General features: G+C 45.7%; 3 protein-coding genes across 3 annotated transcripts; 1 reads left to right on the top strand and 2 right to left on the bottom strand.

The window, feature by feature from the left end:
- Positions 1-42,204: 42,204 nt before the first annotated feature.
- On the bottom strand, positions 42,205-42,597 carry LOC112879755 (zinc finger protein JAGGED-like). Its single transcript, XM_025944135.1, has one exon. It carries the CDS (start codon positions 42,514-42,516, stop codon positions 42,205-42,207), a length of 312 nt encoding a protein of 103 aa, XP_025799920.1. The 5' UTR covers positions 42,517-42,597.
- Positions 42,598-48,844: 6,247 nt separating this feature from the next.
- On the top strand, positions 48,845-51,801 carry LOC112881698 (methyltransferase-like protein 6). Its single transcript, XM_025946515.1, has 7 exons — positions 48,845-49,249; positions 49,506-49,615; positions 49,908-50,092; positions 50,199-50,284; positions 50,487-50,589; positions 50,669-50,811; positions 51,215-51,801. Exons 1-7 carry the CDS (start codon positions 49,007-49,009, stop codon positions 51,314-51,316), a joined length of 972 nt encoding a protein of 323 aa, XP_025802300.1. The 5' UTR covers positions 48,845-49,006; the 3' UTR covers positions 51,317-51,801.
- A 216-nt stretch (positions 51,802-52,017) lies between these two features.
- LOC112883615 (poly [ADP-ribose] polymerase 1) lies at positions 52,018-63,967 on the bottom strand. Its single transcript, XM_025948948.1, has 20 exons — positions 63,722-63,967; positions 62,987-63,036; positions 62,526-62,712; positions 61,964-62,144; positions 61,586-61,883; positions 60,855-61,050; positions 60,628-60,786; positions 60,179-60,239; positions 59,492-59,555; positions 59,069-59,326; positions 55,152-55,389; positions 54,964-55,076; positions 54,806-54,882; positions 54,553-54,716; positions 53,786-53,977; positions 53,548-53,656; positions 53,268-53,350; positions 53,032-53,169; positions 52,421-52,603; positions 52,018-52,336 (listed from the first exon to the last, which is right to left on the bottom strand). Exons 1-20 carry the CDS (start codon positions 63,863-63,865, stop codon positions 52,289-52,291), a joined length of 2,943 nt encoding a protein of 980 aa, XP_025804733.1. The 5' UTR covers positions 63,866-63,967; the 3' UTR covers positions 52,018-52,288.
- Positions 63,968-72,089: the final 8,122 nt, after the last annotated feature.

Raw genomic sequence — 72,089 nt, 5'->3', positions numbered from 1 at the left:
GTTGGGTAATTCTGCTCATGAGGCTTGAGTTGTCGGGAAGCATATGCCACTACTTTCCCATCTTGCATAAGGACACATCTTAATTCTTGACGGGATGCATCACAATAAATGACAAAATCCCGTTGAATATCCGGCAAGGTTAATACCGGGGCGGTTCTCAGTCTTCTCTTTAACTCCTGGAAGCTTCTCTCAGATGACTCGGTCTAGGTGAACTTCTTCTCTTTCTTGAGTAGTTCTGTCATGGGTCGGGCTATCTTGGAGAATCCTTCAATAAATCTCCGATAATATCCGGCTAAGCCGAGAAAGCTCCTGATTTCACTAACATTGGTTGGTTGCTGCCAATTGGAGACTGCTTTGACTTTTTCGGGGTCCACTTCAACCTCTTCTGCGGTCAAGATATGACCAAGGAATGCTACTTTCTCAAGCCAAAATTCACACTTGCTGAACTTGACGTAGAGCTTGTGCGCTCTCAACTTTTCCAAAACCACTCGTAGGTGCTGCTCATGTTCTTCGACACTCTTAGAGTAAATAAGTATGTTGTCAATGAAAACTACGACAAACTTATCTAACTCTTCCATAAACACCTTATTCATGAGGTTCATGAAATGGGCAGGTGCATTGGTGAGTCCAAAGGACATCACCGTAAACTCATATTGCCCATAGCGGGTGACGAAGGCCGTCTTCGGAATATCACTTTCCTTAATCTTGAGCTGGTGATATCCTGACCTTAAGTCTATCTTGGAGAAATACTTAGCTCCCTTCAGTTGATCAAAGAGGTCATCAATTCTGGGAAGGGGGTATTTGTTCTTGATGGTGACTTCATTTAGTGCACGGTAATCCAGGCACATCCTCATGCTCCCGTCCTTCTTCTTGACGAACAAGACTGGAGCTCCCCATGGTGATGAGCTTGGTCTAATGAAACCACTTTGTTGTAACTCTTCTAGTTGTCTCTTTAGTTCTGCCAATTCAGAGGCTGCCATCCTATACGGTCTCTTAGCTATAGGGGAGGTTCCAGCGACAAGGTCAATGATAAACTCTATATCCCTATCTGGCGGCATTCTCGGGAGTTCTTCAGGGAAAACCTCTAGGTATTCATTTACTACTAGAACTTCTTCCAAGGATTTAGCTTCCATACTAAAAAACCATTGGGTTCGGTCCACTTCCTTGAGTATGGCAGGTTACTTGTACTCCTTCTGGGTTGGTTAGGTGTATCACCTTGTCAGCACAACTTATAAGGCCATTGTGCAGGCTTAGCAATCCATTCCAAGGATCACGTCTATACCTTTAGACTTAAGTACTACTAGGTCTTCTAGGAACTCTACCCCACTTAAAATGATCCTTACCCGAGAACAACCTAGTTGACACTTAATGTCACCTCCAGGCATTCGGGTTAATAGGGGTGTTTTTAGTAGTACTGTAGGTATATTGTACTTTTCCACAAAACTTGAGGATACGAATGAATGTGATGCTCCAGAATCAAATAATGTTGTTGCCAAAATTGAGCTGAATAGAAACTCACCGAGCACTACGCCCTGAGCATCCTGAGCAGCTGCATAGTAGTTCTCCCACCAAACCAAAGCAGTTCCTGTGAGCTGGTGAGCAGTCAAACGGACCTTGTCACAGTCTCCATGCTCAAATGGCTCGAGTTTTCTCTTGATAACATGCAGCCAGTCATCTGCATCCAAGGGGTTGTTGGATCCTGCAAAGGTGGGTGGCTTGACCCTCAGAAAAGCTATCAGTTTGTCATTTGTACTCTGCTCACGGGGCTTTGGATTGGTAGTAACATTGGTCAAAGCTTCCAGTAGGAGGTTCTGGTTGTTCAACACTTGCACCAGGTAAATGGCCGGTGGGGGTGGGGCCTGACGTGCTCCCACTTGGCTTTCTCCTCCCTGCTGGCTTACTTCCTAATCTTCCTGATCTTCATGGCTGAGGGCTTGTCCTTGCACACCCTGCTGCCTCTCCGCACTTGGAGTGGTACGTGTCTGACTTTGGGAGGTCCTGGTGTTACGCCTGGGGGCCATCTGTGGATTGAGTAAAACTTTTATGAGACTTAGATTTGGAATTAAGTGATGTTTAAGTTATTTATTTTTGTATTTTTGAAAAGGAAGAATCCACCTCCTGCCGACAAGCACACAGACTAACAAGCATCAAGCACAAACAGTTTTATTTATTAAGCTGGGGGTACAACACTTGGGAGGGTACAGCCAAAACACGCACTATACGGTCGGGTACAAAGGGTACAACAGATGGGAGGGGCACAACTAAGGATGGCAATGGACACGAATTATCCGCGTACCCGCGGGTAAAAAACCGTTGGGTATGGGTTTGGGTACCATTTCATACCCGCGGGTACGGGTACGGGTAGCAAATAATATCCACGGATATTTTTAAAACGGGTAACAAAAATTACTATCCATACCCGAAACCCGAAATCCGCATCTGACATGTGGGTCCACATCAAAACCATATATATAACGAAAACCCTAACCCTTACTCCCCCACACTCCCACCCCCACTCCAGCCCAGGCTCCCAGCCGCCGCCGCCCCACCCGACCGCCCGCGCCAGCGCCAGCGCTCCCCTCCCCCCGGGCGCCCGCCCCGCGCCCCCAGGCCGGCCGCGGGCAGATCCAGCTCCAGCTCCGCCGGCCACCCCTGCGGGCACGCCAGGCCGGCCGCCCACCCGGCCCCCCCCCGGCGCGCGCTAGGCGCCTAGGCCCCGCCCCCGCGCCACGCCAGCGGCCGGCCCCCCCCGGCGGCGCCACGCCAGCCCCCCCCCCCCCCCGCCCCCGCCCCCGCCGACGGTGCGCTCCAGCCTCCAGCGCCCCCCCCGGACGGTGGTAGGCCCCGCGCCCCCGCCTCTGCGCCTCCACCTGCGCGCGCCAGGCTGCAGGCCGCCCCCCCCAGGCTGCAGGCCTCCGCGCCTCCAACCCCCCCCCCAGCGGCGCTGGAGCTGGATCTGCAAAAAACGGATATATCCGCGGATATCCGTTACCCGCGGATAACGGATATGGATACGGTTTGCTATCCGTTGCGGGTAACGGGTATGGGTTCGGGTATAGTTTTTAGGTCACGGGTATGGATATCCAGAGGCAATATCCGCGGATAGTTCACCCGTTGCCATCCCTAGGCACAACCCTAAGCTTGGGCTCAGGATGGCTTCATTCCTGGGGGCATCTCTGAGGCATGCTACTCGCAGGGTGAGCCGTCTTTCGGGGCGGAGTGCACTTCCAGTGGGATGAGTAGCTCTTCCTCGTCGTCCTCAAGGATCCCATTTTCTCGAGGCTGTTCGACAGCTCCTTCTTCTGTGGCTGCTGCTGACCTTTTGGCACCTTCGGTGGAGCTTGCGGGGTCCCTAAAAAGTCCTCCCCATCCTATGATGGGTGTCCCAATTAGGACTTGGGTCTCCCCGATTGCCGGGACGGGCGTTCCACTGCTGGTCCATTCTTGCATACGCCGATCCTGGATCTGCTTGAGGTTCTCATGAGCAACGGCTTCGCTACTTATAGCGGCCGTGGTTCTTGCTTCGGCTTGAGCCACCCGGATTTGGTGCATCCTCACTGCAAGCTTTGCTTGCTCAGCCTGGTGGGTTTGCTCCCTTAGGAATCGGGCTTGCTCGTCGAAGAGCTTGTCCAAGGAGACGAGGTAGGTGACAACATGGTACAAAAGGTCTTCTTGATGGTGGCGCCGTTCCAAGTTCCTCATGCGGGCCTGCCAGACTTGCGTCCTGATGGCCGGGGGGAAAAAGCCTCATCGGTGTGGGAATGAGGTGTTCCTCAAAGATCCGGCACAGGTAGCAGAGAGCCTTTCTGATGGCCAAGGGATAGGCATTTCGATGTTGAAATCCTGTAGCAGTCACTCGCCACGGCTCGATGTTGGGGTATGCTTCTTGCGATGGAAAGAACCACCCTACAGCGAGGAGTGCTGAGGTGTTCGTACTCTCTGCTGTAGTACCTTGGGCGCTCAGTAACACCGAGGTGCTCCAGGGAGTTGATCAAAAGGCGGGGGAAACCAGGCTCTTCTTGGCAAACGCCCTGGGTCCAACCATTCTCAGCCATCTGAAAACAAAGGTAGAGTGAACAAGCCTTGCACACATGGTAGGGTACAAAAAGGATAGACGGTCTTTATTTTTCAATAGGGTCGGGTACATCTCCCAAGGATACATTATTACTAGGATGATAGCTCTAGCTTAGGTACTCTACTCTTCCCAAGGAGATTCTTCCTCGATCCGGTTAGGGCACTTCTTTGGTTGAAGACATTGCTCCAATACCTCATCTTCGGTCTGAGTGCCGTTATCCCAATGGGTTTCTTCGGGTTCTCCTTCCAGTAATCCAGCTTCTCTTCTGCATTCCTCGATATGTTCCCTTTCTCGAGCGTTGCTTCACCATATGTCTTGGAGAGAGGCTAGGGAACTCTCAGCTTGTGCCTCAGCTTCTATTGTTCTCCTCCATTGTATTTCCAATTCTTGTTCTGCCTTTTCTGCCCTGCGGATTTGGTGCTTTAGTTGTTTTGCCTGTTCGTGCTAAATTCGGTCTAGGCCGGTGAGGTAAATGAACAGGTGGGAAACCGTATCTTCTAGTTCTTCTTCGCTTCCCAATCCTCTCATCCGGGCAATCCATGAGCGTCCTCTTCCTCTAGCAGGTGGGAAAAATCTCATAGGAGTTCGCTGAAGATGATGCTTATATACCACGCGTAGGCGTCGCAGGGCTTTTCGGGCAGTCTTTCGGTAAGTGTCTGGGAACCCAAAGCCGGTGGTGGAGATGAACCAGGGATCCACGGTGGGGTAGAGTGTGATTTTTTCCATGCAGATCATCAGATCACACCGAAGGGTGACTCTGAAGTTGTACTCCCAGTAGGTGTACTCCGGTGGGTCCACAACTCCGATGCGTTCCAGGCTGAGTAGCATTAACTTAGGAAGGCCAGACTCTGCGGGGCAGATTTCGTCACTCCATCCATTGTCAGCCATCTGGAACAAGATAAGGGTCAAAGGTAAGTGCCGTGTGGATATGTGAGTTAAGTGGGGAAATATCTAGTGGGAAACGGTTTAGAAAATGTCCTCGGTCCTAAGGGTGACGTCCTACGGCCAACCTACGGCTCCGATACCACCTGAAGCGTCCCCTCATCAGAGGTGACCAAATGTGATACAAATATTAGTCCCAAAAGGCTGATAACACATCTATTACATCGGATGGTTCATTACCGTACAAACCGCCGAGGTAGCGAGCACTGAAGCGCCACTATCACCAGGGACAACATAAGGACTAAAACCCAAACTAAAGTGCCAACCATATCTAAGATAACATCAGAGTCTTGCACCATGGTAAGCTTCCTATGGAGACGCTGAACCACAGGCAAAGTTGGGTGCAGGATGGCAACCTACTCGATGTCTTCAGGAACGAAGTTCGGATCCTCCTCTGTAAAAACTAAGCAAGAGTGAGTACATACGTACTCAACAAGTCCGACCACACCCACGGAGGGGGATAATAAAGGTCATGCACGGGATATATAAGGGATAAGCTAGGGTTCATTTGTGATAGAGCAAGGTTTTACACATGCAAGGGTTCATTTAATAAAAGAGTTTTCTCAAAATATTTCTGTAGTAATCGAATAATAAGTGGGATTGATCCTACACAAAGGATCCAAGTTTTAATGCTACTGGACTCCACATCCACAGTAGCTCACGGCACAACTGTTGGACACTTTTAAAACAACTCACGCCACAAAACCAACTATCCCAAAAAGTCTATTGAAGTGACTATGCCGTAACTCGTCCAATACCGTGGACACGGCTATTCGAATATATTTTACACTCTGCAGAGGTTGTACACTTTACCCACAAGTAGGGTACTGCACTACGAACACCTTAGTGTCGCTGCGGATCCTAACAAAGCCATTACCCACCTTATCTGAATCTAACTAGCCAACACGGAAGTAACCATGAGGTTAATGACCTATCAACAAAGTCATAACCGGGATATAACTCACACAGATCGTATTCCCTCTCCATGATCTCCTTTTGCTCACCAGCTCTCCTTTTGGCTAGCAGAACAACTAGTGGGGTTTAAGCTAAGCCGTTGCCCACACAACGGTCGAGTGGTTGTACGATAAGTGGGTTAGGCAAGATGAGACCTCAGTTCATCCTTACATTGACAAGATGGACATCTTCCAACCATGCTCAACCACAAAGGTACAAGCTCACTAGTGGCATTTCACACAGGAAACACCGTCCATCTCATCAGGTTATATCTTTCTTTTATTTTTCCGAAATCCTGTTTTATCTTTTAAAACACTCACACCTTTATTTTTGATAATGTGCGTTGTGGTCATGATTAAAAGATAATAAAGGGAATAAAAGATCCTAAGCATCTCTAGCAGTAGTTAACGTCCAACAGAGCAAATCCTATATAGACATTAACCTAGGTCATCAAGGAATAGTCATAGCAATCAAGGGGTGGCTATGCAACCATGTCTTGCAATAAACAATGCATTTTATAAAACAGGCCAATAGGTTGTGTTTATAAAACTGGGATAAATATGCATCAAAGGATGGGATTGGACTTGCCGTCCTCAAAGCCTTCCGGAAGCTCCTCCTCGAGGTACGGGTCTTCGGGCTCCGGCTCGCGGTACTGCTCCTCCTCGGTCGCACCGCTACGACACACAAACAATCACACAATAAAAACAAAGTACGCCGATGAGCTTAAAAAAAGAGAGGGAAATAGGGAGCTTCGATTAAAAAAATAAAGAAGACTATTATATTTGTCGGATGTGGATCCTCAGACTTGTTGAAAATATTTGGAGATGATGCGTGGTGGAGTTTGGAATCGATTCGGAAACAAAATGTCGCATGAACTGATGAGTTAAAGGTCATTTAGGGAGTAGTTTAAAAGGATGAGGACCTATTTGTAATGAAATAAAGAGATTGAAGGAGCTCTGATTAAATATTTGAGAGAGGGAGGTGGAGGGCTGCGGACTGCATAAGAAGAAAAAGTGGAGGGGGTTATGCACAGGTCTGCCTTTCTTCTTCCTCGAGGCAGAATAGGAGGGGGGAGGGGAACGGTAGGATGGGAGGGTCACGAGCAGTACAGGAACCTCACCATTAATGGCGGCCGGGATGCTCGGAGACAAGGCACAAGCTGCGAGGGCGAGGGGACGGGACGGAGATGGACCAACGCAGCAGCGGGTCGCACGCCGGCTTGGCGTGCACGGGCAGCAAGCACACAGTGGCACAGCAAGCAGCAGCGGCCGCGGCGGCCGTGGCGTGAAGCGGGCGGCGCGATGCGAGGGCGCGTGCACAGCTAGCAACGGGGGTAGCGGCGTGTCGTGCGCTGGCCCGCGCGTGCGCTCAAGGAGCGGGCTACAGCTCGAGCAGGCAGCATGCATGTCTCATTTAAATTATTAAAAAATTATTTTATTTTTTTATTTTAAATTTTCACTCAGTAGCTCAACATTTTGAATAAGCAAAGATATGAAATTTAAATTGTTGCGTTACTCAACATTTTAAATAAGCAAGTGGGAGAATCAGAAGAGGGAAATAAAATAGATTTGAACAAAATATGAGAAAAGAAAAGAGGGGACATGTGGCAAAACCAACCTGAATTACACCGGCTCAATTACGCGAGTCCACTCTTGAGGGCTCCAACGTGCTTCAAACGGTATAATCCCTTGGCCTGTCGGGTAACGTCCCGATAAACCACGGAATGCAGGATCAAACAAGGTACCTCGCACGAAGGCGAGTCCAGAGATATAAATTCCATAATATTTTTACATCACAGGCAAATACAATACATGAGTATTTTAAAAGTAACATCAGTTACCGACTGATGGAATTTATTACAAAACCGTTTTAAGGTTCAAGTCTTGCAGGGGAGTTTAAAGCACGAGCACTGTACACGTCGCCAGTTCAGATATCATGCTAGCCCTGGCATAATATCACTCGGAGGGATCTGTGTTGCCCGGGGATGGGTCCCACTCCACGGAGCAACTATCGGGCAGTGGGTAAGGCCACGGTACAGGCAGAGCTGAGTCGTCAGGGGGATTACCTGAACAAAATGTTACAAGGCAAGGCTGAGTATTCTAATACTCAGCAAGGCTTACCCGTTCATGGTATACTTAGCCATGTAACTAGACTTATGAAGGCTTTTCAGGTTTTGGGTAGAGTTTTTAACTGAAAAGCAACAAAGAGTAGGTCCTTAATTTCAACTTTTAGCTTTCAAGTTCTATGTGATTATCCATTCTAGATAAGCACCTATATCTATTCAAGCATGGTAGAATCTTTGGCCAAACATCATCTTTGATAACCGTATAATTGCTCTTGTTACTCTATATGGTAAAGGGATCAAGCAGTCTCAACCTCCGCGAGAAACGGACGATTCCTGAATCGAATTTCAGCCTTGCAAGGGTAAACCTAACTCACACGCTTGGAACATCCAACGATTGTTCCGAAGCAACCGTTTGCCTTTCATTCCGACTCGTGGATCAGAGCCACCACAAGCGACTGCAGGACCATACGCACATCCAATGTTGTAACGCCCGCGTTTTATCTTATTTAAATTATAGTACAAATCACTCGCTAAAAATAATTTTCAAAACTTTTTCGTCGTCGAGCTCAAATCGTTCCTAAATCTTTTACCGTCCGAGCTCCTAATCGCCCAAAACGTTTCCTGACGTTTCGCCGTCTGACATCCAAAGTTAACCGCCATCCTTTCTCTGTTCCTCGACCCACGTGCCGTGCCGCGTGCTCAATCCGGCGCTCGCGACCGTCGCCGCGAATTCCGCCGACGCGCCCCCCCTCCTTTCCTTTTTCCCCTGTTTCTCTTTTCCCCTTTTTCCTTTTTTCCCCTTTTCTCTTTTTCTTTTTCCTTATCCTTCCCTCATCTCCCTCGCACACGCAGCACGACGCCGAGCAGAGCTCGATGCCGAGCGCCCGGCCACCACCACCCCCCCACTTGCGGCCTCCACTGGGGCTGCCTAACTCGGCCCGTCCTCTGCGCGCGTCGTGCCCCCTTGCCCGCCTCGGCGCTCGCGCTTGCCCCTGCGAGCCACGGCGGAGCAGAGCTGGCCGCCGCGCGGCACCTCGCCATTGGCCGCCCCCCCTGTGCCGCACATCCCCCAGGCCGCCCCTCCCCGCTACGCGCCACCGACCACTCTGCGCGACGACGACTCAGCGCCACCGCCGCCCCCACCGCCATTACTGGCCGTCTTCGGAGCTCACCGGCCTTCACCGCGCCCCCTCCTTCCCGCCCTCGCCGGCCTATAAATACGCCCCCCCCCACGTCGCGCCCCACCACCACCACAACCTCCACCGCCGCCCCTAGCCCCCTCCCCGGCCCTGCATCGCCGCCGCCGCAAGTGCCTCCACCCGCCGCTGCTGGCCACCGTGGCCAGGCCACTTTGCGCCATCCCCGCTCGTGGTGAGTGGAGGAATCGGTTCCCCTTGCCCCCCTCTCCGTTTTGCCCCTACCCCCGGCCGCCGCCGTGCCCTGGGGCCGCCGGAATCGGCGCCGCCGCCGGCGCCCCTCCCCCTCCTCTGTTCCAGGCAACGGGAGGAGGAAGAAGGGCAACCTTGCCCTGAGTCCCCTGCCCTTCTTTCTATTTCATTAAGAGCCCCCACCTCTCTTTAATCCCTTTTTCCAAATAAACCCCCTATTCGCTCTATTTAGGAAATGAACCCTTCCACTACACAAAATAATTATGGATAAGCCCCTGACCCTTTTCAGAGTACCCTAGGTATTCCCAAAAATTCTAATCAAGCCCTCCCCTCCCAACAGTATTTACAAATAGGCCCTTGGATCCTTATTCATTCCCTAAACCCCTGTTTGGCCTATTATTTCATGCGCCAAAAATCTTCCGTTTGCCCCGAAACTTCACCATGCCATTTCTAAAATAATTTCGGCCATGCCATCAAGAAATCTCCCAAAAATATTCTTTCTACCATTGTTTCTTAAGTTTTTCCTGATTCGGGCTCGATGATAAAACCTTTATTTCTCTTCTTTATTGTATGTTTGTTTGTGTGCGGTGTAGATCACGAAGTGACCAAGGGAGAACCCGTCGACGAGCAGTACTGCGAGCAAGAGTCCGAGGACCAGTACCGCGAGCCCGAACCCGACGGACAGTACCTCGATCAGGACTTCCCAGAAGGCTTTGTGAATGGCAAGTCCAATCCCATCCTTTGATGCATATTTATCCCAGTGTTACAAACGCAATCTATTGGCCTATTTTATAAAATGCATCGTTTTATTGCCAGACATGGTTGGATAGCCACCCCTTGATTGCTATGACTATCCCTTGATGACCTAGGATTTGCTCTGTTAGACGTTAACTACTGCTAGAGATGCTTATTACCTGTTATTCCCTTTATTATATTTTAAACCATGACCACAAGCGCTTTACGAAAAATAAGGGTGCGAGTGTTTTAAAAGATAAAACGGGATTTTGGGAAAATAAAAGAAAGATATAACCTGACGAGATGGACGGCATTTTCTATGTGAAATGCCACTGGTGTGCTTGTACCTTTGTGGTTGAGCATGGTCGGGAGATGTCCGTCTGGTCAATATAAGGATGAACTGAGGTGTCATCTCGCCTAACCCATTTATCGTACAACCACTCGACCGTTGTGTGGGCAACGGCTTAGCATAAACCCCACTAGTTGTTCTGCTAGCCAAAAGGAGAGCGGGTGAGCAACGGGAGACCATGGAGAAGGAATACGATCTGTGTGAGTTATGTCCCAGTTATGACTTTGTTAATAGGTCATTAACCCCATGGTAGCTTCCGTGTTGGCTAGTTAGATTCAACTAAGGTGGGTAATGGCTTTGTTAGGATCCGCCGCGACATTAAGGTGTTCGTAGTGCGGTACCCTACTTGTGGGTAAAGTGTACCACCTCTGCAGAGTGAAAAATCTATTCGAATAGCCGTGTCCACGGTATTGGACGCGTTACGGCATGGTCACTTCAATAGATATTTTGGGATGATTGGTTTTGTGGCGTGAGTTGTTTTGAAAGTGCCCGGCAGTTGTGCAGTAAGCTACTGTGGATGTGGAGTCCGGTAGCATTAAAACTTGGATCCTTTGTGTAGGATCAACCCCACTTATTATTCGATTACTATAAAAATGTCTTGAGAAAGTCTTTTATTAAATGTGTATCAGCCTCCTGGGACTGATTTTTATATCACATTTAAGTCACCTCGGATGAGGGGGCGCTTCAGGTGGTATCAGAGTCGTAGGTTGGCCGTAGGACGCGACCCTTAAGACCGAGGACATTTTCTAAGCCATTTCCCGCTAGATCTTTCCCCACTTAACTCACCTTTCCACACGGCACTTACCTTTGGCCCTTGTCTGATTCCAGATGGCTGACAATGGATGGAGTGACGGGATCTGCCCCGCAGAGCCTGGCCTTCCGAAGTTATTGCTACTCAGCCTGGGACGCGTCGGAGTTGTGGACCCACCGGAGTACACCTACCGGGAGCACAACTTTAGAGGGACCCTTCGGTGTGACCTGATGATCTTCGTGGGAAAAAGCACACTTTACCCCGACGTGGATCCCTGGTTCATCTCCACCACTGGCTTTGGGTTCCCAGACACCTACCGAAAGGCTGCCCGAAAAGCCCTGCGACGCCTACGCGTGGTCTATAGGCATCATCTTCAGCGAACTCCTATAGGATTTTTCCCACCTACTGGAGGGAGAGGACGCTCATGGATTGCCCGGATGAGAGGATTAGGGAGGGAAGAAGAAGAACTAGAAGATACGGTTTCCCACCTGTCCATTTACCTCACCGGCCTAGACCGACTTTACAGCAAACAGACAAAACAACTGAAGCACCAAATCCGTAGGGCAGAAAAGGCAGAGCAAGAGTTGGAAGTTCAATGCAGGAGAGCAATAGAAGCTGAGGCTCAAGCTGAGAGTTCCCTAGCCTCTCTCCAAGACATATGGCGAAGCAACACTCAAGAAAGGGAATGTATCAAGGCGCACAGAAGAGAAGCTGGATTACTGGAAGGAGAACCCGAAGAAACCCATTGGGATAAGAGCACTCAGACCGAAGAAGAGGTATTGGGGCAATGTCTTCCGCCAAAGAAGTGACCTAACCGGATCGGGGAAGGATCCCCTTGGGAAGAGTAGGGTACCTAAGCTAGAGCTATCACCCTAGTAATAATGTATCCTTGGGAAATGTACCCGATCCTAATAAAGACCATCTATCCTTCTTGTACCCTACCATGTGCGCAAGGCTTGTTCACTCTACCTTTGTTTTCAGATGGCCGAGAATTTGTGGACCCAGGGTGTTTGCCAAGAAGAACCTGGTTTTCCCCGCCTTTTGATCAACTCCCTGGAGCGCCTCGGTGTTACCGAGCGCCCAAGGTACTACAGTAGAGAGTACGAACACCTCGGCACTCTTCGCTGTAGGGTGGTTCTCTCCATCGCCAGAAGCACCCGCCACCCCGAAATCGAGCCATGGCGAGTGACTGCCACAGGATTTCAACATCGGGATGCCTATCCCTTGGCCATCAGAAAGGCTCTCCGTTACCTGTGCCGGATCTTCGAGGAACACCTCATCCCCACACCAATGAGGCTTTTTCCTCCGGTCATCAGGACGCAAGTCTGGCAGGCCCGCATGAGGAACTTGGAACGGCGCCGCCATCAAGAAGACCTTTTGTACCATGTGGTTGCCTACCTCATCTCCTTGGATAAGCTCTTCGACGAGCAAGCCCGAATCTTAAGGGAGCAAACCCACCGGGCCGAGCAAGCTGAGCTTGTAGTGAGGATGCACCAAATCCGGGTGGCTCAAGCCGAAGCAAGGACCGCGGCCGCTATAAGTAGCGAAGCCGTCGCTCATGAAAACCTCAGGCAGATCCAGGATCGGCGCATGCAAGAATGGACCAACAGTGGAACGCCCGTCTCGGCAATCGGGGAGACCCAAGTCCTAATTGGAACACCCATCACAGGATGGGGAGGACTTTTTGGGACTCCGCAAGCTCCACCTGAAGGCGCCGAAAGGATAGCTGCAACCGTAGAAGGAGGAGCTGTCGAACAGCTCTGAGAAAATGGGATCCTCGAGGACGACGAGGAAGAGCTACTCATTCCACTGGAAGTGCACTCCGCCCCGGAAGATGACTCGCCCCGTGAGTAGTATGCCTTAGAGGTGCCCAGGGATGAAGCCGTCCCGGCCCCAAGCTTAGAGTTGTGCGCACCCATCTGTTGTGCCCTTTGTACCCGACCGTGTAGTGCGTGTTTTGGCTGTACCCTCCCAAGTGTTGTACCCCAGCGTAATAAATAAAACTAATTGCGCTTGATGCTTGTTAGTCTATGCGATTGCCAGCAGTAGGTGGAGTCTGCCTTTTCAAAAATACGCAAATAAAATATCACTTAATTCCAAATCTAAGTCTCATAAGGGTTTTGCCCAATCCACAGACGGCCCCCAGGCGTAACAACCGGACCTTCCAAAGACAGGCACATACCACTCCAAGTGCGGAGAGACAACAGGGTATGCAAGGACAAGCCCCCGGCCATGAAGATCAGGAAGATCAGGAAGTGAGCCAGCAGGGAGGAGAAAGCCAAGTAGGAGCACGTCATGCCCCACCCCCACCGGCCATTGACCTGGTGCAAGTATTGAACAACCAGAACCTCCTACTGGAAGCTTTGACCAATGTCATCACCAACCCAAGGCCCCGTGAGCATAGTACAAATAACAAACTGACAGCTTTTCTGAGGACCAAGCCACCCACCTTTGCAGGATCGTACAACCCCTTGGATGCAGATGACTGGCTGCGTGCTATCAAGAGAAAACTCAAACCATTTGAGCATGGAGACCGTGACAAGGTCTGTTTGGCTGCTCACCAGCTCACTGGAATTGCTTTGGCTTGGTGGGAGAACTACTGTGCAGCTGCTTAGGATGCCTCCACTATCACTTGGAAGGAGTTTGTGGATGAGTTCCATCTCTATCACATCCCAGCAGCCACCATGAAGCGCAAGGCGGAGGAGTTCCGTGAGCTGCAACAAGGCAACAAGTCCGTTGAGGAGTATACATACCAGTTCATAGAACTAGCTCGCTATGCACCGGAGGAAGTAGACAAGGATGAAAAGAAGCAGGATATGTTCAGAAAGGGTTTAAATGCAGAACTTAAGAAGCTGCTTTCCCCATGCATCTACCCAGACTTCAATACACTGATGAACATGGCTATCATCACTGAGAGAGCCATGGCAGAGGAAAAGAGAGACAATAAGCGTAATTTCCTAGAAACCAAGGCTTGCCAGCAGGACCGTTTCCAGAAATCGAGGCACTTTGGCCCTCCAGTGACTAAAGCCCCTATGCAGTATAGGACCCAGTCACAAGCTACTGGCTCTCAAGCCCCTAGCACCTAGCTTAGACAGTTCAAGAGCCAGAACACCATGAAGGCCCCACAGAGCAATGCAAGCCAAGTTACTGCCAGCAGCAATGCCCGAGCATGCTTCAACTGCCGTGAGACAGGGCACTTCATTGCCAATTGCCCATATGCCAATAACAAGCCGGCAGCATCAGCCCTCTCCAACTCAATGAATGGACCAAGGCCAGCTTTATCGGGAGCCAATTGTGTACCCATCCGCAATAACAATACCGGCAACAACAACCAACAGATGGGGCCGCCCCAGCACTCCTTCGGACGAGCCCGCATCATCCACATCAACGCGCAAGAGGCTGAGGACGCTCAGGGCGTAGTGCTCGGTGAGTTTCTAGTCAGCTCAGTTTTGGCAACAATATTATTTGATTCTGGAGCATCACATTCGTTCGTATCCTCAAGTTTTGTGGAAAAGCACAATATACCTACAGTACTACTAAAAACACCCCTATTAACCCGAACGCCTGGAGGTGACATTAAGTGCCAACTGGGTTGTTCTCGGGTAAGGATCATTTTAAGTGGGGTAGAGTTCCTAGCAGACCTAGTAGTACTTAAGTCTAAAGGTATAGATGTGATCCTTGGAATGGATTGGCTAAGCCTGCACAATGGCCTTATAAGTTGTGCTGACAAGGTGGTACACCTAACCAACCCAGAAGGAGTACAAGTAACCTGCCATACTCAGGGAAGTGGACCGGACCCAATGGTTTTTAGTATGGAAGCTAAATTCTTGGAAGAAGTTCCAGTAGTAAATGAATACTTAGATGTTTTCCCGAAAAAACTCCCGGGAATGCCGCGAGATAGAGATATAGAGTTTGTCATTGACCTTGTCCCTGGAACCTCCCCTATAGCTAAGAGACCGTATAGGATGGCAGCCTCTGAATTGGCAGAACTAAAGAGACAACTGGAAGAGTTACAACAAAGTGGTTTCATTAGACCAAGCTCATCACCATGGGGAGCTCCAGTCTTGTTCGTCAAGAAGAAGGACGGGAGCATGAGGATGTGCGTGGATTACCGTGCACTAATGAAGTCACCATCAAGAACAAATACCCCCTTCCCAGAATTGATGACCTCTTTGATCAACTGAAGGGAGCCAAGTATTTCTCCAAGATAGACTTAAGGTCAGGATATCACCAGCTCAAGATTAAGGAAAGTGATATTCCGAAGACGGCCTTCGTCACCCGCTATGGGCAATATGAGTTTACGGTGATGTCCCTTGGACTCACCAATGCACCGGCTTATTTCATGAACCTCATGAATAAGGTGTTTATGGAAGAGTTAGATAAGTTTGTCATAGTTTTCATTGCCGACATACTTATATACTCTAAGAGTGTCGTAGAACATGAGCAACACCTACGAGTGGTTTTGAAAAAGTTGAGAGCACACAAGCTCTACGCCAAGTTCAGCAAGTGTGAATTTTGGCTTGAGAAAGTAGTATTTCTTGGTCATATCTTGGCCGCGGAAGGAGTAGCAGTGGACCCCGAAAAAGTCAAAGCAGTCTCCAATTGGCAGCAACCAACCAATGTTAGTGAAATCAGGAGCTTTCTCGGTTTAGCCGGATATTACCGGAGATTTATTGAAGGATTCTCCAAGATAGCCCGACCCATGACAGAGCTACTCAAGAAAGAGAAGAAGTTCACCTGGACTGAGTCATGTGAGAGAAGCTTCCAGGAGTTAAAGAGAAGACTGACAACCGCCCCGGTATTAACCTTGCCAGATATTCAACGGGACTTTGTCATTTATTGTGATGCATCCCGTCAAGAATTAGGATGTGTCCTTATGCAAGATGGGAAAGTAGTGGCATATGCTTCCCGACAACTCAAGCCTCATGAACAGAATTACCCAACCCATGATTTGGAGTTTGTAGCCGTAGTACATGCCCTCAAGATTTGGAGACACTATCTGATTGGGAATAGGTGTGAGATCTACACAGACCATAAGAGCTTAAAGTACATTTTCACCCAGCCAGATTTGAACTTAAGGCAAAGAAGGTGGTTAGAACTAGTTAAGGATTATAATGTGGTAATTCATTACCATCCTGGTAAAGCAAACGTGGTAGCAGATGCCTTAAGCCGGAAATCTTATGGACCTAAGGATGCCCACCTACGGGAAGAAATGGGACGATTAAATGTGCACATCGTCCCCTATGGTTCCAGTCGCAAGTTGAGTGTTCAACCCACTTTGGAGGACAAGATCAGAAAAGCCCAAGGTTCAGATAAGGACTTGATGAGAATCCGCATGCATACTGGAGAAAACAAGGCACCGGATTTTAGAGTGGATGACAAAGGAACCTTATGGTACAAAGATAGAATTTGCGTACCAAAGGAAGGAGACTTCCGACAGACTATTATGGATGAGGCCCACAACTCAGCATATTCCATCCACCCGGGATCCACCAAGATGTATGTGGATATAAGACAAAAGTATTGGTGGAGTGGAATGAAGGCGGACATTGCAAGGTTCATCACCCATTGTGATACTTGTCAAAGAATCAAGGCCGAACATCAGAAGCCAGCAGGATTGCTGCAACCCTTACCCATCCCGGTTTGGAAATGGGATGAGATAGGAATGGATTTTGTAGTGGGTTTACCCAAGACACAGAAAGGACATGACTCCATATGGGTGATAGTGGACCGGCTCACAAAAGTCGCTCACTTCCTACCTGTACGGACCAATTATGGTGGAGAAAAGCTAGCTCGGCTCTATGTGGACAACATAGTGAAGCTGCATGGTGTGCCTAGCAGAATTGTTTCGGATAGAGGAACCCAATTCACCTCTAGGTTTTGGAAAAGTTTGCATAAGGCCATGGGCACCAAGTTGGATTTCAGTTCGGCTTATCACCCGCAGACCGATGGTCAAACAGAAAGGGTGAACCAGATTATGGAGGATATGCTAAGAGCATGTGTCCTTACTTATGGCAAGGATTGGGAACAAAGTTTACCGTATGCTGAGTTTTCGTACAACAACGGTTACCAAGCAAGCTTGGGCATGTCACCATTTGAAGCTCTCTATGGGAGAAAGTGCAGAACCCCCCTGATGTGGTCAGAAGTTGGAGAGCGTGCCCTAGTTTGACCTGCACTCATAAAGGAAGCGGAGGAAAGAGTGGCCAAAATTAGAGGGAAACTGAAGTCCTCCCAATCTCGACAGAAGAGTTACTCAGACAAGAAGAGACGAGAAGTAAGCTTCAATCCAAGAGACTTCGTCTATCTCAAGGTTTCACCTATTCGAGGGACTCGAAGATTTCAGGTACATGGGAAACTAGCCCCTCGGTATATTGGACCGTACCAAGTACTGAAGAAAATTGGAGCTGTGGCATACCGTCTAGAGCTACCAGAAGGAATGGCTGACATACACCCAGTATTCCATGTATCCCAACTGAGAAGATGTCTGAGGGTACCCGAGAGAGAACGGGTGCCGGAAAAAGAAATAGCTTTACAGACAGATCTTCGGTACCAGAAAGTACCTGTCAAGATTTTGGACACTATTATAAAAAGGACAAGAAACTCTGAAGTACGGATTTGCAGAGTTTAGTGGAGCAGACATGGAGTGGAAGAAGCTACATGGGAACGCGAAGATGCCCTGAAGAAAGAGTTTCCCCATCTATTTAGGAACCAGCCGAATCTCGAGGACGAGATTCATTTTAAGTGGGGTAGGTTTGTAACGCCCGCGTTTTATCTTATTTAAATTACAGTACAAATCACTCGCTAAAAATAATTTTCAAAACTTTTTCATCGTCGAGCTCAAATCATTCCTAAATCTTTTACCGTCCGAGCTCCTAATCGCCCAAAACGTTTCCTGACGTTTCGCCGTCTGACATCCAAAGTTAACCGCCATCCTTTCTCTGTTCCTCGACCCACGTGCCGTGCCGCGTGCTCAACTCGACGCTCGCGACCGTCGCCGCGAATTTCGCCGACGCGCCCCCCTCCTTTCCTTTTTCCCCTGTTTCTCTTTTCCCCTTTTTCCTTTTTTCCCCTTTTCTCTTTTTCTTTTTCCTTCTCCTTCCCTCATCTCCCTCGCACACGCAGCACGACGCCGAGCAGAGCTCGATGCCGAGCGCCCGGCCACCACCACCCCCCCACTTGCGGCCTCCACTGGGGCTGCCTAACTCGGCCCCTCCTCTGCGCGCGTCGTGCCCCCTTGCCCGCCTCGGCGCTCGCGCTTGCCCCTGCGAGCCACGGCGGAGCAGAGCTGGCCGCCGCGCGGCACCTCGCCATTGGCCGCCCCCCCTGTGCCGCACATCCCCCAGGCCGCCCCTCCCCGCTACGCGCCACCGACCACTCTGCGCGACGACGACTCAGCGCCACCGCCGCCCCCACCGCCATTACTGGCCGTCTTCGGAGCTCACCGGCCTTCACCGCGCCCCCTCCTTCCCGCCCTCGCCGGCCTATAAATACCCCCCCCCACGTCGCGCCCCACCACCACCACAACCTCCACCGCCGCCCCTAGCCCCCTCCCCGGCCCTGCATCGCCGCCGCCGCAAGTGCCTCCGCCCGCCGCTGCTGGCCACCGTGGCCAGGCCACTTTGCGCCATCCCCGCTCGTGGTGAGTGGAGGAATCGGTTCCCCTTGCCCCCCTCTCCGTTTTGCCCCTACCCCCGGCCGCCGCCGTGCCCTGGGGCCGCCGGAATCGGCGCCGCCGCCGGCGCCCCTCCCCCTCCTCTGTTCCAGGCAACGGGAGGAGGAAGAAGGGCAACCTTGCCCTGAGCCCCCTGCCCTTCTTTCTATTTCATTAAGAGCCCCCACCTCTCTTTAATCCCTTTTTCCAAATAAACCCCCTATTCGCTCTATTTAGGAAATGAACCCTTCCACTACACAAAATAATTATGGATAAGCCCCTGACCCTTTTCAGAGTACCCTAGGTATTCCCAAAAATTCTAATCAAGCCCTCCCCTCCCAACAGTATTTACAAATAGGCCCTTGGATCCTTATTCATTCCCTAAACCCCTGTTCGGCCTATTATTTCATGCGCCAAAAATCTTCCGTTTGCCCCGAAACTTCACCATGCCATTTCTAACATAATTTCGGCCATGCCATCAAGAAATCTCCCAAAAATATTCTTTCTACCATTGTTTCTTAAGTTTTTCCTGATTCGGGCTCGATGATAAAACCTTTATTTCTCTTCTTTATTGTATGTTTGTTTGTGTGCGCCGTAGATCATGAAGTGACCAAGGGAGAACCCGTCGACGAGCAGTACTGCGAGCAAGAGTCCGAGGACCAGTACCGCGAGCCCGAACCCGACGGACAGTACCTCGATCAGGACTTCCCAGAAGGCTTTGTGAATGGCAAGTCCAATCCCATCCTTTGATGCATATTTATCCCAGTGTTACAAACGCAATCTATTGGCCTATTTTATAAAATGCATCGTTTTATTGCCAGACATGGTTGGATAGCCACCCCTTGATTGCTATGACTATCCCTTGATGACCTAGGATTTGCTCTGTTAGACGTTAACTACTGCTAGAGATGCTTATTACCTGTTATTCCCTTTATTATATTTTAAACCATGACCACAAGCGCTTTACGAAAAATAAGGGTGCAAGTGTTTTAAAAGATAAAACGGGATTTTGGGAAAATAAAAGAAACATATAACCTGACGAGATGGACGGCATTTTCTATGTGAAATGCCACTGGTGTGCTTGTACCTTTGTGGTTGAGCATGGTCGGGAGATGTCCGTCTGGTCAATATAAGGATGAACTGAGGTGTCATCTCGCCTAACCCATTTATCGTACAACCACTCGACCGTTGTGTGGGCAACGGCTTAGCATAAACCCCACTAGTTGTTCTGCTAGCCAAAAGGAGAGCGGGTGAGCAACGGGAGACCATGGAGAAGGAATACGATATGTGTGAGTTATGTCCTAGTTATGACTTTGTTAATAGGTCATTAACCCTATGGTAGCTTCCGTGTTGGCTAGTTAGATTCAACTAAGGTGGGTAATGGCTTTGTTAGGATCCGCCGTGACATTAAGGTGTTCGTAGTGCGGTACCCTACTTGTGGGTAAAGTGTACCACCTCTGCAGAGTGAAAAATCTATTCGAATAGCCGTGTCCACGGTATTGGACGCGTTACGGCATGGTCACTTCAATAGATATTTTGGGATGATTGGTTTTGTGGCGTGAGTTGTTTTGAAAGTGCCCGGCAGTTGTGCAGTAAGCTACTGTGGACGTGGAGTCCGGTAGCATTAAAACTTGGATCCTTTGTGTAGGATCAACCCCACTTATTATTCGATTACTATAAAAATGTCTTGAGAAAAATCTTTTATTAAATGAATCCTTGCATGTGTAAAACCTCGCTTTATCGCAAATGAACCCTAGCTTCATCCTTGATATACCCGTGCATGATCTTTATTATTTCCCCTCCGCGGGTGTGGTTGGACTTGTTGAGTACCTTTGTACTCACCCTATATATATTTGTGGTTTTCTTCAGAGGAAGACCCGGACTTCATTGTTGAAGACGTCGAATAGAGGTTGCGTCCGCACCCAACCTTGCCTGTGGTGTTAGCCCTCCGCAAGATGCTTCTGCTAGCGTGTTACTCTGAGCCCGAGCTGGATCCCATGTGGGTCGTGCTTTGGTGTATCATCATAGCTGTTTTATTACTGATTATCGTTTGTATCGAGTGTCCGCCTCCTCGGAGGTTTGTACGGTAATGTACCATCTGATGTAATAAATGTGTATCAGCCTCCTGGGACTGATTTTTATATCACATTTAAGTCACCTCGGATGAGGGGGCGCTTCAAATGTGCAGGACGTACGCCTGTAGAGTGACTACACGGCCGTACTCCTAGTTGCCTGGCAACACGCATTCCCACACATCGAATCGAGTAACAGGAAAAACCAAAATACGAGTGGTGGTAGGTATGTCCGCTCCTCGGGCCGATTGGTTACTAGGCTTACCGCTTACCATATTTTACGGCATGTGGCTAGTACTTTCAAACACTTAACCACCGCTACCACACACTGCGACCTTATCAAATTCACCAACACAGACGGGGTATCATCTCAATCATGATACCTCACATAAATCCCGTCCGTCATCCTTATAGTGATTGCAGGGATGTAAACATTGCAACTCCTATATCGCGCGAGTGACAGGAAATCACCCGAGTTCTACCGGTCCTATTAGCAAAGCGGCTATTCGAGCTCAAGTACTAATATTCAATACATTGGTTCCTAGGAAAATGTAACTAGGGTTTCTCGTACAACTCCTTATGAACGTAATGCATAGATAGATATAAATAATATAAGTTGCAGTGTAATAAAGTAGGGGTTATGTCCGAGGCTTGCCTTCTTGCGTGGGGTTGGGGACAGTAGTGTCAAAGTTTTCCGAACTTTGGTTCGGAGCTTCAGTTAGATCTTCGACGGCTTTCCCGGGGTCTTTAGATGATTCCACTCCTTGTTCCGAGATTACCTCGTAGTCACCGTGGGCGAGAGTAGTCGAGTCTACATGATATGCAAAGTTATAAGTTAAGGAATGCATATTCTTTTATTTTATTTCATGATAAAGTTGCAATCCAACTAAAATATAATTTTCTTCGTACACTTACTATTTATTTCTCTACTGGGCAGTCATTTATCGGGTATTAATTATTTTATCTAGTTACATTAAGCAACAGGGTTGGCTACTCTAATTATTTAATTAATGGCATGGGGAAACATGTTGAGTTGGTTTTAAATACTAAATAACTATATTAAATAGCTTTATTTATTTGCTATGCTAATTATTTATATTAACTCTAGGTTATTATTAAACTATGAACTTATTATAGCATGTTCAATTTGTTCTAGTTGTTTGACACTTGATCCTAGGTGGAGAATTTAAGTACAGGCTACACTACTTAAGAACAATACCTCAAAATATTTTCATTATTTTTTGAACATTTAAATCCACAGATATTAAATACATAAGGTTAAATAGGTATTATTCATATTTAAACTCATACATTATGAAAATATTCCACAAACAGTAGGTCATTTATTTTTCCTAAGTGCTACATATTAACAAAAGATTAATGCAATTGGTTTCACAATTTTAGCATTTTTCTGCTATTTATTATGCATTTTCTTATCCTACAACTACTCAAACTTAGTATTTAAATTAGAGCATAAACTACTCATAAACTGAAAGTCAACCCGTAAGAAAAGTTGTAGATCTTAAACTAAGGATTCCAACAAATTTTTTTTTGCATTTTTATGATTTTTTCCTGAATTGATATAGAATTTCAAATTTGGCAGCACAATTAACACAAGGAGGTCCATAATGCACTATTCACATGAGTCTTAAGCCTTGCAGATAGCCCCCTGGGTTTTCAATTCTTCTAAACCTGAGGTCCTCGGCCAGAGACAGAAGGGGAGCAGGGGTTGGACGACCATGTTCCGGTGAAGGGGGTCACCAGCGGCGAGGTGCGAGGGGAGGGGAAGTCTTAGGGGCTCACAGCGGTTCGATTGCACCGCGTGTCGAGGGTTGCGGTGGTCGGGAAAGGGGATCTCGACGAGAGCCCGAAGCGGCGGTGGAGGGGGCAACGATGATGGCGATGCTCCGGCGGTCAACACCAGTGAAGAACCTGCCCGCAAGCACCAGTGAGTCGTGGGGGGAGGTATTGGTGCCGTCAATTGGGAGCATAAGCTTCGAATTAGAGGCGACCGGTGGAGATAGTGATGATGGCGGCGGAGGCAGACGCTGGCGAGCGTCGGGGAGTCGATGCAGTGCACTAGAGAGCCAATGGGGGAGTCGTAGAGCTTCACGGGGTCGATGTGGTGCTAGCTGAGGGGTTGTGGTGGCGCGGGAGAGCCCGGAGTGAGCTGCCCACGGTGAACCGAAGGCGGCGGCGGAACTCAAGCTAACCGGAGCTGTGGAAGACGAAGCTCGGGTGCGAGAGGGTGAAATTGATCGGGCTGGAGAGCACCAGTGGGTCACGGCGGTGCTCTAGCAGCTCTGGATTGGGGTTCAGAGGGAGCGAGGACGGCTGGCGACGGTGGGCAGTAGGGGCGGCGGAGGTCCGGCGAGGAAGTTGAGCTCGGGAAAGGAAATGCTGGGGAAAATGAAGTGCGGCAACGAGTAAACAAGGTCACAGAGTGGTCGTGGAGTGCGTCTTAAGGCCAGAAGTGATGCTACGGTGCAAGCAGGAGCTGTCAACGGCGGCGAGGGCGTGGCGGCCGGCGGACGGCTCGGGAATGCGTGGCGCGCGCGCGAGAGGGCAGCAGGGAAGGGGAATAGGGCCGGGGCAGGGGGGAGACGACGCGTGGGGTTCACCCCAGCAGGAGGTGGCGCGGCGGCGGCGGCAGAGCGGCGGCTAGGGCGAAGCACTGCCGGCGGCAGGAGAGGAAACAGAGCAGGGCACGTGCTCGGGGAAGAAGAAGAGAGGGAAGGGGGTCCGAGGGACCTGTTGGTGAATTCCAAGAATTTCAGGGATCTCTCGATAAACTAAAATTTCCCACTGATGTAAAGATCTAATGAGGAAATGCCCAAAATGAAAGTGTTAGAGTTTTTCAAACTCTACAATATTGCTTTAAGGTTCAAATTCAAAACGCCAAAGTTTGCAGCTTTACATATTAAATTTTTGAGTAAAGGTAGAATTTGAATTCTTTTGTCCTTACCAAAGTGGATTTGATGAAATTTTGTATATGTTTACAAGTTTTCATGTCATGATGACTTGTATTCTTACATGTTAGCCCTTAAGTAAACATGAAAGTTACTTTTACACTTCAACTATTTTACATAAAAGGCCCTATGATTTTTGTTTTAATCACACATAGGTCCCTATTTTTACTTAAAGGCTTATTTTTCTTAGGATTTAACCTATCTTTTACACTTCTTTCCTATGGTAATATAAATTTGACACCTAGTATTAAATTTATCCTAGGTTTTAATGCTATCTCCCATTTCACCAAATTAACACTCAAGGACCTACATTTTACAGAAATTACAATTATACCCCTAGTATTTTCTACTACTCACATATACCCTAGCAAGCATACATATTTCACACTAAAACCTAGTGTCTATGTTTCAATTACCTGAATGTTACAGGACACGCACGCGGCATCGACGATCACGGCCGGGCAGGTGCACGCGGCCGACTGCGACACGATGGTGATGCGACGGGACGGTGGGGCCGGTGGAAAAGGAAAAGGGACGGGCGGCTCTGCGGAAAAAGAGGAAGAGACTGCGCGATGTCGAGATGGCGGAAAATCGGGAGGTGGGCTTCGGGAGCTCGAGCGGCGGAAAAGGTTTAAATTTTAAGCAAGTGATTGGTAATGTAATTTAAATAAGATAAAAGCACGGGCGTTATAGTCATCCTACCTAAAACTTACCACCTCAGGTATACCCCTCGGTGGGTAGGCGGTAAAAAACCGACAGCTAGCGCGCCAGGTAGGAGTGCACATCGAAGATCCACAGGCGAACTCGATGGCATCGTTCAAGTTCACCAGTGCCATGCGCCGCCAGGGCACGACGTTCGTTTTTGGCTCGTGGGTCTGCGTCGCAGACGGAGCGGGCGATTTTCGTCAGTTCACCATTGACGTCATGAAGCCAAAAACTCTCGCAGCGAGTTTACATGGTGACCTCGACGAGTTCGTCGATAATCTCGATGACTTGTCGATCCATGGCTCTGCCACAAGGACTGAGGAGTCCGTTTTTGTGACACTCAGGTAAATAGCATGGTCACACCCTAGAGTTTTGGTATGTTTTTATGTGCAAAATATGGCAAAGGTGTGTTTAATATGTGCAATGTTAAGGAAAAGTGTTGTTTATTTAATTATGTTTAACTAGAGGTCCTTTTGTGCTAAATAGGTAGATATGGAGGGAAAAGTTCAAAAGCATGAGGGTTGTTTTGCAAAAGATGGAAACTTGCGTTTAAATCGCAAAAATATGTAAAACTACCCTTGGATGTATGTGTAGAGTAGTTTTATCTATAGGATTTACATAAAGTTTGAAAATGTTACTAAGTTTATAGTAACTTCAAAACTGTTGCTCTACTGCAGATGAACCTTAAAGCAAAATTGTGTAGCTTGAAAACCTATGCACTTTTGCTTTTGGGACCATCTCCATTTGAGCACTGGTTTAAAAGTTATAAGCTCTTAACATTGAAGTCCCTGTATTTCTTTTGTTTTGCAAATCAGTCCTCGGACCCTTTCTTCTCTCTTCTTCCTCCCTGAACCCCTGCTCCTCTGCTCTAATCTTCTGGCTCCTCTGTCGCCGGTGCAGTATGCCGCTCCTGGCCACCGCCATCCACCTCCTGCTCCTCCCTCGCCCACGTGTCTCCCCACCGCTCCTCCACCGCCCCAGCTTCCTCTGCTGGCTCCTCGCCCGAGTGCCACGCCGCTTGCAGCACTGCCAGCGCCGCCCGCCGGCACCTCTGCCGCCCGCCGTGATCCTCTGGTCGCCCCCCCCCCTTCGTAGCGGCTCAAAGTCGAAGCATTGCTTGCTCTCGCCTCTCTCCTCTCTTCCCATTTGCCTATAAAGAGCTGCCTCGGGTCCTGCTCGTGCACCCCATTGCCGTCGCCCCTCCCTTGCGCTGTCGAGCTTTGGTCCGCCGCGGGATTACCTCCTCGGCCCTCTCCCTCCCCGAATTAGTAGCACCCCTACCTCCCACGGCCCCCACCGCACCTCCCCAGCTCGGCCCCTTCTTCCCCCGGACGCCGGAGCGCCGCCGCCGCAGCTCACCCCGGCCGCCGTCTCGGGCTCGCGTCGACAGCCCACCTCCGGCCACCTCAAGATCGCCCAAGACCACCAAAGTATAGCCCGAGCTTCCCTCGTGCTCTCCCTCCCCTTGCCCCTCACGGCCGGTGAACCCCATGGCTGGAATTTGGCCGGAGTCAAGCTCCCACGGCCGGCTATGGTCCTTGGACCCAATTGCTTGGACTGTTTTCTTTCTAAGGGGTTTGCTGTAAAATCTAGGGGCTGGTTTGTAACAGGAGTGGTTGTTATTTCATGTGTGTGTATCCAGTCTTGTAAAATTCATAGAAAACCATAGAAAAATCCAAAAATAGCAAAATTAGTTTTGTTGGAAACTAGATTTCAAACCCTATAACTTTTGCTAATGAAGTTTAGTTTGAAACAAAATACTTTTACCTCTATTTTAAACCTAAGGTTAAGGAGTAGTTTATACTTAACTTCTACATTTCTTGCTTTGTTGCTTATGAATTTTTGGCATGTAACTTCTATGAGCTATGTGTAACCATTGGATTAAATTTTCAAACCTAACCTTGCTTGGTAGCTTGATCTCTTTAATTTGAGCATTTCAAATTTGAAATGTTAGCTAAACATGTTGTGTAAACCTTTTTAGTTAAGATCTCTTGTCATTCTCTAATGTGTTAATGTTTAGTGTATCATTAAATTTCCAAAATTTTATGATCCTTGTTACTTAAAGTTTTGAAATTTGAGTTCAAATTCAAATTCAAATTCAAATATTTTAGTTCTTGTTTACAACAAATTCAGCAATATCTTTATGATTCCTTTATAAATAGTGTTTTAAACCTAAACCCTCGTTATTTTATGAGCTCCTGTGTATTAACTTGGTGGGTTATAACATTTGAAATATAAGATCTTAAATTTAAATCTTACCTTACTTAATTTATTGCATCTCATATAGAATCAACGACGCTCGACGACGGAGATTACGAATTGGTCTTAGGACAAGACCAAGGATTTTCAGAAGACCCAACGCAAGTCGTCGAGGAACTAACTGAAGCCCCGAACCCAAGTTCGGAAGCCTCTGACACTCCTGCCCCCAAACCCACTCAAGAAGGCAAGCCCCGATGCATATCCCAACATTTCAATTTATTACCATTTCACTTATATATTATATATCTTGTATTACGTCTAGGAGTTGAAATGAAACCCTAGTTGCATAAAAGCTTAGGAATCCAATGTATTGTACCCGAGTCCTTATCGCATAGATGCTCTGCTAAACAGGACCGGTAAAAGCCGGGTGATTTCCTGTCACTCGCGCGATATAGGAATTGCTTGTTTACAATTCCGCAACCATTATAAGGATGATGGACAGGGTCATGTACTGTATCATGACCTGAAGATTACCCTGTCTGTTTTGATAAAATCTTTAAGGTCGAAATGTGTGGTAGTGGTGGCTAAGCTTTTGAAAGTACTAGCCACATGCCGCGAAATATGGTAAGCGGTAAGCCTAGTAACCAATCGGCCCGGCAAGTGGGCATACCTTCCACCACTCGATTAATTTGGTCTCTTTCACGCACCGGCCTGTGGGAGTACGTTCTGCATGGCAGACAGGAATACGGGTTTTGTAGTCGCGCTACAGACGTATATCCTGCACGAGTGATGTGCGTACGGTCCTGCAACTCGCTTGTGGTGGCCTGCCCACGATCCGGAATGAAAGGCAAACGGTTGCATCGGAACATTTTATAGATGTTCCAAGCGTGTGTGTTAGGTTTACCTTGCAAGGTTAAATTCGATTCGGATCGTCCACCTCTCACGAGGATTGAGACTGCTTATTCCTTCTGCCACATCGAGTAAAAAGTGTAATTGTTGATGGAATAATCTTGATGGATGATAATCTCTATCTTGCTTGTTTAGTATAGGTGCTTACCTAGAATGGCTAATCAAGCTAGAATCTGAAAGCTAAAACTTGAAAGTAGGTTATACTCTTTGTTGCTTTTCAGCTGAAAATAAACCCAGAACCTTTACAATGCCTTCATGAGTCTAGTTACGGGTTAAAGTATACCCAAACTCGGGTAAGCCTTGTTGAGTATTAGAATACTCAGCCTTGCCAATATCTGTTTCAGGTATGACCTTCGAGAATCCCACGGACAACCCTATGTGGCCAACGTTCGTTCCTTTTGGCTGGTCCGTGGAATGGGACCCGTCCCCGGCCGGCAGTGACCCTCCGGAGTGACACCAGGCCCTGGGCTAAGCATGGTGTCCGCCTTTGCGACGTGTGTAGTCACGTAAACTTTTCTTTCCGCTGTGAGTTTGGACAAGCTGTTACGCTTGTCAGTTTGAACACTGTTGTATCAGTTTTCTTATGTTTGAACTCGGTTTGTAATAATGTATGAATGACTATAAATTAAAAGTTGATGAGCTATTCTGTGATTGTAAACTCGCCTTCGTGCGAGGTAAACCTGCTTCGATCCTGTTGAACCGTGGTTGTATCGGGCGGAGACCCGACAGACCAATGGATTGTTCCGTTTAAAGTGCGTTAAGCTAATTGCAGTTGTACGGTGATCATTAGTGCACTTGAGCCGGAACAATTCAGGCGGTTCTGCCACAGTTTTCAACGCGACTCCACCCCGTGCTGCAACGACCACACTCAGATCGGACCCGCTCCAATCTGAGAACTTGCGTAACTGATCACGACTCGATCTATGCAATTCGGCCACTGAACATCAGGAGGCCAACAACTCTGAATCCCTCTCTGCATTGGAAAAGGACTTGGACTATTTACTCCAAATCGGAAAACCCGAAGGCACCGCACGTCGGGGGGCTGCGGGTTTTCTTGGTGACAATGGTCTGATGATCACCTCCACTCTAGAGGGCCGTTTTGTGCATTGGAAGGGCATGAAACTCTCCGATCTTCTCGAAGACGAAGACCGACTCGTGGCACTCCTCGAGCCCTTGCCTTTTCAGGAAGGCAAGCCATTAGCCACCATGGAAGAAGAATCAACTGAGCTAGTCGAAGCAAGCTCCGATGAGCTCATATCACGTCAAGTGTTGATGGTGGGGGAGGGTGAGGATGATGGCATCTCACCCAACGACGCACTTGATATGATATCCGAAGACGAGGCCACAGCCAACACCGGCGATGAAAACGACACTGAGCGTGAGGCACGAAGGGCCAGGAACAGAGCCCACGCAGTCTGGCAAAGGAGGGTCAACGAGCGCATGCGATCTATGCATCGTGAGCTAGACGCCAAATTCACCGCCATGAGCGAGCGGGGCTTCAGAACTCTCATGGCCAACATCACCAGGGTAACTATCATACTCGAATGCAGCAACGATCCAAACCTGCGCCAGGCACTTCACTACGTGCAGAGAGCATGGATTTAGCTCGATCAACAAAACCCGGCGTCCGCCATCGGAGAAGAACACGTGGGCAAAAGCCGCAGCCAGCCTAACAGTCGAACAGCAGGCGGCCGTCCTCGACCTCAGCGAAACAATAATAATGACAACGCTCGCGGGAGTTAGGCCACTGGCGGGAGGCAGCAGCCACCTCCAGGAGGCAACCCGCGATAGCCCAATCATCGGAATCCTCCAGAAGACTTGCGCCAGAGAATCAATGAAGGACACGATGCGCGATCCATAATTGATTCCAGACGCAGAGAGCGTGAAGTAGCCGAAACAGAAGGTACCGACTGCAGTGATCGCTTTCCTGCGTTCACAGCATGGTTTAGCAGATACAAGTACCCTGAGGGCTTCAAACCGATTGGGATCACCAAGTACAATGGCAAACAAGCTCCTCAGCAATAGCTACGATGCTACTCCACCGCCATAGAAGTCGCAGGAGGCTCCAACATCACCAAGGTCGTCTACTTCCCGATAGTCTTGGACCCTACGCCGCTCACATGGCTGGAGAGCCTCAGCAACAACTCGATCGACTCCTGGGAGCGGCTCAACAAAGTCTTCATCGACAACTTACAGGGGGCGATCACCCGTGCAGGTACTCGTCATGACCTTGCTCAATGTAAGCAGGAACGTAACGAGCTCCTACAGTCATACACATGCCGCTTCTTCGACGTGCGAGCCACCATTGTGAACATCTCGGAGGAGGACATTATCGACAGCTTCTATAATGGCATCACCGTCCCAGGCATCTACAGAGACTTTGGGCGGAACAGACCAAAAACTGTTGCAGGACTTCGTGACATGATGCACGACTGGTCTGAGCAAGAGGAAAAGATGCGGGAGCGGTTCCCGAGGCGCAATGACAACAACCTAAGGTTACAAATGACAATCGTACCGACAAGAGCCAGCGGGACTACTCGGGTCCATCCCGAAAGCGCAAGCCACACGACCTCGTCGCTACTGTGGATCGTCCTTCGGGAGGCAGGAAGACAACGACGTAGGAGGAGTTCAAAAATCTCCTGCAGAAGAAATGCCCATGGCATCCAGGTGCCAATCCTGCGGCAATTGATTGCTACCACCTCCGGAGGACATTCAGCAATCCCGGTAGCAGCAAGAAGAACAAGCCAGCGGATAAAGAACCCGAAGAGGACGACCAAGGGGACAAATCGCACAACGCAAAGTTCCAAGATGCCTCCAAAACCATCAACGTCATCTTCGGAGGTGATGAAGAGATTAGTTCCAGGAGGGAACAGAAACTGCTTCTCCGAGAGATCATGTCCGTCGACCCAGCGGTACCACGACCACTCCGGTGGTCGGAGGTCCCCATCTCGTTTTCACGAGATGATCAGTGGACCAGCTTCTCGAAGCCCGGCAAATTCCCCCTGGTCCTGGACCCGGTGGTGGCAGAAGTCAAGCTCACCAGAGTACTCATCGACGGTGGAAGTGGTCTCAACATCATCTTCGCCAGCACTTTGAGAAAGATGGGCTTGGACATAACAGACATGCTCGTCCCAAGCAAATCTCCCTTCTTTGGCATTGTCCCAGGCAATGCAGCGCATCCACTTGGCACATTGGTCCTTCCAGTCACCTTCAGCATGAGGGAGAACTACCGCATCGAGTTAATCAAATTTGAAGTTGCTAACTTCGAATCTTCATATCATGCCATACTAGGCAGACCGGCACTGGCCAAATTCATGGCAGTGCCGTATTATGTTTATTTACTTCTCAAGATGCCAGGACGAAGTGGGGTACTTACTCTCCGAGGCGACTTGAAGAAGTCGTATGACTGCAACCAGAAGGCCATCCAGTACGCTTCAACTACGCGTGTGCCAGATGCTTCAGGAGAAGTATTCGCGGCCGCGCAACAACTCTCAGAAGCCGGGCTGGAAATACCTACGAGGAAGGCCAGCATGTTGAGCATCCAGTCGACCGGCGACTTGGCCCTCAAGATGATCCAGCTCTAGGAGGGCGACTCATCTAAGACCGCTGTCATCGGTGCAGGCTTAGATGAGAAATAGGAAATCACGCTCGTCAGTTTCCTTCGGGCTAACCGAGACATATTCGCATGGAAACCAGCGGATATGCCACGGGTGCCCAGGGAACTATTCGAGCATATTCTAAATGTACACGCACAGGCTGTGCCCAAAAAGCAACGCCTTCGCAGGTTTGCTCAAGACAAACGAGAGGCAATCAAAAGAGAAATAGCTAAACTCCTCACGGCTGGCTTCATTAAAGAAGTAATCCATCCAGAGTGGGTAGCTAATCCCGTTCTTGTAAAGAAAAAGAACAATGAATGGAGAATGTGCGTTGACAACACCGATCTCAATAAGCATTGCCCAAAGGATCACTTCGGGTTACCGCGCATTGATCAAGTTGTTGACTCGACGGTGGGTTGTGTACTCCTCTGCTTCCTTGACTGCTATTCGGGGTACCACCAGATCGCGCTCAAGGAAGAAGATCAAATAAAGACCACGTTTATCACCCCGTTCGGGATATATGCCTACAAAACTATATCTTTCGGGTTGAAAAACGCAGGAGCAACCTATCAATGCGCAATCCAGATGTGCTTCACTGATCAGCTGCATCAGAATGTTGAGGCCTACGTGGATGACGTGGTCATCAAGACCAGGAATCCTGACGACCTGATTGCAGACTTGGAAGAGACGTTCAGCAGCTTACGCAAGTTTCGGTGGAAGCTCAACACAACAAAGTGTGTTTTCAAAGTACCATCACGGCCATCACTGACATGGAGGCTCCACCAACAATCAAAGATGTGCAGAAGCTAACAGGATGTATGGCAGCCCTGAACAGGTTCATCTCCCGACTCGGGGAGAGAGGACTACCCTTCGTCAAACTCCTAAAACGCCAAGCCAAGTTCTAGTGGATGGAGGAGGCCAAGCGTGCCCTGTAGGATCTGAAACAACACCTACAGTCACCTCCGATCCTTACAGCACCACTGCAGGGAGAAGATTTACTACTCTATATTGCGGCAACAACTTATGTCGTTAGCAGTTCCACTGTAGTGGAGCGCAGCGAGGAGGGCTATGCGTTTGGAGTGCAGAGGCCCATGTACTTCGTCAGCGAGGTACTTTCCAAATCTAAGGAACGATACCCGGCAGTTCAGAAACTTCCATATGCAATACTGATCATATGAAGAAAGCTGCGCCATTACTTCGACGAGTACAAGATCACTGTGATTATGGATTTTCGATTGGCGGATATTCTACACAATCAGGATGCCACGGGATGTATATCAAAGTGGGCAGTGGAACTGGGGGCTCTGTCTATTGACTTCAAGCCACGCACTGCAATCAAGTCTCAAGCTCTAGTCAATTTTATGGCCAAGTGGAGAGAGAACCAAATTCCATCACCAGCCGACAAGCCAGAGCACTGGACCATGTATTTCGATGGATCTCTTAAGCTCGATGACGGAGATGCTGGAGTCCTATTTATCTCTCCAATAGGTGAACAACTGAAGTATATCCTCCAGATCCTTTGGGAGGTATCAATAATGAAGCCGAGTATGAAGCCTTGCTTCACAGGCTACGTTTGGCGATATCACTAGGCATCAAGCGACTACTTGTATACGGCGATTCACTTCTAGTCGTTTAGCAAGTCAACAAAGAGTGGGACTGCAACAAGGAGACAATGGACGCCTATGTACAAGAAGTGCGCAAGCTGGAAAATAAATTTTCCGGACTGGAGGTTCATCATGTGATACGGGAACACAATATTGGCGCAAATATACTATCCAAGCTAGGATCCACTCGTGCACATGTTCTAGCGGGAGTTTTCATCTAGGAGTTGAAGCAGCCATCCATCAAGTCCTGACCTTAGATAACCACTGATACTAGCCTTCAAAAGCTCAATCAGGAGGTTATGATGCTCGGAGAGGACTGGAGAGAAACTTATATCGACTTCATCCGGGACCAAAGACTATCAGCGGGGATGGACGCAAGAAGCGCAGCGGTAGCTCGTGACATGCGCAGAAGCAAATGTTTTGTCCTAGTCGACAATAAACTCTACCGGCGTAGCACCCGATCAGGTGTACTCTTGAAATGCGTCACGGGAGAAGACGGCTACGACATACTGCGGGTGATGCATGAGGGCGTATGCGGCAACCACGCAGCTTCAAGAACACTAGTGGGGAAAGCATACAGAGCTGGTTTCTGGTGGCCCATCGCAGTGTCCGATGCTGAGGACCTGGTGCGGAGATGCCAAAACTGCCAATTCTTTGGCAAGCAATCCCACGTCCCAGCCCATAATCTTATCACCATACCGCCATCATGGCCGTTTCCCTGTTGGAGCCTTGATATGATTGGGCCATTCACAATGGCGCCAGGTGGTTTCACCCACGTATTGGTAGCAATCGACAAGTTTACCAAGTGGATCGAGTATAAGCCGATAACCAAGCTCACACCAGACAGAGGCGTTGATTTCATATCCGACATCCTGTATCGCTTTGGCTTCCCGAACACCATCATCACGGACCTGGGATCAAATTTCAGGGCAAACCAGTTGTGGGAGTTTTGTGAAAGTGCATGCATCGAAGTCAAATACATCTCCGTTGCACATCCAAGGGCCAATGGTCAAGTTGAGAGGATGAACGGCATGATAATCGAGAGCCTCAAGAAAAGACTCTATGATGAAAACAGCAAGAAAGGTGGAAAGTGGATACACGAGTTGCCACATGTCGTCTGGGGGCTCAGGACTCAGCCGTCCAAAGCCACAGGACAAACACCGTTCTTTCTTGTCTACGGCTCCGAAACAATCTTACCGGCTGACATCATGTGGAAATCCCCAAGGGTTGAAATGTACACTGAAGGCGAGGCGGATGAAGCAAGGCAGCTAGAGCTTGACTCTGTCGAAGAGGCTCGCTACACTGCTCTTGTTCAGTCAGCATGATACCTACAGGGGATCCGACGATATCATGACCGCAACGTCAGAGAACGGTTGTTCAGTATAGGCGATCTGGTCCTACGCTGCATCCAAGATGAGTCAGGGTTACACAAGCTCAATTTGAGGTGGGAAGGACCGTTCATCTTCAAGCAGATTACAAGACCGGGGTCTTATCGACTACAATACCCCGAGGGCCAAGACGTCCCAAATTCCTGAAACGTACAGCACCTATGCAAGTTTTACCCATAAGAAGACATGCAGTGATAGCTGTCCTTCAAGCTCCAAGGCAGTTTTCTTCCGATTCAATTTGGAGGCTATGTGCCACAGAATCCGGAATGTAAATTTTCTATCAAAATACGTAGGCTATAGCCACGTTAATATTTTATATAAATTGACTTCTTGCCATGAGCATGATAGTTGTTGCGATGATGATCGCGTTTTTCCAAGCAGGCTAGATCCGCTCGATCGGACTCAATCTAACTTGTTTGACGGGCTCACATGAGGAGCTATATCGACTACTCCCAGAGTCACTGCACTTAGTATCGACTACTCGCCATGAGCATGATAGTCGTTGCAATGATGATCGTGTTTTTCCTAACAGGTCAGATCAGCTTGATCGGATTTTATCTAACTTGTTGGACGGGCTCACATGAGGAGCTATATCGACTACTCTCAGGGTTGTTGCACCCGGGGTAGTGTCTACTACTTAGCCTATGAACATGGATGGCAATCCAGAAATCATAAGGCAATAATAAGTATAGACATCATTGACAGATATATTACAAGGAGAAGAGTACTTGTCTTACAATATCTCAATCCTGTATTACACTCTCTACTATTTTTTCAGCTACAGGCCGGGCTTCTAGGAGGTACTCAACCGTACCCTGTGCGAGTACCTCTAGTCGAACCTTAGGCCAAAAGGACTTCACAAGACCTAAGGCGTGGCTAACACATGTGGTGTGGGCTTCGGCGATGAAGCTGAGGACTTTCTGCGGAGCCCTAAGGAGTCGCTCCAGCAGGGATCGCCTGTCTGCTTCGCCGCCTTCCTACGGATCCACCATATCAACAAGCTGTTGGGCGGCCACCCTTAGGTCCTCCAGCTCCTTCTGGCGCTGTTCCTTCTCTTCGCCCAGTGTCTTGATCTGCTAAAGGTAGTCAACGAACTGTTGTTCAGTATCAGCGATCACCTTCTGCAGCTTCTTGACGTCATCTGTACGGTGATACAACATATTATTCACATCAGTAAGCAACTCTTCTTTATATGTTAAGAGTTTCCTAAGCTCTGCGGTGAAGACTGTTTTCAGAACTCAAGACAAACTACTAAGAGAAAGTACTCGAGCGAGGAAAGGACTTGTCTTGGTGCGCCTTTTTCTGCTCCTTAAGCTGTTCTTGGAGCTCAGAGTTGGACTTCTCAAGATTGTGGAGATCGTTCTTGAGAAGCCATGTTTCTCGTGTCTGCTCCTGCTACAGCTTGTCGAGCTCTCTCTAAAGATATATGTTCTTTTGGTGTTCTTCTGATATGCGTTGATCCTTCTCTTGGAGTTCCCGGAGGCCACTCTCGACTGCTTTCAGCTTCTCGGGTTTTTCTTGAGAGCGTTTGGCCACATTCTGCATAAGGGGGAAGACTGAGAAGACAAGCAACTCAACAAAGCATAATGGCAGAAGAGCAGTCATGCCTTACTAGGGTAAATTTGTACATCTCCTTGGAGATCTTCTGGAAATATCGCATGTTGTCGATCGTCAGGAGAGGATCATCCAATAGATCTTTGGTGATGATATTCTTGTATCCTCTCCTAGACACCAGCATATCTCCAGGGTTGCCAGAGATACCCATAGCCTCTTCAGTTGATGGCTGTGGGGCACCTGCAAGTCGAAAATGCATTCAGTACACAAAGTCTGCGATCTAAGCAATTAGCCACGGGGGGTCAGACACTTACTTGTGTCATCTGCAGGAGTGGCATTAGTGGCCTCGATTTGTTCATCACCACTAGCGCTGGCTTCGAGTTGCTGGGGCTTGGGAGGTGGTGGGTCGGGCAGCGTCGCGTCTTCCTCGGGGGCTGGCGGCTCGGGGGTTGGAGTAGCCGAGATAGGCTCTGGCTCATTCAACCCCAAAGCAGACGCAGTCCTAACGAAGCAGAATCAAATATATCATCAGACAAGTCGAAAAGAACAGAAGATACATTATGTACAAGGAGCTGCACTTACAAAGACGATTTCTTCATGCCGGATTTCTTCAGTCTAAGTGTCCGTGGTTTACAACCATGGTACTCGTTGCCGACGGCGGGGTTACACCAGCCGAAGGCGCGGGATGTCCCGGCGAGATACCCGCCACGGCAACGGTTATAACCCCTGCTGATGTAGTCGACGGGTCCGTCCCAACAGTTTCTCCGGAACCACCTGCTGGAACATCATCCCCAGCAAATTCGGCCCCGACCACCTTTTGGTGCTTGGGGTCAGGAGGAGAAGCAGAAGGACTGCAAAACAGACAAAGTAAGCATTCAACAACTGTAAGACTTGACAATTCTACCGTCTCCATACCTGGTGGGTTCAACTACAAACGCTTTGCATTTGCGTACTACCCGGCGACCCCGAGGGACCAATGGCAAGGCTTCTACCAACTCCACGGATGATCCGAGGGAGTTGTTCTTGTTCGCCTTCCCTTTGGTTACCCTCTCCGCCAGGGGGCTCCCGCTCTCGGTCGTCTTGCCGCTGGGCAGAGCATCAGATGCTTGAGCCTTTTTCTTTTCAGCCATGGCGCTAGGAAGAAGGTGGTCCGGACGGGGGATGTCGGATTGTGGTGGATAACTCCGGTACAACGCTGTGTGTCCCTGCAGGGGATTCTCAGTACGCGGTTACAGAACAACAGAAATTATTCCAAGTAGTCAAAAACTTACCAGCTCTGGAGGATTTTGTGCAGAGAACAGCTCTGGGATGTAGGGAACCGTGTTGACATCCAGCAGCACTCGCTTGATCCGGATGAGCGCGGCATCGTCGGTCAATTCCTCTGTGCACATCCGAGATGGGTCTTCAACACCCATGTACTCGAAGCCTAGCGTATGGCGCTGTTGGATTGGCTGGAAGCGGCGTTTGAAGAATGAAAACATTACGGATGCGCCGGTCACTCCTATTTCTTTATGGGCTGCTATGATGGCTAGCAACTCATCGACTTGATCCATATCCCCTTTGGAGAGTTCGGTGTTCCACTCCGGCCTCAGGACAGGGGGCTTACCCGATCTTTTAGGGAGTTGGGGGATATGGTTTTCGATGTAGAACCAATGGCTTTTCCATCCAGGAATATTGGAAGGGAATTTGTAGGAAAGGCATCTGTAGCCGGCTTGTTGCCTAAGCTGGATGCCGGCGCCCCCTACAATGGATGGATTTTTGGAGGTGGGTTGCGGCTTTACCCGGAAAAGATAGCGGAAAAGATCCCAATGGGGTTCAATTCTAAGGAAAGCTTCGCAAAAGTGGATGAAAATAGCAATGTGGCAGATTGAGTTCGGGTTGAGGTGATGGAGCTCAAGTCCGTAGAAATAAAGAAGGACACGGAAGAAAGAGCAAGTGGGGAGAGCCAAACCCCGTTCAGAGAAATGGTAGAATGAGATGATTTCATCTACATTCTCCATGGGAAGAAGTTGGCGAAAAGAAGGGCGCCAATTAACGAGATTTTTTCCTTGAAGTAAACCCTCAGAAACAAGATTCAGGAGGTCGGTATTAGAGCACTTACTGTAAGTCCACTCCACAGAAGGCAGCTGCGACTCCTTCCCCTTCCCATCCTTCTCGTTGGATCTTTTGGGCGCCATTCTAGATCTGTTTGCCACTAGTTGCTCGGGGGCTGCAGAGAAGGGGCGGAGAGATTCGGCTAGTTTGGAGCTTATCAAAGGGGGTGAAGGCGGAGCACGGATCTGATTGGGGATTCAGAAATTTCTTGGCGGATTGAAGATTGGAAGCATAGATTTTCAATTTAGGTTACCGCGGGGTTAAATAACCAGCGATTGAAGTTGAAGAGTCGTCACAGGGAATATTTGGAAGATGAGGGGTCATTTGGTGGATTTTTAGATAAATTATTAGATTAACCATTTTTTCAGGGTTAATTGTCCCGAAAAAAAGGGTTTTTCGAATTTCAAATCTAACTTCCATCATCTGTACCATGACACTAATTATTTTCCAAGGGAATATTTTTTCACTGCATGCCACGACTATTGGATCCTTTTTGCAAACATGAGAGATTTGGATTCAAGGCTTGGGGGCTGCGGGATACGTGGCATCGACTACTTATTTTTCGAATATATTCGAAAAGTAAGGAAGATTCAAGACTAATGTGACCTTCAGCCTGATTCTTCGATTCAACCTAAGGCTTGGGGGCTACTCCATATGGAGTGCGATTTTTTATCGCACACCATACCAAAGAAGTAATTCGGGGCATGAGCACCTCATAGCTTTGATGCAGCCAAGGAAGTACTCAAAGAAGAACTTCAAGATGGAGCTTCAAAAGAAGCCGAAGACTACTTCGGAAGTACTCAAAAAGCCTGCAGTACTCAGCTACGAAGAGCTCGGGGGCTTATCAGACCTAGGACTACGGAACTGCGTATATAACATAGTTCATACAGGAATAAGTGATAGGACATGTCTTATAGCTTATCTACATTGTACTCTACTCGCATGCGAAGTAGGACTAGCCGATACAGAAGGAAGCTACTCGAGTTGTACTCGAGTACGGTTCCTAGGCTAGTGTCGGACTAGGATTCATGTAACCCTGTCCTCCCGGATATATAAGGGTGGGCAGGGACCCCCTCAAAACACAACATCAACACCCAAGGCAATACAAACCACCAAATAGGACGTAGGGTATTACGCATAACGCGGCCCGAACCTGTCTAAACCTTGTGTTGCTTGCACCTTCGAGTTCCTGATCTCGGCGTCACCCTACCTAAAACTTACCACTTCGGGTATACCCCTCGGTGGGCAGACGGTAAAACACCGACAGGTATTTCAGTGGTTAGGGACTTGCTTAGCTTGGTCAGAAATAAGAGATTGTTATGTCATTTTTTGCTACTATTTTGTGCTGTCAGAAAGTGGAGGGATTGCAAAGGTATTGTAAGATATTTTAAATATACTATAATTTTTTTACCAGTATACCTAATTATTTGGAAGATCTTATAGTTATAATTTCAAATTTTATATTGAATTGTACCGTATTGTATCTTAGAGTTTTACCTAGGCATACCTAGATTCAAATCCTGGGTCCGCCACTGCTTCCAAGATCATCCACCAAACTTTCGCGAGGCCTAAAATCTCATGCAGCAATATGAGAGATCATATACCAAATCGAGAGCACAAATATCAATGTTACATTGTGATTATTATATTTGTCTGCTCATGGTCTTTCTTGAAATAGTTTTCCATGGTCCATGCTCCCGGTTCAAAATGTAGGTCATATTAGTTTTATTCTAAGTCAAACTTATTTGATATTAAAAAAACACCAACATCTATAGCATCAAATCAATTTCGTTTAGACCATCATGTAGTATGTCTCATTACTTGTTAGTGTATCTACAATCCTAGTATGTCTCATTACTTGTTAGTGTATCTACAATCCTAGGCAAAATTAGAAAAGTTTGGTTTAGGACAAAATGAAAAATGGCATACATTATTTTGGAAAACAAGGCATAGAACTTATAAATTTTTTGTTTAGCTTTTTCCCATACATTTTGTAGTAGAGAGTAATAAAAAGGACAAATGTCAAGCAATAGGCACGAGACTGACAGGTCTTCTTCGTGTGATGATGGTGTAACAAATAGGGTCTTGTTTAGAGGGTTCTTTCTATAATCTGAGTTTGGACTATAGTGCAGGAAGTCCCACCGCTGGATCAAACTGAAATTGTGGCATAACAAGACCTTGAGTACCATTTTTGGATCAACTTGGGTGTAAAACAATTGTGGGTTTGCACTCTTTGGAGTCCTAGTGTAGTGTTCACCATCTTATTAATGTTGCGAACTTGAGGTGTTGAGCTATGTAACAAATTAGTTGAGATGCTATATAGTAAACGCATTGGTCAAGCCAAATATGTTTTATTTATAATTAGCTCAAATATGGTTACTTTCAGTTCATATAATTACTTGCTAGCTGAATCACTTGTCGAGGCCTTATTCATTTCAAAGTAAAAATGCACCACCAATCATCAAACTTGACTCGAGGTGTCATCCATTTCGCTAAAGTTATAAAATGCATATTCAGATTCTTATGCTAAATCAAAATTTACATTATTTGTTCCAATACAAACTTATATACAAAACGTATACACACAAAAAAGATCATAATAAATTTACTTGTACAATATGTTCAAATAAAAAAGATCTATATGCAAACTTGCATGAGAATGAAACTCATATGACAAAATTTGTAAAAAGAATCAGAAAACAAAAAAGGGAATTTTGGAGAAAACATTGAGAAAAAAGTTTTGGCATAAAGTTTTGAAATAAATTTTTGGAGAAAATTTATAAGAGTTTAATATAAAAAATTAAAAAATTGGACCCACATGTAAGCTCCACATCAACAAAATTACTTCTGCTTTAACTAAAAAAATAATGATCTGGACGTCACGTGATACGATTAAATTAGGAAGTTTAAGGATATAAATATGAATTTTGGAAGTTTGGGAACCTAAATAGCATTACGAGCCAATCGGTGGTGCATTTTACTCTTCATTTTTATATCTGACTAATGCCAGTCAGTAGCACTTCTCTGTTCAATTGATTTGCCAATTTCTTCCTCTTACATCTCTGCAAGCTCCTGGGGTAATAGGGTATGGTCTCTGCAGGTATTATTAGTTATTAATGTTTTCCATTTCGTTTCAGAGAGCAAATTCATAAGGTGAGAAAAATAATAATCCAATAATCAACTTAGGTTCTATCAGAAAATACAAACCTCTAGGCACCCGAAGATCTCACCATATGAACAACCACGTATACTGAAAATTTGAAACGTAACTACAATTCAAGTATTTTTCAAGTCCACGTGAATCAATGTTGTCAGACAAATGCAAATCTCAAATTATATGCAGAAGTTCTCATGAGACGTAAAAAAAAAAGACATCAATCTAAAAAGGATCTCCCCTTACTATTATTAGTAAATCAATAATCTGAATGTAGATAGGGAAAGAGATTCATGATATATGTATGATATAAGATAAAGAGTTCTCTAAGATAAATTACATTTCTTTCATAAGATAGCTAAAGGAGGAGACGGATTACTTAGCGAGTTTATATTGATAGCTACAATAACTCCAGAAGTAGATATTGCACAGACAACGCTTGCTTTTTATAACATAGACATATTATTTCTATTTTAACCAAGGAGATTTTATTGTAATAGTTTTTCATACTATTCTTTGGAGGAAAGTCAAGAAAAATAATCTAAAATAAAGTTTCGATGCAGCTGGGATGGATGAACATATACACATTAATTTGAATAGCTTGTTGTTATCTTGGCGCTACAATGGGCTATCTAATCCAAATATCATGCCAGTAATACTGTTAATACAGCAAAGCATCAGAAAACATCTCTTAATTGAAGTTCTTAACAAGGGTACGTAAGTAATTGAGGTCCAAATAGTAGTAGAACAGATGAAGAGAACCTATAAAAATTTCTTCCTTATTGTGCTCATTCCCCACACTTATATATACATCATCAGCTACCAAACAAGCTAGCTAGGACCTCCAAGAAATTATTTGATCCTGCTCCAGCAATCACTTCTTCCTCAATCAAGTTCCGGTAGCCGACAATCAAGAACCGAACTACCAAATATAATGAGAAATCGAGCAGCAAAACAAGTAGCTCCGTACCTATATATCAATCTCAGCACATAGCAGCTGATTCCGGCTCTACTACTTCTCAGCAAGTGTAATTTGGGGGTTCTCTGCTATTAGTTATACGGATAGCCCCCAAGCCTGAGCTCCAGATCGACATCCTCCTTCCTCCCCAGGGAAAGGCCCAGGTGCACGTCGCCGCCGCCGTAGGTCCGGGAGCCACCGGCGTCGTCCTGCTGCGGCGGCGCGGCCCCGGGCTTGCCGCCGCGGTCCTTGCGGTGGATGTTCATGTGGCCGCCGAGCGCCTGCGCGTTGGTGAACCCCCTCTTGCAGAAGGAGCACTCGTAGTAGGCCCCCGCCGGCGCGCGCCGCGTGCCGCCCTCGCCGGACGCCTCCGGTGAGCCGGCCTTGTTGAAGCCACCTTCCATGGAGAAAATTGAGAAGCTAAGGATCAGGAAGCACTTGCTTTGGAGTACGGATCGGACCGTGTCAAAGGTAGCTGGCTGGTGTGGTGTTGTGCCTGCAGGTGAGTGAGCGAAGGCCGGCCGGCCGGCCGGAAGTTCTTAGGGTTTTGGAGAGAGGAGACTAGTGTCGTCGGAGACTCCGAACGGAGCAATGGCAGGTGCCTTATATAGTGACAGGTGCAGCTGCAAGTTGCTGAGTTTTATTTGTGGAGTAATCGACACGGCTTTGACGTCTAGTTCTGGCGTTTGGATGGCGACAAGGGCGAGAAAACTACTCAGCCGGCCGCGGCCGGCCTGGCCTAGCTTGCTTTGCTTGCTTGCCAGTGCAACGCCTCCGATCCTCGCCTTGCCGACTGCAGTGCGAACGGTTCTTGTTCTCGGGTTTGGCGTGGCATGGTATAGCTAGCTGTACCTAGAAGGCCAAGGTATATACATGTGTGTGCGTGTGCCGGTGCGTGGTGAACTGCGATGTATAATTAGTGATGCAAATTGGTATCTAGTAGTATTTTATGGTGGGTTAACTAAATAATTACGATCCTAATTTATTTATCCTCCTAAATTAATTATTCACAATATTATCCTGATTTATTTTATCAAGTATTTGGATCGATCCAATGACCTAATATAAATATAACTTGCATCCCTACGTACAGTATAGAAAATCTAAGATATATGTCTACACAGTTACATACCGCTGGTTTATTTTGCATGCGATTGCTAGGTCTGTTTTCTTATTTTTCTTATATATAAGATTTGAATTTGAATATTGTTTGAAGAAACGATCAGTTCACATGGTGTCAATAAGGAATCATTTATTTACAAAAAAATGACTTCTTCAGAAGCATATATATAGTTTACAAATCAAATTGATGGGCCATATATATCATGCATACTGCAGTAGTGTGTGTATGTCTATATATAATATATATAATATAGGATGAGTTTTTTCTACACTCGCGTGTAGCTACTCTCATCATCAATATACTATCGTGCGTATGTCCATATACTTATTTATCACTTTGAGTACGTTCATATACTTCAAAGGGATATGTACGAAAAATTTCAAAAGCATCCCTATTTTTTAAATATATCATGATTATATACTAGTATTAGGATATAAAAATGAGTATGTCCATAATACTTCATGTATGGTCATATACTTAAAATATACCATCACAGATGGTCTAGTATGATCACATACATCTCGTACATACCTTTTGTTGGGTAAAATATACCCTACATCGTGAGATACACGTGTAGGAGTAGCTGCAAGTGCGTGTAGAATGGATTTTTCATATAATATATATATATTATATATATATATGTATAACTGGATTAGAACTTGTAAGACAGTGCGTACAACGAGAAGTCGTTGGAAACTTGGATCCATATATTGCTATTTGCTTTTGGATCCGCCGTTTCTGTTCCGATGTTAGTTTTGGACTTTCTGTTGCTTTCACCCGGATGCTCCTGCTGATGCAGCCGGCGGTCCCTATATGCATGTGACTCTCTCGATCTATATATCTCAATTTCAGATATTTTTCCAATCCAACATGTGATATATATATATATAGACACAATTATGAGAGGACAGTCATTTGCTCGTGTGCACATGATAAACTATATGTCAAGAATTACCGATTTGTTGTCGAAACTAAGATCGATGATGCCGATTGCAGGCCCAGTTTTGATTTGGACGGCATTAATTCTTAATTTCTTATATGCATTCTTATATGCCGATTGCATGCCTTCAGAGTTCAGAGAGATCTGAAAACACTCTTTCTGAAAAGACATTTCTCTTCTTAATCCTGTACTACTGAATTAACTTTATTTTCACTAGGTAAACTATGTGGATGACCTATATATATATACACACACACACACTTATTTTGCCCTTTCCGTTACTCAACAAAGTATTCAAGTCGCATCAGGTGAGAGTTTCTTACTATGGGTTTTCCTTTGATTGATCCCTGCTGGGGCCTGGGGACTAATTAAGAATACTTAAAGAGTAAAATGCATCAGAGGTCCACCAACTTATAAGGGTGTGTCATTTAGGTCCACGAACTCAAAAATACATTTTTAGGTTCATTAACTTGTAATTTGTGTCATTTAGGTCTATAAAGTTTGAAAACATAGGTCCATAAACTCTGAAAGTGCATTTTTTTATCCATAAACTTGTAATTTGTGTCACTTAAGTCCATAAACTCCGAAAGTACATTGAACTTCATCCATGAGCAGCCGTGTGGCTACAGACGCGCCCACAAAGGTCGCCCTGATATCACGGTCCATGAATATCTTTCAACCCCTCTCCGAGAACCACTCTGCGTTGACCCAAGTCTAACATCGTCATAAGATTTTCCGCAACAACGCCTGGCGCCACCATATCCGGCTACCCACGCCACGGAGGATATAATAACCCCTACCACAGTACACATGTTGTTGAGTCCTTCTGTGACCTCCTCCACCTTTCCCAAGCCATCACCCCACCTCTCCACCCATATTACGAGGTTATATCTAGACCTAAGCTCGAGAAGACACCAATGGCAGTATGTAAGTCCTCTTTGAATTCTAATACATGTCAATAACCTCTAAGATAAGTCTTTCATCCCTCCTCTCTTCTCTCCCTATGCACTTGATTCAAAATCGGAGCTTAAATTTGACCCTTCTGACGAAACTCCAGCAGCGTGCAGGCACCGTGTAGATTCACGTTAGTGCTATATCAGTTCATGAAGGCTCGGTAGAGGGGTATGGACCTATGTGACACAAATTATAAGTTTATGGACCTAGCAATGAACTTTCAGAGTGTGTGGACCTAAGTGACATAAGTTTGAAGTTTATGAATCTAGAAATATAATTTCGAAGTTGATGGATGTAAGTGACACCTTCCTTATAAGATGGACCTCTGGTGCATTTTACTCATACTTAAAATATTATTTGTTATGAACTGATGTCCCCTTACCCAGAAGCGCAGAAGATTTTTCCAGGAATTACCTTTCATGCATTGATTCAGTCAAATTGTCATAATTAATACTTAGTTTGTCTGATCCTTTTGTCTCAAATGCCTTTCGTGAACACGCCTTGTCTACATATGAACACACCAATGTTCTTGATTCTTATGAGTCAGTCGAACATACCATTCCCTAGCCTTCCTTCAATTCTATTGTAAGAAAATGAAGTCTTCAAAAAACATTAACTACCATGCATGCAGCACTTGTTATTCATGTGCCTTAATTTCACTCCAACTTTTAACGACATAACTAGATATATGTCAAATATCAATGATGAATTATTTATTTTTCTCAAATAAAATAATAGATATGGATGGCATATGTTTGGTAATGAGTTACTCTCTCCATCCAAAAAACTGTTTTTTAAAAAAAATCAGACGCATTACTGATCGTGAGAAATGATCTTATTATCCCTAATTAATTATGATATTTGTAATTGAAAATCGTGTTAATCATTTGGTTCTCTAGGTCCTCGAAAAATCCATATGTATTGGAACTAGCAAAGTAGTATTTATTAAGTATTTGATTGGCTCGACGCGTTTCTCTATATAATTCTTTCTTGGTATTTGGCATTACTTTAATTAGATGAATCTCACTATAATTTAAAAGAATTCTCTTTGTGGGATAAAATTTAAATGCTAATAAAAGAATATTTATTTTGGGACAGAGGGAGTACTCAGTTTAATCGAAATTCAGTTTTTTTGTTTAAGAACACTGGTATATCGAGTTTTAACTACTGGCTCGTATTACATCGCTAACTAGCACTATCAGAATCTGTGAAGTTTCCTAGTATCAAGAACACTCGGGACCATCAGTAAAACACTCGGGACAAACTTTCCCGTATGTAGACACCCAGCGAACCGCACTCGGCGGCGTCAAGTCAGGGAATTTTATGGTTCCCGACGGCCAATATGAAACTTTCCGAGTGCTTTGTGTTCCTCTTAGTGTAAAGTGGAACACTTGGCAAGTTTTCTGAGTGTTTTAGTGAAACACTCAGGAAAATATTGGATACTAGGGAACTTCACGGATTCTGGTAGTGTAGTATGAACATGCATGAAATGCATCGACTTTTCGCAATGAGCCAATAAGCAACTAACTAACCAAAAATATATGCTATTTACTTCTCATGATACTCAGAATTACTTGGTAAAACCATATCGAAGAGACCAAGACCGACCAGGGCCATGATTCTTCCCCAGGATACAAATAACTGAACCTCCCCCCCCCCCCCCCCCCCCCCCGGCTCTATATGGAAGACTTGGCCAGCAGGACTGACCATATAGCCGGACAAAAGAATCTATCATACTACGGCACGGTCTAGTCACCCTCACCAAGCTAGTCTGGAGATCCAAGGCTTCAAACATACAGAGGAGAACGAAGATATAGAAATAGGGCGGACGGCAGCGATTGTTTTTGTGCGGAGTGGTTGGGTAATGAGTTGGACATAAGTGGCAAGACAGCACTCGCTTTCCACCTGTTCACATCTCCGCCGATCTGGAGGTTAGCTGCTGACCTCTTCAACACCAACTTAGCTCATCGTAGAGTTCTTGTTGCATGTAGCAAGAAAAAAAACATATTTTTATGGTACTATTTGTACAACATTTTCCAGTAGGAATTATATTGCTAACTTAAGATAACATTAAACTAAAACTAGGGCCCGGTCTCCTATTTTGCGTTGGAAAAAAAATCACGTCACCCGGCTTGTTGGACTAGTTAATTTTTGAGGGATGCATACATGGGCACGTCATATTGTCAAGTTTCTACCCTTTTTATATATGTAACTTGGACATTCGTCTTGCTAAGGATGTATTCGGTAGAATTCACCCTTTTTTTCCTTTACTCAGAAACCATGGGGAGCTAGAGTTCCCCATATTGCACCACAAGTCATTTTTATTGGATTTTATAGAGTTTTTTTTATCTCTTTTGTCGAAAACTTAAGCAGATTTTAAATGGGCAGTGCATGTGTATTCTTTTATGCTGAAAAACTTATGTTGAATTCACGTTGTAAACTCATTCTTATTTCACATTAGATCGATCAAAGTAGAGACCTGGCTGTATATAACCCTAGATAGGAGAAGAAATATCGAAAAACAAAAGAGAAGTAAGAATACAAGGATGGCAAGAGTTATGTAACAAAGAGACTCTTAAGTATATTGGACACTAGCTTGTTGACTCAGTTATAAAATGCCTTTGAAGGCATCTTCTCTCCCCTCTCTCAAATAAACTTGCTCTAAGGCAAATACACACCTTCCATCTGAAAACGTTAATCTACATAATATCCCTCTTCTTCCCCAACAATACCTGGCCTTGCCAACAGTCCACATAAGTGGATTTTCTAACATAACAATAAACAACACAACTAGGCGAACGTTACTAGAGCTCACTTCATTTTCTAATTTTACCCCTAGAGCATCTCTAAAACAGTGCACATACATATGTATGGATCTGTGTCACTGCATCAGTGTCAATGCACTCATGGAATGTGGCCAGCGACGAGAATGTGGATTAGAATGACTAACTAGTTGTTTGGTTTAAATCTAACTAGTTGTCTTGGTTTAAATCTAACTAGTTGTCACTGCATCAGTGTCAATGCACTCATGCAAGTTGAGATTGATCAAGCTGGCAGTCGTTTGGTTGTAGCCACAAATAGTGGTAAGATTTTTTTTTTTACAACTCAACCCACATGTCAATAATTAAAAAATATATGGCAAGATACTCCTAGGTTAATAAGGTGTGACAAACAATTCAATAAACTGATTAATCAAGTTTAGCAATAAACCATGACCTTAGGGTATTTTGGTTGTTAACTAGTGTGGCCATGTATTCTTGACTAACCTAGTCTTGCCACACTTTTGTGGCAAGAAAGAAGATCAACTAACCTTAGGTAAAGTTTAAAGAAATTTGACTTCCTTTTCAAAAAAAATTGACTATAACAAATGGATTATGGTGCTAAGAAATCAGGCAGACTAAACTATGGCAACCACTAAACACTGCCTAATAAAATTGTGACTACTAATAAGCTCTTAGGTGTGGCAACTTTAAGTTGTAATTCAAATAGGCCCTAAAAATCGAGAAGGCAAAAGCTTTTTTTTGAAGCAAAGAAGGTAAAGAGTTATCAAAGGAGAAGATAATGAGAGTTGCTAATCCGGATGGGACGGGTAGAAATAGATCCAATACGTATGGGAAATGATTTTTTCAAATGGTAATTTTTCATTTTGCTCATTTTGGTCTTTTTCCCGTTTCTCTTATTTTAACGATGTGTACCGCCGGAGGTTTATGCCTGCTCACCCCTCCCCATCCCTTGAGCGGCGGCGCACCTCCCGGCGCCTTGAGCTCCCTCCTTGAGGTCCCGGCCTCCCGGGGGACGGGCTGACCGTCACCGAAGCGACAGGGACAGGGACAGGGACAGGTGGATCTCGCTAATTCGTCAACAAAGAAGGGCCTCCATGGAAGTGGAAGAAGCACCAGGCGAACTTGGGGGCGCCGGCAAGGACGAGGAGGCGGCGGAGTACCATTCGCACGACTTCGAGTGGGAGGACCTCAGGGAGGAGGTGGAATCCGACCCCACCTTCTCCTACCACCTCTCCCCCTTTCCCGGCCCCGCCGCGAGCACCACCTTGCCGCCGCAGCCGTCGTCGGAGGCCTGGAGAAGCTTCCACCGTCGCCACGCGTCTGGCAAGTTCTTCAAGGTTGCCTCTCCATCCCCTGGGCAAAAGTCTTTTTCTTTCTTTTCCTTTCAGAACTGTTCATTTGCTTATCCAGTCAGGTCAGGACTAGTAGATTAGATTCAGAAAATGGCATGCCTGAGTGATCACTGATCACTCAGCAAAGGTACATGCAAACCAATGTGTCAGTCATTCAGATTTTGAGTATGAATTAAAGAGTTCGTGACACTAGATGTTGTGATTCATGTTAAGTTCATGTTCATATCTTGCCTTTTCACAGGAAAGGAGATATTTGCTTAAGGAATTTCCTGAATTACCCAACAGCAAAGATTGTGCCAAGATTTTAGAAGTGGGATGTGGGAATGGAAGTACTGCTGTTTCCATACTGCGGTAATGTGCTCAGAACTATTGTTTTTTTCAGCCAATTAGCTTGATTGCGAACAGTCACTAAGTCACCTACTTCTAAACCTTTTGTTCAGACCTGTTTTGTTGTATCCACGATTGCATCCAACATATATGATTGCATTCAACATTTATGATTCTGAATATGTAGCGTTTTTCTGTCCCGTACTTGTCCTGAATATATGATACTGTTTGTTTGTTCTATCATCTTTTGGTTGAACTATATTACCTGGAACTTAATTCCTAATTGTGACATTGTCATAATGTATGGTTTCTCCAGGTCTAGTGAAAGCATCACTGTCTTTGCTTGTGACTGTAGTAAAGACACTCTTGAGAAGGCAAATGAGATTATATCTAATACAAAAGGGATTGATATCAAGGATAGATTCCACCCCTTTTTAATGGATGTTTCTAAAGAAATTTTTCCAGATTGGTTATTCTGCAATGCCTGTAAAAGTTCACATGGAAAGTCTGCTGAATTTTACTTGGTTATTCATTTAATTAAATTTTCTTTATTTGAATTTTCTTTTATTACCTAGTTATGAACTCTGCATAACATTTTTGCTTTCAGATAGTCATCATGAAATGAGAAAAGAGCGCCCAGACTTCCTGAGAGAGAATCAATGTTGTGTTGGTGGCATGGATTTTATCACCATGGTAGGTTATTGCATCTGGTGCTATTTGTTTGGTTGTTTGCTTTCTGCATCCTTTCTAATTTTTCATCGTGGTGCACTTATGCCTGTATCTTTCAAATTGTAAATTTTGTAGTTCTGAATGTACTTTGACAAGCAAAATCCTTCAATATGCCTACTTGTGTTTATAAATATATGCTATAGCTTTTTATTCTCTTTTTTGGCAGATATTCACATTATCAGCCATACCCTTCGCCATAATGCCAAGAACTATAGAGCAATGTGTTTCTGTTCTGAAACCAGGTGGCCTTCTTCTGTTTAGGGACTATGGTAATTGCTCAGACATACAATGGTATAATTTCATATTGCTTCGGCCACCTACTTTCTAACAGTTCATTTTTCATATTAGGTCTTTATGACATGACGATGCTTCGGTTCTTAGCTCATCAAAGAGTAGGATTTCGGGAATATATGCGGTCAGATGGCACCTTGTCATACTTCTTCACATTAGACACTGTGAGAGAACTCTTTCATGCTGCTGGGTTAATAGAGGTACCTCTCATTCTTCAACATGTTTTCAGGGTCAGATGTTACTTTTTGAAGTTTGACCACTAACTTCCATCATGCCCAATGCGGCTCTTCAAGTCTTGATGCTTTCATGTTAGTGTGCAGAGTTATTGAATTGAGTATTTTAATGAATTAATTGATTGTTTCTTATCCTTATTGAAATGGAAATGTTCTGTATGGATCTAATGCACTGTAGTTTTACATAAGGATATTTCATTACTTATTATAAGTTACAATATGCAACAGTGGTAAATTATTTTGTATTGTAGTTAGGTAGGTACAGATCTTCCATGGTATTGTATCTATTACCTATGTAGTTTATACATCGTTTTAAATCAAGTTTACAAATTATTTGAAGCTGACTTACATTTGCCACACGGCTCTGCAGTTGGAGCTGGAATACTGCTGTGTCAAGTCAGTGAACCGAAAGAACGGGAAGAAGATGCAGCGGGTATGGGTGCATGGGAAATTCCTGAAGCCACCAAGCTGACGCTGACAAACCGTGAATGTTGTGTTCCAACAAACTTCCACTGCTGTGGCAATTCTTTACCCCTTGCTTCAACACCAGCCATTCTAGCCACGAGTCCCTTGTGCAGATTGCCTGACCACTCATTCTGTCTTCATAGTTGCAGACTAGCATTGTCTTGGGGGACTGGAATGTCGTTTTGATAGGGCTCTGTTTGAGCCTCACGCCGTGATGAGGTAGGAAGGCGGAGTCACTGTCGGTGTGCATGCACCGTGGAGTGATAGCTCAAGCTGGAATATTTTTTTTCGGTTTTGCTTTCATGTAGGCGTGCAGGGTTATCAGATTTTGTTCAGCCTGTTTATTCCATTTTCCTAAACATGCTTGAGGATCCAGTGCAATTGAAGTTCAGCTTCCACTGGAGTGCTTCAGTTTCAAACTAAAATTTGATGAAAGCCTCATCCCTTCCTTTTAGGATGAAACGGCTGGAAAGTGGATCACTACTTTGATTTTGCACTCCCTGGAAAAAACTGTGGCATGACCGTTGAGCACAAGCTTGTAGAGTCCAGCTATGGGATGCTTGTGTAACAGGTGAAACATAACTTAGTGTAACCAGATGTTTTGCCCCCTCCTAGTTAGGATCGGACGATCCATCACGCACTCTTGGAACCAAACACTCCATAGGTCCGATGAAAGAATAGTCAACGCAAATGAAGATAGAAGAGAGGTTCCATGTGCCATATTACTCGTAACCAGATTTAAGCAGCAATCTGTCATCTAACAGTAAAAGACATACGCGGTGGATGATTTCTGCTACTCACGCTGATGCCCAAACAACACTTCCCAAAATGGATCAAGCGCGAGCACCCCATAGCATACCTAAACTACAGGTCCAACCAACCAAACACTGCCTAACATGATCGAATATACACACCCTAAGTGACGGCGTCAACCAATCTACTTGTCTAATCTTCCAACTCTACTTATCTAATCTCCCAGTCACCTCTTGTGACGGAACCGCACCTTCAGCAAGAACTGCATCTTCACCTGCCAGACAGTTTCACTGAAGGTAAGCAGAATTCTCCAATGAACCATAAGAGCGAATGTGTAGGGTCAAGGACATGTCTGGACCTGGGATGTGTTATAGACAATGTACTCATTGTAAAGGAGTTCAGAGCTCCTGACTGATGATGGCACTGGCTTGCCGCAGGGGACAACAACATCATCCCTCCAGTTCACAAACTCCGACTCCAGGGGCACAGTTTTGCCTAAGCCCTTGGTGGAGTGCTTCCCTCGTGGAGGTTTGTCCATGGACTACATCAACAAGGACATGCTAAGCCAGGATAAACGTGGAAAAGGAACCGAATGATGACATTTGAATTAAGAGTAACAAAAGGCCCCCATGATAAATTATCACAAGGTCGTATCAGTGATGTGCTTACTAGTCCCAGTATAATATAACCCTAAACTAAAGAAGCTGTAGGACGTGTAAATAGGATCACAGGAAGACCAAAGTGCTTGCTTTTAGATCATTTTGTTAGAACCATTGATCAGTGATGCAATACAGCAATATGGGCACAAATTTAGGGAATTAGAGTCTTGAGATATCTATAGCAAACTTATTTTATCTAGGATCCTGTTTGAGTGTCAAAACAACCGACATGGCATAGAAGATAAAATGGAAGGACAAAAGCCAATATGAGCAATTAGATTTGCTTTCACCAAGATGATTTGAAGCTTACCATGGCTTTCTTTAGTTCATACATGTCTCCTAAAGCAACCTCAGAAAGAAGCATCAAACCAACTGGATTGTCCCTATCCACATAACAATATTGTGCACTCTTGCTTACTAAATCTGCAAAGTAGAGGCCCTTGCCGAACTGCCAAACAAAAAGGAGCATCAACACATAATTATACTCAACCAGCATTTCGACTGATGCTACAGTTAAAACATATAGAACATGAATAACGAGCAAACCATATAGCCTGTAACAGGAGCCTCAGGAGGTGCGATCCTTAGTCCTTGACTTAGAATCCCCACAAAATTCGTCAACCTTGAACCTACAAATTGAGTTTTACGGAGAAGTGGGAAGGGTTATTCTTCAGAAATGTTTAAGAGTTCTCAAATGTTACTGAATAAACTATAAATATGTAAATACTGAGCTGTGCATTTAGTAAACAATCAGTAGTAAATTTAGACTATTGCAATGATTGTACACTGAAAGCTATCACTAGTACATATTCAAACTATTGCTTACCATGCCATAATAGCATCTTATTATGCAGATTATTTTTGTATCTTGAGTATTTATTTAGTTCTCCATCTCTATCAAGTGAAAAAACTTCCTCTAGTTCCAGTGACCAGTCCTTCAAAAAAAACATAACATGAGGTTTGGCAGAGGACCCCCAAATAAACAGAATAAAAACAGCCATGTAACACAAACAAAAATGCACTGTGTGCGGTGCAATTTGTGCGGAAGAGACATAGGACCATACCTTGTGAGTAGGAGCATGTGTGTTGAGGAGATAACGCTCGACTAGCTTGTAATCTTCACTATCATGAGGCAGTGGGGTGATGTTGCAACGAAGCTTCATGTACTTATCATCAAGTGATTCATCGCTATCGCTATCAAAGCCAACTAGCTTAGAAGCAATTTCAATATCTTGCAGAGCTTCAAGCATTTTCGCCTGTACATAAGTTACAGGCAAGTTAGGACTAAGAAAGCTCTTTCATCATATTCAAGGAAAATAACTACAACTGAATGACTGGAGAATCATGAACAACACAAGTAGAATCATAAATAGACAAGGTACTGTTTCTAGTGGCAATGACAATGACATTATGTCACAAGCAAAAGAAATAACAAATGTCCTTGCTGTATCATAACTTTCTGTAAAACTATTGCAAGTGCACAGCAGAGAGAAAGATTGAGCAAAATACAAGATACATTTAGAATCCGCACCAAAATAGCAGAAGTATGAACACTGCTTTGGTTAACTAAACCAAAAGGTGTGGTTTTATTTCCATATGATATAATGCAGTACCATGTGTAATGGTATAGCTATCATTACATGAAACGAAGGATCAATGCAAATCACATAGCAATGAACTACTAATTGCAATTGTAGACGGCATTTTCAAAGGATTATGGAGAAAACAATCTACTCCATACGAAGAAGTTAACATGAATTAAGAAATATAAGAAGCATAATAAAATACTTCTTTCAAAATACAGGAACAAAAGTAGGTAGCAAGCACATACTTTGATCATCAACTCATCCTCATCCCGTATGATGTGAGGATGGATAGAAGGAATAAGGGTGAAAAACCGATTGCTTGCAGCAACAATTAAGCTTTCTCTAACAGCCAGTGCTTGATCAGCTGTGTTCTTCAACAAATTTTGTATCTCAGTTAATGCTTCGAATCCTGCAAGTAGTGCGAGTGTAACCATCGTCATATCATCATAGATTTGAAAGATAAGAAAAATAGGTCCACAAGGAATGATATTAGCAAACCTTTCTGAATGTTTTCCTTGCTTAGCTTCCCAAGAGGCATTTCCGACATATTAATTTCAAATTCCATCATAGCAGCTCTGGAAAAAAGGTTTATTTTAACACAAGAAAAGGAGCAAAAAAATGTAGGCAAGCATGACATTTGAGAAACAAGAATGCACCTATATGTTTCCACGTTGAAAAGCATCTTCATGAGTTGCAGCAACTGAGGAGCAAGAGAACTTTTCATTTCACTGATATCTTTCCGTTTGGGTGCCTGCTTAACACCATAGTCCTGCATTGCACTTAATAAATCAGTTCAAATCCAAAAAATCAGTAAAAACAATGTTAGATGTTTTTCACAACATACAATATCAAGAGGGTAAAATTTCCCAGGCTGCTTCTGGAAATTAGTTTTTCGTTCCCAAGCTTCCCATGGGTTCCCAGTCTTCTCAAGAAATAATCTTTGGAATTCCTGGATTGCATCAGCTTTAGACATCTCCTCCAGCTTTTGGCTTCCAATTTGTTCATTCCCAACCCTTCCCCACTTTCGAAATACATAGCATTCAGACCCATTATCCTCTTCAATGATCTGGAGTATATAGTAGCTTCACAAAAAAAAAAGAAGAAAACTATTAAGAGAGGAGCCAGAGCAATAACATCATAGCGTGGAAAAACATAACAAAGTAGCAATTAGTAAAATTACAACATGAGGCTAAGTTCTCTTTTTTCATTTCAATATGTATTTCATTTGTTAGCATCAATCAATCTCTGACAGGACATACTCCCTTCGTCCCAAGAAACAATTCATTCTGTGATTCAAAATTTGTCTCAGAAAACAAGTCATTATACGCAATATGGCATGTGCATATGTTGCATGTGGGCATGCAATTGTCAATTAGCGCCAAATATGGTTAATAAATAGGGGGCAATCAAGGTCATTTTACCTCCTTGTTAATTTGTCCTAAAATTTCTTGGGTGACTTGTTTTTTGGGACGGAGGGAGTAGAACAGAAAAGGTATGCAAGTTTCAAAATTCTGGGTAGTAGACTGACAGGAACGATAAACTTTAGCAGGTGCATACTGATTGTAGGCATACTACATCCATGAAGTTAAAAGTATTAGAAGTAGAACCACTCGATCATATTTGGTTTCAGCTCTTTTCCCTTCTTATTGGTGGCTCATGTTGCGTTTCAACTCTAAGCGCTATAAGGCTTCGTCGTCATTGTTGTTGTAATAGTAGTAGAACTAATGGATTGAGAAAGATTGTGGACTAAAACAAAGGTAGTAAGCAGTAGAGCAGTGAATTGAGAAGGACTGCATCCTCAAAAGAAAAACTAACCATGTTTGCCTTTTCTGTCCACTAGTATCTTCAAAAACACATTTATGGTATCTTTTTTTCTCCTATGTTTCCATAGTTTCTTCAATTACAGGAAAAAAAACAATCATATAACCAAAAGTAGTGTCTACCATTCATGTTCAAGACCCACATAGAATAGAGCAAATGCTGAAAAAAAAGATTGAATGGCTTCCAAGTTCCAAAAGCTAAATTATATAAAAGCTACCAGATTGCAATTTGAATTTATTACATCCTGATTAGTATGGACAAGATAGATATTTATTTGGTAGATGCATTCCTGTTCTGCTAAACACAAGTCATCCCTTCCATAGTGGACAATACTCGAGCCAAATCGATTTTATCCTTGCTCGGAGAGAGGATAGACGCGCCTGCTTAGATTGTAAGGTGATACCTGGGGAGTGTGTTGTCCCCCAACACAAGCTTGTGGTGGCGGATTTTCGTTTTCGGGTACGTACCCACCGGGACAAACATGCCAAGATTGCGAGAACGAAGTGGTGGAAGCTTAGAGGGGAAGAGGCACAAACGTTTAAGGAGAGGATGCTAGGCGAGGGGCCTTGGGAAGAAGGGGCAGATGTAGATGATATGTGGCTAAATATGGTGACATGTGTTCGGAAGGTGGCTTCAGAAGTGTTTGGTGTGAGTAGGGGAGGCAAGCAGGAAGTGAAAGAGACTTGGTGGTGGAATGACGAGGTGCAAAGGGCTATTAGGGAGAAGTAGTGTTTCAAACGCCTTCACCTCGACAAGAGCGCAACCAACATCGAGGGCTATAGATTGGCGAAGAGGTCTGCAAAGCGAACTGTAAGTGTAGCGAAAGGTCAGGCTTTTGATGACCTTTATCAACGGCTAGGTACGAAGGAAGGAGAGAAGGACATTTATAGGATAGCTAGGACCCGCGAGAGGAAGACAAGAGACATAAATCAAATCAAATGCATCAAGGATGAGACAGATCGACTTCTGGTGAAGGATGAGGAGATCAAGGACAGATGGCGAGAATACTTCGACAAGTTGTTTAATGGGGAAAATGAGGGTCCTACCTTCGTGTTGGACGACTCATTTGATGATACCAACAGACGCTTTGTGAGGAGGATTCAGGAGGCAGAGATTGGGGAGGCTTTGAAGAGGATGAAGGGAGGTAAAGCGATGGGTCCCGATGGCATCCCCATTGAGGTGTGGAGATGCCTGGGCGAGAGGGCGGTAGTATGGTTAACTAAGCTTTTTAACCTAATTTTCCGGTTAAACAAGATGCCGGAGGAATGGAGGAGAAGTATTTTAGTACCGATCTTCAAGAACAAGGGTGATGTTCAAAGTTGTACTAACTACCGGGGGATTAAGCTGATGAGCCATACGATGAAGCTTTGGGAGAGGGTTATCGAGCATCGACTAAGGAGATTGACAAGGGTGACCCAAAACCAGTTTGGGTTCATGCCTGGGAGGTCGACCATGGAGGCGATTTTCTTAGTACGACAGTTGATGGAGAGATATAGAGAGGAGAAGAAGGACTTACACATGGTCTTTATTGACCTAGAGAAGGCGTATGACAAAGTACCGAGAGACGTCATGTGGTGGGCCTTGGAAAAACACAAAGTCCCAACTAAGTATATTACCCTCATCAAGGATATGTACGAGGATGCGATGACTTGTGTTCGAACATGTGATGGCGATACCAGTGACTTTCCAATTAAAATAGGACTACATCAGGGGTCAGCATTGAGCCCTTATCTATTTGCTTTGGTGATGGATGAGGTCACAAGGGACATACAAGGTGATATCCCTTGGTGTATGCTCTTTGCTGATGATGTGGTGCTAGTTGACGAGAGTAGGGCAGGGGTTAATATGAAGTTAGAGCTGTGGAGACACACATTAGAGTCGAGGGGGTTCAGACTGAGTAGGACCAAGACCGAGTATATGATGTGCGACTTTAGCCCGACTAGGCATGAGGATGGGGACGTTAGCCTCGAAGGTCAAGTGGTGGCCAAGAAGGATACTTTCCGGTATCTAGGATCAATGCTTCAGAAAGATGGAGACATTGATGAAGATGTTAGACATAGAATTTCAGCCGGTTGGTTGAAGTGGCGGCAGGCTTCTGGCATCCTCTGTGACAAGAAGGTGCCACAGAGGCTAAAAGGTAAGTTCTATAGGACGGCGATTCGCCCGGCGATGCTATACGGTGCTGAATGTTGGCCTACAAAAAGGTGACATGTCCAGCAACTGAGTGTAGCAGAGATGCGTATGCTGCGTTGGTTCTGCGGGCATACAAGAAGGGATAGAGTCCGGAATGAAGAGATTCGAGATAGGGTCGGGGTGGCACCTATCGAGAAGAAGTTGATTCAACATCGGTTGAGATGGTTTGGACACGTACAACGGAGGCCTCCCGAGGCGCCGGTGCGTAGTGGAGTTTTAAAGCGGGGCGATAATGTAAAGAGAGGTAGAGGTAGACCTAGACTAACTTGGGACGAGACGGTTAAGAGAGACCTTAAGGAGTGGAATATCGCTAAGGAATTAGCTATGGATAGGAGCGCTTGGAGATTAGCAATTAACGTACCTGAACCGTGACATTTGTTACTTTTTGTTTAACCACTAACTCTTCCTTTGGCTTGTGCCCTTTTTATGTTTCTTATTCTTGTGTTCCGTGGGTTTCATCTCTAGCCTACCCCAACTTGCTTGGGACAAAAGGCTAAGTTGTTGTTGTTGTTGTTGTTGTATTCCTGTTCTGCTAAACACTAAAGTTCAGGCAAAATCCAAAAAAAAAATGACATATGCTGCCCAAATCAACCAAAATTAGCAAGAAGTACAAAAAGGATATATATGGGGTTATTTCCAAGAGGAGAGAACTTATGCGAGTAAATGATAGAAAGAAACTTTTAAACTATCGCAACTAAAAACAAGTTCTGAAACACAAAAGAAAATATTGTGAGAAAGAGTCCTTGCCTGTTCACACCTCGTGCCAAGTCAGACATGTTCAAGGTTGTATTGTAAATGCTTTTTCCATCTTCAAGAATATGAGCTGTATCTTGCAAACCGGAGGATTCATGAACTGCACTTCGGCCCTTAACTTTAACAGTGACAGTACCACCTTTTGAGGACTCTAAGGTGTTCTCTACTTTATACAAATCAACTGGAAGCTTTCTATTTTTTCTAATGCATTCTCCTATGTATTCCTCTCTTACAATCGGTATCTTCAGCCTCCTGCAAACAAATGGATATATATATATCATGACACTTGAACCCCATTGGTAGCTAACAAAAGCTAGACCAACCTAGGAGGAACTAGGTGGCTTTATATTAAGAAGGTAGCTACAAAAGGAAGGCATCAAATTACAATTGAAACAGGAGGGAGGGAGGGAGGGAGACCTTGCTTTCCTGACTTCAGCATTCTCATTGTCGAGCTCACCACATGAAATTAAGCAATCAATATCTGCAATGCAAGTATTCCCTTTAAGCATATTTCATCACTTTTCTAAAAATCACTTCACATTACAAATACCACCCTTGAAGCTTATTAGCTACATTTACTATCTCATAACTCTAACCTAAATATATTCGTTTAAAAAAAAACAGGAAAAAGAAAAGAAAAGTGCAGAATGCCCATCTGGGTGTTTAGGTGATGCCATGTCAGTACTTTGGGTGCTCTACGTAGGTAGGTAGTGTGGGAGGTAGAAGAGGGTTGAGGGTTTAAGGATGCACTACGGCCAATCAGACTCCTCAATTGTGACTCAGTCTGGTTTTTGGAGGCAACAACTATGCATCCAAATTCAAATTACGGCAAAGCGCAAACATGCCATCATGGCATAGCATCACGGGGATTCTGCACCAGGTTTAGAATTGTGGGGTAGTAAATGCAACTAAGGATATATTGGAACTTGAATTGACCTTTAGGGGGTTCTTTGCAACTTTTTAAGAAAAAATGACCTAACTAAGTCACCCATTTCTGTTTCACAAGCAATCTCTTAGGCTTCAGTGCCATACAAATCCAACAGGTTCATAAGCCTGAGCTACAAGAAAATTCAGTTCTAGACTGAAAAGGGAATACAAATAAACCTTTGGCAACCCTGGCATGGAAGTTGGCACCAGCATGTTTGAGCTTCTGAATCGATTCATCCTGCAACCGATGAGTAATATCAAATTTATGATGCAACAGCTATACACCAACTTATTCTCTTGTATAATGTGGTAAGAACATATCCTGAGAACAAACAACCTAAATAATCATGATTATGATTTTTTATTGTGGCTGGTGCAAGCCAAAACTTGCAAGCAAGGTCACGGAAAAACTGGTGCTGCTTCCACTGATGCAATTTATAGAAAGATAGCTTGTTGGTATTGATTCTTTCGGAAAAGACACGTATGTCTTGTTTGGATAAGATCAACACAATTAACATAGCACCTACTTGTAACTAAAAGAAAAGAGAAAGCAAGACAGAAAATAACCAATGATCCTAAGGATAGCGACATCAACCAGGAAATAAAAGTTAATGAGTATTACTTACTACTGCTTCTTTAGATTGTCCTACAATAGAAAACCTTAATTTATCCAATCCTTCAGGAGAGAGTAACCGTGTTCCCTGAGTTGCTTTACTTCCAGATTTCTCAGGTGACATTGGTGGAAGAACCCTCTCTGGTTTCTTAACCTTTTGAGACTTGAACCACTGCAAGGTATACCTATTTGTCAAAAATTATCTGCCGAAAAATAAGCATTAAGTTTCATTAGGCATACCTTCATAAGATAATCATTATCTGTTCCATCTGGAATTTGCCACTTCTTCTTAATGCGTACAGGTTTTGTTGTAGAGTATGTACACTTGGACCACTCTGACACATTACCACTGCATTGGTACTGACCATTATAATACTCCAGGCCGTTAGAACAGACTGGGCAAGGACCCAATGCTCCAAATAGCATTCCATCAGCACTGCCAGGAAACAAAACAGAGTTATCAAAAGTAGGGCCATTTATGAAAACGTTCTGGTAAAGCCTCTGAAAATTGTAAGAAACATAGTAATGCTCCAGAAATGTCCATGTAGCCAACAATATCTACTGCAAATATCAATTGCAGCATGCCAACCCTATCTGCACTAGCCCACACTTGGAATCTGCTGTGGTCCATCATTTTGTCCACCAGTGTTGCAGTCAGCAGCAGTTTTCAGAATTGGAGCACTCAATATCAGGACAATTTAGATGGAATGGTCTGGCAAGTTGATGGGAGAGGAGATCCATACAAGGATTCACGTGATCCTTTGCATGAGGTATGTTGCTTAACAAGTACAATTCATCATTAATCATTGTAACTTACTTTGGAAATACTAAGGTCCACTTATGACAAGGATCTGTTCAGTATCTTTTGTTTAGATACCAATCGATCTTCAGAAAAATGGAAAAAGGAAGAAAAAACAGAATATTACCAACAAATTTGTTACCGAAAAATGAGGAAACAGAATGCAAATTACCAACGGTCCAATAGGTGCCTCTCTGGTCCAGACGTATCTTGCTCATTAGCTTCAAGCATATCCCTTAATTCAGCAGTCGATACATGCTTCTTAAGTTCATCCTTTAACTTCCAAAGTGTGTCACTCTGCTCTTTAAGCTTTTGTTGCATATCAGCAGAACTAGCATTGGAATCACGTGGGTCAACAAGTTTTCCTTTGTTTTGTACTGTGCCTTCCGATGTACTTCCATCTAACTTGGGCACTTTGCAGCTCTGCATATCACTTTCGCCTTTCTTGCGCTTGGAACCCTTAGTTGATTCTTGATGACCAAATAAACAAAGTCAGATTAGTAAGTGAAATTAATAAAGGTAGGTGGGGTAGACCTCTACGATTTCTTACCATTATGGCCAACATCTTTCTTAACGAGATCAAGAACAGTCCTTTTATCCTCGTCTGACAAAGTATCCCAGCCCGAGAATTTCTCAACAGTTGCAGATGGGGACACCTCAAAGAAACAGTTGACATGATACCATGGTATACCCTTGGAAGCTTGACCTTCAAGCTTAGCTGAAACACGAACCTAGTCAAACATATAAAACTGTTATTGATAAATTGAGTTGAGACAAACAGCATGTTTTAGAGCAGTGTGACATCGCTTCTATGAGTTAAGGAAAAACTATGCCATCCCACACACACATCTCTAGGTGTACAGGAAGTAAATTGTATGCAATTGCCTTCAATTAAAAAGTCTAAAACGTGGAATTCCTGCCTACATATAAATTATACTTAAGACTGCAAAGCACTGAAAGGAATATTTTGTTCATAATAATACTGTGAACACAACAAAAGAAACAATTAGCATCATCTATCAACCCAAAAGCAATCATGTGTGTTATCCAATACAGTGATGCTTCACAAAAACATGTTGACATAAAAAATTCATTAATCATAATATACTTACACTTCCTTTTGTAATCTTTTCACTGCATCGTCTGCATGAAGTACGAGCAGATGGAGCAACATCAATGGTACATTTATCAGGAACTGCAGCTGTGGAACTTGTAGTAGCTGAGGCACTTCCAACATAGTTCCTTATCTTCTCTTGATCATCCCATCGAAGTGCATCTATTCCTTCAACATCATCAACACTGAATGCACATTACGAATCACGTTAAAATGTTGATGGTGAATACTCAAAAGATAAAACAAAGCTGAATAATTTCAGATAGTTAAGCCTAAAATCTACTCCCTCCGTTTCAAAACGTAAGACGTTTTATTTTTGTCCTAAGTCAAACTTCAGTAGCTAAAATTAGTTATACTAAATCCACCATCAAGTTAGAGAAGTTTGAGTTAACAAAACTAAAACATCCTACATTTTGGAATAGAGGGAATACTTGACAAGTAAGAGACACGGTTACTTACGATTTTATCTGGTTCTTCTTACTGAAGATGCATTTGGCATGGTTCCACATCTGGAAAGGAGAAAACAGGGACAGGCATCATACAACTCTACCGTCACAGAAAAGCAAAATAATTCCACTTCGTTCCAGAAAGAGAAATAGACATAGTTTACAAAAACATCACCAAGACGTAGCAGCTCACATTCAATTCTATACCTCTAAAATCAGGGAAAATGATAGTTGCAATCAAACTATATCCTTGTTAAAGAACATGATGTGATGAAGGTGGCAATGTGGCATGCATACCCAGAATTCCAAGGTCACCTTATTTTCCCCCTAAAATATATAAAAAATTCTCAATGTGAAACTTAATCCAGCAAACGGATTGAGTATCAACCGAATGCACGACGAGCACCACATTCTAGAATCTAGAAGCAACCACGTTCGATCAAACGCGCCAAAAATCAGGCGTCACGACCACCATGAACAGGGACGATCAAAATATAACCGTACCCCGCATCAGGCCCGCGAACTTCGCATCCCAAACGCCCCCAAACGCGCCACCACCATTCCAATCCGCCTGCATTCCGGACCCAACCCACGGAAACCGCCGAGAACGCCGAGCCGCGCCTAAACCCTACCCTCCCGAACCCCTCGAAGATCCAACGAAGGCTCGCGCCAATCTACCAACACCGATTGGCGACGAAGAGCGTGGGGGGAGAACGGGCCGCGCGGGCGGGCGGGAGGGGTTACGCACGGGCATGACGCCGTCGAACTGGGTCGCCTGCACCATCTTGCCGAGGCGGAGCTGGTCCTTGGCGATGGGGGACCGGCACGACTTGCACGAGGCCCGCCCGGACTTGGCGTACTCCGCCTTCCAGGCCTTCGGCGGCGCCGCCATTCCGCCGCGCCGCTCCTGCTCCCCGCCTCCCTCAGCCCCTTCCTGACGAACCCGCGCACGGGGGGAGGTACGCAGGGTTGCAGCAGAGGCTCCACTCCACTGTTGGGGCGTGTCAGGTGTCAATGTGTCATCAATGCCCCGTAAAGCCTTCCTTTATGCGTTGCATTTCCTTCCTTTGTAAGCTACAATCTTTTCACGTGAACGTCCAGTGCAAATGCGGATTACTCTATAGTATGATAAAGCACGGTGGCACATTACATACATGTATTTTTCCTATATTTTTATGTGTTGCAGCTCCTTCCTTCGTAAGCTTTTGTGTGTTGCATTTGTTTAGGGAATAAACGAAGCATTGCTAGAATCTTTTATTTTGTTTGGCCCTGAGTCGTTGGGACGTAGCATCGTTTCTCGTTTCAAATACGAAGTCAAATGCATTGTTACCTACTACTAGTGGTTTCAGGCATAATTGTTAAAATTGGACGGACCATTTCTTGATCGAATATAAAGTCAAATACATAAATACATGATTATGTGTTAGTGGCCTCATAGTAGTAGGCATAATTATTAGAATTAGACCGGTTATTCTCAGATCCGGGGCCACGAGACTGTACCTATGGTGTACATATTATAGGATAAGGGATAGGACGTGGCTCACATCTTGCATCAGATATAACTAATCATACCATAGTTGAACTAGTCGGAACGGAAGAAAACTACCCGAAAAGTACTCGGGTAGGATTCCTGAGCTCATATCCGGGTAGGATTTCCATATAACCCTGTCCCCCCCAAACTATATCAGGGCGGGCAGGGAACGCCTCCAAACATATCAACACATAAGGAAATACAAACCACCACACAGGATGTAGGGTACTACGCTCTCGGCGGTCCGAACCAATCTAAACTTTATGTTCCTTACATTTTCGAGTTTTTGATCTCGGCGACACCCTACTTACAACTCACCACCTCGGGAGTATCCCTTGGTAGGATTAGCGGTAAAACACCTTTTCAGCACCATGCTCGATGAGGGCACAATGTTCGTTTTCGGCTCCTGTATCTACGTCGCCAACGGCTCGGGTGGTTTCAACGGCCACCTAGCCAACTCCAGGAAGATGGAGGCCTCTGCGGCAAATTGATGCGGCAACCTCGACGAGTTCGTCGACAACCTCGACGAGTTGCTGCTCCCCGATCTCGCGGGGGAGATTGAGAGAATGTCCGTTTTCGATGCGACTTCAACTCGTACTGCACCAAGACTTCTTGGATTGAACTCAAACCGATCTGAGAAGACGCGTACTCTGTTCCCTTTCAGGTTACGCAATATTATTTCGATCAACGAGGAGGCTACACGGTCTGAGTCCCTCTCTGACTTGAGAAGGACTTAGATCGTCTACTCAAGCTCGGAGACGAGGGAACCACCGCCTGTCGAGGGGCCCCCATTTTCGACAACTACTCGGACTCAGACGAAAAGTAATCATTGACTAGTACTACACCTTGAAGTTGGAGTTCGGGAGGATTCGAGGATGAGGGAGCCACCGCCTGTCAAGAGGCCCCTATTCTCGACAACCACTCGGAATCAGATGATGACCCAAAATCCTTTTTAGGTAGTCACCTGGGTTTGACCATAACGTCTACACCACAAGGCCGGTTCGTGTATTGGAAGGGCTTAGAGCCCTCTGAGTTACTCGAGTACGACTCCCGCCTTGTGGCCTTCACGCAGGAACTGCCTCTTCAGGAAGGCAAACCCCTCTCTTGCATCACGGAAGAGGGAGAGGGCAACACAGAGCTAGTCGAGTACAGCCATACGGCTGAGAGCTCACCGGATCGTCAAGTCTACATGGCTTCCCCTCGCAATGCGGATGACTACGAGCCGGGTCTCTAGTACGACGCGAACTACTCATAGACATGTCTGCCGACGAGCGTACGACGGACTCCTTTCACGACGAGAACGACGAGTACAGAAGGATCCGGCGGTTGAAGAACGCCAAGCGTGCCAAATGCAGGCAGGACGTGAAAAACCACGCATGCAACCCAATGTACCAAAGGAACCTCAACAAAGCTTTCGCAGCAGCTGAAGATCAGGAGTATTGCACCCCGATTGGCGCCATTGCAGAAGCAGCACTACTAGCTCAACAACTACCACCAAACCCCAAAATACAAAGGCTACAATACTTAACCCAGCGCGCGCTCGTGCAACTCGATGGGCAACACCCAATATCTTCAACTCGGAACACGCTCTCGAGACCTGAGCGCCATGGTGACTCTACGTATGTTAGTCGCACCCCTGGAGGAGGTTACGGATATCGAGGAAACCACAATCACTAGCGCAACTAGGACAATCCAGTCAGCCACGGCAATCCCTAGGGCCAACAGTCCATGCGTGGCAACGTTGAACAAGAGGTGCAACAACCAATGCACCCACCCCACAACCGGCACAATGCAAGGTCTTAGGGCGAAGCTCCACCTGAGGCCAGCCTTCAGAATGCCCCTATGATTGATGCAAGGCAGAAGATCAACAACGGTTGCAACGCGCGGCGCATCATTGAGGCAAGAAGAAGGGACCGACCTGACAGATATCACGACGCCGATGATAGTGACCGCTTCCCCGCGTTCACCCCCAACATCACCGACTGGTCCTACCCCAACAATTTCAAACCGGTCGGCATCCCCAAGTACGACGGCAAGCAATATCCACACCAGTGGATTTGTTGCTACTCCATCACCATCGAGGTATCTCGCGGATCCAACTCCACCAAGGCACTCTACTTCAAAGTAGCCTTGGAATCCGCACCCCTTACTTCTCTCGAAAGCCTCAAACCAAACTCCATCGACCCCTAGGAAGACCTCAAGAGGGGCCTTCATTGACAACTTCCAGGAATCCATGATCCGAGCAGGTACTCGTCATAATTTGTCCCAGGTTAAGCAGGAGTTGAACGAGACCCTAAGGTCCTACACCCAGCGTTTCTTCGAGATGCGAGCCACCATTGCCAACATTACCGACGAGGACGTCATCCGCTGCTTCCAGAACAGCGTTTTCTCGAAGCACACCTACCACGACTTCGGAAGCAACCGCCAGAATGTTGCCGTGGAACTGCGCGACATGATGGTACGGTGCTCTAACCAGGAGGACGAGGAGAACGATCGCTTCCCTAAGCACAATAATGACAAGCAAGGCAACAACAACAACCACTTCAACAAAGGCCAGCAGAACAAATCGGGGAATCCTCGAAAATGCAAGCCAGACCAAGAAGTCGTGGCCGTCGAGCGCAATCCGTGGGGCAAGAAGTCGGGAAACAATCAAGCATAGTTTGAGAAAGTCTTGCACAAGCATAGTCTCGAAGTCACAGCATACGCTTTTCGAGTTTGTCAGCCTTCGCAAGTCATTCAACACTCCGCTCCTTCCTCAAGACGGAAAGCGGAAGGATCAGGGGGACAACGATGAGGTTGACAAGTCGGGGGCTCAAGACTTCCAAGACCCGAAGAATGTCGCCAACATCATCTTTGGGGAAGATGGTGGCCTCCCCTCGAAGCGCGCATAGAACCTGACCCTACACAAAATTCTCTCTATCGAGCCCGCCATATAGTAACCTCTGAGATACAACAAGGTCCCGATCTTCTTCTCTAGGGATGACCAGCGGACCAGCTTCTTCGAGCTAGGAAAATTCCTGCTCGTCCTAGATCTTGTCATGGCGGGCTCACAATTGACTCAAGTACTCATAAATGGGGGCGGCCTCAACCTGCTCTTTGTGAGTACATTGAAGAAGATGGGGCTGACCATCTCCAAGATGCTTGCCCCTAGTAGAGCTCCATTCTACAGCACCGTCATGGAAAACATGGCGACACCACTCGGTTCAGAGGTCCTGCGAGTCACCTTTGGGACGAAAGACAACTGCGCACAGAGTACATCAAGTTCGAGGTGGCTGACTTCGAGTCGTCATACCACGCCATCCTCGGCAGGCAAGTTTTGGCCAAATTCATGGCCGTGCCTCACTATGTCTACTTACTACTCAAGATGCCAGACAAGACAGGTGTACTCATGTTCCGTGGTGACTTGAAAAAGTCATACGACTTTGACCAAGAGACGATCGAGTACGCCGCGACATCACGTGTGCCAGAACCTTTTGTGGAAGTCTTCACGGCTGCACAAAAGCTCACCGACTCAAAGATGGAGATCTCCAATCCGAGGCCTAGCCAGTCCAGGGTAAAACCCAACCTAGTGGCATCGGCATCAAGGCCATCCAACTGCAAGAAGGTGACTCATCCAAAACTGCTTTGATTGGAGGCGGTTTGAGTGACAAATAGGAAAGCACGCTCATCAGTTTCCTTAGAGCCAAGCGTGATATATTTGCGTGGAAACCAGCGGATATGCTGGGCGTGCCCAAAGAGTTGATTGAGTATTGCCTAAAATTTGACCCCAAAACCACTCCAAAGAAGCAGCGACTATGACGCTTCGCCCTAGACAAGAGGGAGACGATCAAGAAGAAGCTAGCAAAACTACTCATGACTGGTTTCATTAAAGAAGTCTACCACCCCGAGTGGTTAGCCAACCATGTAATAGTTCGGAAAAAGAATAATAATTAATGGAGGATGTGTATGGATTACACTGTTCTCAACAAACACTCTCAACAAACACTGCCCGAAGGATCCCTTCACGCTCCCACGCATCGACCAAGTTATTCACTCTACGACTGGTGCATCCTGCTCTCTTTTCTTGATTGCTACTCGGGTTACCATCAGATTGCTCGCAAGGAAGAAGACCAGATCAAGACAGCATACATCACCTCTTTTCGAGCATATGCCTACACAACTATATCTTTTAGGTTGAAGTACGCAGGAGCCACCTATCAGTGGGCTATCCAATTAACCTTGCTGATCAACTACATCGCAATGTTGAAGCCTATATGGACGAGGTGGTCATCAAGACCAGAGCCCACGACGAGTTTATCTCTGATCTCGAGGAAACCTTCAACAGCTTACGCAAGTTTTGGTAGAAGCTCTACCCAACCAAGTGCGTTTTCGGCGTACCACAAATAAAACTACTCGGTTTCATCATTAGTCACCAAGAAATTGAAGCGAACTCGGAGAAGATCACCGCCATTATAGACATGGACGCCTTACGGACGATCAAGAATGTCCAGAAGCTCACAGGCTGTATGGCGGCCCTGAATAGATTTATCTCGCGACTTGGAGAACGAGGATTTACCTTTCTTCAAATTTCTCAAACGACATGACAAGTTCCAGTGGACCGAGGAGGTGAAGCAGGCGCTAGAAAATCTCAAGCATCATCTGCAGTCGCCCCCATCTTGATGGCTCCACAATAAGGCGAGAACTTGTTACTCTACATCGCCATGACTATTCACATCATCAGCACGCCAATCGTGGTGGAACACCAGGAGGAAGGCCATGCCTTCGGTGTGTAGCGGGCAGTCTAATTTGTCAGCGAAATTCTTTCTGAATCCAAGGTTGGTTACCCGGCAATTCAGAAACTACTCTACGCTATACTCATCACCTTGAGGAAGCTTCGCCACTATTTCGATGCACATAACATCTCGGTGGTTACTGATTTTCCATTGGCGGATATTCTCCATAATCGGGACGCCACTGGGCATATCTCCAAGTGGGTAGTAGAACTGAGGGCTCTTGCTATCGACTTCAAGCCCTGAACTACCATCAAGTCGCAGGCACTAGTCGACTTTATGGCAGAACGGTGAGAAAACCAACTGAAGCCCCAGCCAACCTGCTAGAGCATTGGGGCATTGGGTGATGTACTTCGACGGCTCACTCAAGCTCAGAGGCGGTGGTGCGGGAGTACTCTTCATCAGTCCAATAGGAGAACAACTCAAATATGTATTCCAAATACTATTTGAGGTCTCAAACAACGAGGCCGAGTATGAGGCCCTACTGCATGGGCTACGCATGGCAGCCTCTCTAGATATCAAGCGACTACTTATTTACGGCAACTCCGTGCTGGTGATCCAACAAGTCAAAAAAAATGGGATATCAATAAGGACACCATGGACGCGTACGTCACGAAAATACGCAAACTCGACAACAAGTTCTCCGGTCTGGAAATTTATCATGTGATTCACGATAATAACGTGGGAGCGGATGTGCTCTCGAAACTGAGTTCCGATCGAGCTAATATCGCACCAGGAGTTTTCATCCACGAGTTGCATCACCCATCCATCAAGACACCAGATCAAAGCACCATCGCTCAGGGTCCAATAGAACCCGACCGAGAGGTCTTGATGATTGAGGTCGACTGGCAGGTGACTTTTCTTGACTTCATCAAGGACAACAAACTACCTCCCGGCGTTGACCCAAAAAGCGCTCAGGCCGCACGCATCCTAAGACGCAGCAAAGGGTACGTTCTAGTCAGGGACAACTTATACAGGCGGGGATCAGCATCGGGCATACTCATGAAGTGTGTCCGCACGGAGGAAGGTAGAGAAATACTCTAGGAGATTCACAATGGTGCATGCGGAAACCATGCTGCTTCTCGCACGCTTGTCGGGAAAGCCTTCAGATCCGGGTTCTACTGGCCAACTGCTTTGGCACATGCCGAAGCACTCGTTCGCCGATGTACAAACTGTTAGTTCTTCAGCAAGCTGCTCCACATCCCAGACCGCAACTTTATTACCATACCACCTTCATGGCCGTTCGCATGCTGGGTCCTGGACATGATAGGACCCTTGACAACTACACTAGAAGGTTTTACTCACGTGTTGGTAGCCATCGACAAGTTCACAAAGTGGATCGAGTACAAGTCAATCACAAAGCTCTCTGCAAATCGAGTGGTTAGTTTCATTTGCGACATCTTGCACCAATCCGGCTTTTCCAACATTATCATCACGGATCTGGGACCCAATTTCCACTTGCATGAGTTTTGGAATTTCAGCAAGCGCAGCGCCATCAAGGTCAAGTATGTTTCAGTAGCTCACTCGCGGACCAACGATCACGTTGAGCGCACCAACGGCATGATCCTAGATGGTCTGAAGAAAAAAGACTCTACGATGTGAACAGCAGAAAGGGCGGTAAGTGGAATAAGATCTCGTCCGTAGTCTGGGGACTTCGCACACAATCAAGCAAGATCACAGAACAGTCACCTTTCTTTCTCGTCTACGGATCCGAAGCTATATTACCGACTGATGTGATGTGGCAATCTTCTCGACTGGAGATGTACGAAGATAGCGAAGCTGATGACGCAAGACATCTCGAAATTGGCTTGGCAGAAGAAGTCAGATGCAAAATTTTGCTTCAGTCAGCCCACTACCTACAAGGCGTCCATCGTTACCACAATTGGAACGTTCAAGCAAGATCTTTCAATGTTGGAGATTTGGTCCTTCGCTACATCCAAAATGAAACCGGGCTGCACAAGCTTAATTCGCGATGGGAGGGACCCTTCATCGTGCTCAAGGCTACACGACCAGGGTCGTATCGCTTAAAGTACGCTGATGGCCAGGAGGTCCCAAACTCCTGGAATATTGAGCATCTACGCCGTTTTCACACTTAACTAACTTGTATCCGAAGTTGTCGGCTGCAGCGCAGGATGGTTTATTGAAGGGGTATCGCTCCCATACTTCTAGTACTACTCCGTTTACTAGTTCTCAACTAGTAATATGTGGAGTTTACTATAGGGACGTCGCCCCCATACTTCCAGTACTACTCCGTTTACTGGTTCTTGACTAATACTACGTGCAGTTTACTGAAGGAGCATTGCTCCCACACTTTCAATACTCCTCCGTTTACTAGTTCTCGACTAATACTATGTGTAGTTTACTGAAGGTGTACCGCTCCCATACTTCTAGTACTACTCTGTTTACTAGTTCTTGACTAGTACTACGTGGAGTTTACTGTAGGGATCTGTGACAGTTCATGTACCTGTAAGCTAGGTACATTATTTGTTAGTGTGAAGTATGTGCATGTTAGTGTAAAGCTTGTATATGTTTATGTGAAGTTTTTGAAAATTTAAAGTGCAAGTAAAAGGGGTATTTTTGTAATTACAGAAAAACCTAGGGTTGTTTTTGCAAATGTATTTGGATAGGAGGTAACTTCAAAATAAGTGAAGAGTGGTTTTGCAAACATATTTTTCTTACTTTATTCCCTGTAAAATATATATATATATTTATTTATCCAAAAGTTTCATTTGAAATGTGTGTGTTGAATTGTGCAAAAGTTTGGGTAAAGATGTGAAAATAAGGGTGTTTATGTTATTTTATAAAAGTACAAGTCC

Source organism: Panicum hallii, chromosome 2, assembly GCF_002211085.1.
Source record: "Panicum hallii strain FIL2 chromosome 2, PHallii_v3.1, whole genome shotgun sequence".
Taxonomy (NCBI): Eukaryota; Viridiplantae; Streptophyta; class Magnoliopsida; order Poales; family Poaceae; genus Panicum; species Panicum hallii.
The sequence above is the reverse complement of the archived record's forward strand: the minus strand, read 5'-3'. Positions and strand labels throughout refer to the sequence as shown.

What these genes read in the sequence shown, in the direction of transcription:
- LOC112879755 (XM_025944135.1), bottom strand. Translation starts at nt 42,516, where the DNA reads ATGGAAGGTGGCTTCAACAAGGCCGGCTCACCGGAGGCGTCCGGCGAG.
- LOC112883615 (XM_025948948.1), bottom strand. Translation starts at nt 63,865, where the DNA reads ATGGCGGCGCCGCCGAAGGCCTGGAAGGCGGAGTACGCCAAGTCCGGG. An exon ending in AAGAAGAACCAGATAAAATC is followed by an intron (nt 62,713 to 62,986) that starts GTAAGTAACCGT and finishes ATGTGCATTCAG; the next exon opens with TGTTGATGATGTTGAAGGAA. An exon ending in CTCCTGTTACAGGCTATATG is followed by an intron (nt 53,170 to 53,267) that starts GTTTGCTCGTTA and finishes TTTGTTTGGCAG; the next exon opens with TTCGGCAAGGGCCTCTACTT.
- LOC112881698 (XM_025946515.1), top strand. Translation starts at nt 49,007, where the DNA reads ATGGAAGTGGAAGAAGCACCAGGCGAACTTGGGGGCGCCGGCAAGGAC. An exon ending in TGCCTGTAAAAGTTCACATG is followed by an intron (nt 50,093 to 50,198) that starts GAAAGTCTGCTG and finishes TTTTGCTTTCAG; the next exon opens with ATAGTCATCATGAAATGAGA. An exon ending in ATGCTGCTGGGTTAATAGAG is followed by an intron (nt 50,812 to 51,214) that starts GTACCTCTCATT and finishes ACGGCTCTGCAG; the next exon opens with TTGGAGCTGGAATACTGCTG.